The sequence below is a fragment of the Bidens hawaiensis genome, unplaced genomic scaffold (genome assembly GCF_021521415.1).
Source record: "Bidens hawaiensis isolate Kalapana, Puna unplaced genomic scaffold, B.hawaiensis_p1.1 tig00002935_1, whole genome shotgun sequence".
Taxonomy (NCBI): domain Eukaryota; kingdom Viridiplantae; phylum Streptophyta; class Magnoliopsida; order Asterales; family Asteraceae; genus Bidens; species Bidens hawaiensis.
The window spans coordinates 718178-789417 of record NW_027491158.1 but is presented as its reverse complement, the minus strand read 5'-3'; the positions used below and the strand labels follow the sequence as shown (position 1 = coordinate 789417).

The window sequence follows — 71240 nt, the reverse complement described above, 5'->3', positions numbered from 1 at the left end:
TTTGGTATGCGTTGGAATATGCCATAACCTTCCTATTTATAGCTGATTTTGGCCTGCTTTGCAGTTGCGCGAAGAAATGGTTCACGTCGCGCGAACCGACTCAAAATTTGATGAGGCATAGCTGGGGCTGCCACGTGGTCTGACAACATTCCACGTGGCACAACATGTGTCGTCCATGCAGCAGGGCTGCTTCATGTAACACGAAGCGCCACGCTTGTTTTCTTTTGCGTCGCGCGAAGGACCAAAATTTCATATTTTCATTTTTAGTCCTTGTACTTTGGTAGCTTGTCACGTCTCGGTCTAATTTCCACTGTTAAAAAATACTAAGGTAGCTCTCGGCGATGCGAGCGTGCGAAGTGCAAAATGCGCCATCAAAGCGCCACATTGTGCCCGAGCCCGAGCCCGAGCTCGTGCGCGTCGGGGGCTTTGCACCCTCCGCTAGGACCATTGGTGCATGTTTGGTATATAAGAATATAACTATGGAAACTCATCTCCTTATAAAGAGCGTATAAATTTTTTTTACATTCAATGTGGGATGGATTTTATATTATTTATTTATAACCATGTGGAATGCATCCACTTTCTTTCATCTTTCAATGTGGGATGGATTCTGTTTTCCCATTTCCTTAACATGGAATGAACTTTCTTATGAAATATTTTTATTTCCTTATTTTCTTTTTATTTTCTTATCTAAATTTTTCCATTACTTAATTTTGAGAATAATTTTTATCCTTCAATTTTGCTAAGTTTTCAAATTTGGATCGAAATTTTGGGAATGTTACAGTTAGAAAGGCACGTATGGCTTCGGGTGATTAAGACGGCTTTACCAAGAGAATGCTTGTATAAGATGCTCAGGGCTTGATTAACGCGGTTCTGGTGCGGTTTCAACACGATGATCAACTCGGCTCCGGTCCGGCATCAGCTTGACAAAAAATCGCTACGATTCTAATATAAACCAAAACAAACTCGTTTTTGTAGATGTAAAGTCGGTCGTACTTAGCACTGTAAATGAGTCAAGCCAACATGGGTTCGAGCTCAACCTCGAAATTAAACAAGACAACTCAGCTCAGGTAGTTTCAAATCAAGTTTCTTTAGCTAGCTTTATTTAAGTGAGCTACGAGCCGCGAGCTTTTTAACCGTATTGTCTATCAGGAACGGTTAGCATTTGTAATTTCAATTTCTCAACTTGTTCCCTTTGCAATCGGTTACGGTTTGTACCTTCGGCTAGGGCTGTAAATAGACCGAACAAGACTTGACCTTGTCCGTGTTCGTTTGTTAAGCTTTTGTCAGACAAATGGGCGGTTCACGAAGACTTTACCGAACAAAAATCCGTGTCCATGTCCGTCCATTAAGAAATTGAGTTTGTCCACGTCTGTTCGTTAATATTGTAAACAGATGATAACGGACAAACCAGCACTAACGCACCTTAATGGACAAACTAACAATAACAAACACTAATACACATTAATGACAAACATACATAAACGACTCTAATGAAGAAATGACGATAAACAATCACATATTAATTTTAAAACGTATAATTAGTACCGGACGTTCACGAACACTATTAAACGAACGCGGCCTCTGTACGTATTCGTCCTTTAGAATTTCACCGGAAGCCATTATTTTTGAACAAATACAAAAAGAGAGGCTGAAAGTAGGCTTGTTCACGAGCCGAGCCGAGCCCGAGCCAAGGCAAGCTCAAGCTCGGCTCGATAATCAATCGAGCTGGCTCATGGAGTGTGTGAACTATGAAGTATCATCTCTCAGTTACTCAGTATATGAAATTATGAATATGAACTATGGAGTGAGAAATGAAATTGAGCTGGATTAAAGAAAAGCCCATGTTTTAAAATAATTGGGCTCGATAATTATATGCATGTATGTATATATATATATATATATATAATAAATTAAAATAAAATAGTTCGAGCCAATCGAGCGAGCTCGAGTCGAGCCGGGGCTAGCTCAGGCTCGGCTCGTTTACAATCGAGCCGATTTCGAGCGAGCTTTTCTCAAGCGAGTTTCGAGCGACCTTCGAGCCGTGAGCTTTTTGAACAGCTTTTTGAACAGCCTTAGCTGAAAGTGATACATGATTAAAACTAAGTGGCATGTAAGTAAACACCCACCGAAACAAAACAACAATCTCGAACGATTTGTGAGGGTTTCAATTTCCATTTTACCTTCCGCCCGTTTATTATTATTTCTCGAAGCATTTCGATCCATCTGATTGATTGATTGATTGTTTATATGCATAATAATAGTAATAATATCTGCAGAAGAAGAAGATGAGTGTGGATCTAGCTTCGAACACTCATGGCAATCTCGATCAGCAAATCTCACAGCTCATGGAGTGCAAACCCTTAACCGAACCCGAGGTTAATAAATCAATAGTTTTGGTTAATATTATTCAAATTAAGGTTTCTAGTGTGTTTAATTTACATTATCTGTTACAATTTTTGAACAACTGCTTTTAGATTTTGTGATTTGGTTACGGATCTGAGATTTCATATAATTAGGGCACGGTATTATTGTGTTTGTATTTGTCTGACTTTAAATTGTGCACGTGAATTATGTGATTGACGATTAGTTGATTATTTCTTTGTTTATAAATAAAGAGCTGTATTTTGAGTAGTAGTAGCTAAATTGTCAGAATTTTTGAACATAATTTGTTGTGTTCATTTAATTAAATGAAGGAACATGAAGTCATGAACACATGTTCCGCTCATTCATTTATGAATTATGGGTGTTTATCTATGTTCAATTATGTTCATTTATGTTTGTAGACTTTTTGCTTAGATTTTAAACGAATGAACACGAACATGTTCATTTATTAAACGAATGAATATGAACACAAATATTTGCTCGATTAGGTGTTTGTGTTTGTTCGGTTCGTTTACAGGCTTACGAACAAGCAGATTTAGAATATGTTACAAACAGAAGATAGCTTAATATGCAAAGCATGCGCGTTGACTTTACGTTTTACGTATACTAAAATTTTATATAAGAAATTTAGCCCGTGTTAGTTTCATACTAGAATAACATAGACGGGAAGTTCAATTATGTTCATTTATGTTTGTGAGCGTTTGTTTATGTTCTTTTGTGTTTATTAAAGTGTGTTCATTTATGTTTGGTCATATATGTGTGTTTATTTTTGTTCAGTTATGTTCATCTATGCTCGTGAACTGTTCGTTTAGATTTTAAACGAAGGAACACAAACATGTTCATTTTTCTAAACGAACGAAAATGAACACGAATATTTGTTTGATAAAGTGTTCGTGTTTGTTTAAAGTTAAATGAACGAACATGCCCTTGTTCGTGTTCGTCCGGTTTGATTACAGGCCTACGAACAAGTAGATTTATAAATGTTACAAATAGAAGGTAGATTGATATGCGAAACTTTAAGCATGCGCATTGATTTTACATTCTACAAATAGTCAAATACTAAATTTTATGTAAGAAATTTAGCTTATGTTAGTTTTATACTAGAATGACATAGATAGTCAAATACTAAGTTTTAACCGTGATGCACATGCTTGAGTTGTAGGTTCTTAAACCCAGAGAATTTTGTGATTTTCTATATGAATTGGTATTTTTAAAGGATTATTAATATACGAGTTCATTATTTTTAGACTTTTCTAAAAAGGTTTTTTGACTTATGGTCAAGTTTTATTGTAATTTATATTGAACGAGTCATATTATTAACTATAATCTTTACATACTCGTTAACTAAGTCTGAACATCAATATGGTTTTTATATAAACAGTTGAGCTTCCTAAGCCGAGTTCAAGTCAATTTTGAACTCTAGAGCCAACCTCGGACTTGTAACATGAAGGCTTGTTGAGCCATCGGCCCGAGCTTAAGCCATGTTGTCCGCTGGCTCGACTTGTTTTTCGATCTACTTGGACAATCTTCCAAAAACTCTGGCGAATACTACTGTCTATCTTTATAAGAAAAAAAGATGTTCTCCTTTATGAAAACTTAACTAAATTCCACAAAGTAAACATGCAACCCACTGCAAATATTCAAATAGGAAGTGGAAAGATTTACTGTCATGGGGTTTAGTGGCAGTTAGATTTTAAGAAGCATTAGTATTAACTGTTAAATTACTTGCTATCTGTTCTTGTAGGTTAAGGCATTATGTGAGAAGGCGAAAGAGATACTTATGGTCGAAAGCAATGTTCAGGTATGAGCTAATATACCACATATATAAAATAAAAGATTTTGATAAATCAATTTGTCATTTTTCATTTTTTGGTTTTCTTTTGCAGCCAGTAAAAAGCCCTGTGACAATCTGTGGTGACATTCATGGGCAGTTTCATGATCTTGCTGAACTTTTTCGCATAGGAGGAAAGGTATTATTTGCACCATCGTATTATTTATTTGTTTCTTTTACGGTGTTACAATTTCACTTGAATATGTTATATCTTCAATGACAGTGCCCAGATACTAATTACTTGTTTATGGGGGATTATGTGGACCGAGGATATTATTCAGTTGAAACTGTCACGGTAAGTTGAAGCTGAAACGTTTTATTTTCATATGATGTTGCATTTTATGTGGGACACAGGGAGTACAGTATAACATAGGGGGAATCAAAGCTACTTGATTACTATGGAATTTATTCTGGTACCCAGATTGATTATTACAGTACAGTTTTAGTATCGACTTTTTATACAAGCTTTTGTATTTATTTGTACAAAAACTGTTTTATGAAATTGATGAAAATTATTTTTTTCACACTCAAAATGTTTTCAGCTTTTGGTGGCGCTGAAAGTGAGGTATCCTCAAAGGATTACAATTTTAAGAGGAAATCATGAAAGTCGTCAGGTATTTTTATATTGATTATTTTTTTATTTTTTAAATGGGTCAAACAGCTAAAAACATTATTCTTGTTTACAGATCACTCAAGTCTATGGGTTTTATGACGAATGCCTTCGAAAGTGAGTGACCTGCACTATAAAATAAGTCAATATTTCATTGCCAAAAAAAAAATGATATGTTCAATATTACTTATTAGTGGATTTTTGGTTAGCTTGTTTTTGTCGTTTATTAACTATATTGTATGATTGTGGTTGTATTTGTCTCATAGGTACGGAAATGCTAATGTCTGGAAGACTTTTACAGAACTGTTTGACTATTTTCCATTGACTGCTTTGGTTAGCATCGACATTCTTTTTATTCTATTTAATTTAGGCCTTTAAACGAACTGAACGAACACTAATGGTGCTTGTTCGTAACAGTTGTTGAACTTTAACTTAACAAACAAACGGACATGAACGATTATAATTCGATGATGTTCTATATAAATGGTTTACAAACATAAAGAAACACCAATTAAAAGTAAACGTAAATATCTGAATTAAGGTTTAAAATACTTTCACCATTGCGCCGTGTTCCTGAGTTTTATTTAACGAGGGAAAATATAGGATTTGGAAGAATATCAGGAAAAGTCGTGTTCGACGGTTTTTTGAAGGAAAGAAATGGAGAGATGAAGATAATTGGAAGGAAAATTTATGCTTAGTTTCTTCATTCCAAATCCTTCCAAATTGAAGAGATTTGTAAGGAAAGATTTTTAACACATAAAATCTGTACTTCCTTTCCATTTCTTTTGAACTCGGGAAAACGGTAGTTAATTAAATCTTTCCATTCCACCCACTTGTATATCGCTCTTTAATTCTCTTTCCATTCTTTTCTTTCGTTTATTAAACTTGGGACATCTGATATTTCAAAAGTAAACAAAGATATCTAAACAAAAGGTTTTAAAGACTGAAAATTACTATAACTTAATATTAGTAATTGATAAAGTTGAATGAATTTTTAAAAGAAAACATAAATGAATGTATATAAACGAACATAAATGAATGTTACAAATGAACAAAAATTTGTGGTCATGTTTGTTCGTTTATAAAATGAACAAGCATAAACGAACTTTCTTCATTGAACGTTTGGTTTGGTTCGTTCACCAAGTTACAAGCCTGCTCTTTATATTATTAGTTTTATCGTTATTATTGTATAATACCAATGATAGAACTTGTGTTTTCATCTATATAGGTTGAGTCAGAAATATTTTGTCTTCACGGTGGTTTATCACCTTCAATTGAAACTCTCGACAGTATAAGAAACTTTGACCGTGTGCAAGAGGTTCCACACGAGGGTCCAATGTGTGATCTTTTATGGTCTGACCCAGATGACCGTTGTGGTTGGGGGATTTCACCACGTGGGGCCGGATACACTTTTGGACAAGTAATTTGTCTCATTATTTGCTTTTACAATCGAGTTAATGCTTTATGACACGAATTTATTTTGTAGGATATTTCTGAGCAATTTAATCATACCAACGGTCTGAAGCTTATTGCTAGAGCTCATCAGCTGGTCATGGAGGGATACAACTGGGGACATGTGATTACTTTGACTTTATTAATAATCTTGTTGGATCCTTCTGATTCGTGACGTTTGACTCTTTTAAATGGTTTTAATGACAGGAGCAAAAAGTTGTCACTATTTTTAGCGCGCCTAATTATTGCTACCGATGTGGGAACATGGCTTCTATCTTGGAAGTTGATGATTGCAAGGGCCACACATTTATCCAGGTTTTTGTTCTTCTGACTAGGGGCTGTAAACAAGCCGAGCCTAGTTGGTATGGCTCGTTTATCTTAATGTGCTGAAATGCTGAGCTTGGGCTCAGCTAATAAAAAGCTCGAAACGGCTTGTGGCTCGTTGAGCCAGCTTGTTTATATAAAAAAGCATATAACTTTTTACTTTTACACATTTATATATACATATAAACGGAAAAGTTATATTTTTAACATACACATAATATAGGAATTATGAGTGCTATGTGCCGATGATTGAGTGCTATGTGCCTTATGTCTAAGGCTTGATGCAAAACTACTATCGAGCCGGGGGTCTCACCGGAAGCAGCCTCTCTATCCCTATGGGGTAGAGGTAAGGCTGCCTACATCTTACCCTCCTCAGACCCTACCATAGCTTTGCTATTGGTGGGATATACTGAGTACGATGATGATGATGATGATGATGATGATGATGATATAGGAATTATGACAAAAGAATGCATAATTTATTAACATTTGTTTTATACATTTGGGTATATATATTAAAATTTCTTTTTAAACGAGCCAACAGCTGGGCTTATTTTTCCTCTGGCTCGGCTCGTTTACGAACGAGCCAATTTTGAGCGAGCCATGGGCTTTCTGCATAAAAAAATGACTCTTGACCCATTTGACTAGTTTTTTAAAATCTGTTCTTTTTAATAATTATAAACTTATACATCAGTTTTATAAATATGGCAATACATTCTCCAAAACTGAATAATATTATACAATTTGCAGTTTGATCCTGCTCCAAGGAGAGGAGAACCGGATGTAACCAGACGAACACCTGATTATTTTCTCTAAACGGTTCACCTAAAGGGATTCGTGGTCATTTGTCAGATTTTTGGCTTTTTGATAAAACGGTATGGGCCAAAGTTTGTCAGGTGAAGTGAAAGAAAATGGCCAAATGGTTTGTAAAATGGATTTGTATGATTCATTTGTTTTAAGTAATGGGCTTTTATGTACCTGCAAAGTAAATGATTCAGATTTCAGGTGTTTTTGACTAGTTTTAATCTATATTAACATTTGTATTAAACAATTACCCTCCTAAAAGGTTTGTTATTTGTTTAGTTTGTTTTTATGTTTATTTTTTTCAAGATCACATTAACAATGATTTGGGATGAGCCGAAACTGTATATATTCGGGTTTGTTCTAGATTAGGGAGTTTTTACAATGGGAGTTTAATAAAGTCAAAAAGATAAAATGTTTGGGTGCACAACATGTAGAAACGTAACGTAATGGAAACAATTTGAATGTGCGCACTAACTAAAGATGCTTTTAATCCTAACATTTGCTTCTTCATTCATCTAAGTTTGATTAAATATTGATTATTTATATGTTTATTAAGTTCTTTAAGCAAATATAAAGTAATCAGTTTTGTTCAATGATTAAGAGACAACCATTAAGACATTGAATCAGAGACTGAATTTGATTTTAAAAGGGTTGCAAAAACTGAAATGTATCAACCAAACGTCCTTAGGCCTAGCGGGTATCAAGTTATTAGGCCTAGCGGGTATCAAGTTATCGAATAAGACTTTGTCTTTTCAAATAGTGATAGTTTAGTTTTCGTAGTTGTAAAAAATGTAGTTTATGTGCGAGTTACCGAAGTGTATAATATGTAACGTTATATATTTATATATGTTTTGTATAATACAATGGTACGATTCAATATTTTGGAATAAAAAATGATTTATGTTATTATACCATCTCATTCTCAATTCTCATCTCCCGTCCAAGTGTTCTTAACTTTAGGCCCAGTGGGCCCTTCCTCACCCAACACCTCTCTAGGAATACTCTTCACAAACCTTTCAAAAACCTTTTTCAACTTCCCAATCATAATCTTCTCCACTTTGTTAATTTCTTTATCAAGATCATAATCAATTTTTGGACCCCATTTTCTTTCATAGTTCAACCATGGTGGATCAACCACCGCGGACCCTAAATACTCGGCGGAGACCACCACCGCCCTGACTCCAGTGTCCATCACTTGACCACCTTTAGCCGTATCATCTCTTAGTCCAATATTCACCCCTGAAGTGCCTATTAATACTAACCCGGGCTTTGGATAAGATGAGTGACCGTCTAGTGATGAGTACACAACCGGTTTATTACCATTTGCATACTCGAGACTAGAAGCACTCACCCATGTTCCCCAACTATGTTGCGCGAAGAACATTCGGTTTAACTCACCATTAAAGTTACTTATCCTTAATGTGACATGTTCCCAATCACCGACATGTTCCCCTATCTTTCCCAATGAAATGTTAATGAACTCGACTTTGGCTCTTGATGCACCATTAAAAGGGTAAAATAGCCAAATGGCAATATCGGTTAATAACCCTCCATACATGGGTTTAACATGGAAATAAGCACTTGCATCTTGCAAGTCACCTTTCTTGACCCTTTGCTTACTTGAACCATCTCTTGGAAGGTCTAGCCAATATGTGTCATCATTTGAACCACCTTGTGGGAGGTTTGAACCATTTTGGTTAATAGGGCTAGGGTTTGACTCATCCCCCTTGTGATAAAGCAATGCACCATTTTGAAAGAACCAATCAACAGAAGAAGGGAGGTATTGTTCATTAGGATGAAAATAAACCATAGGAGAATAAGTTTGAATTAGGGTTTTAATTTGGTTCAAATTTGGCATGGAATTTACCAAACTACCCTTCAAGTTCTTCAAACATGATAATGTGTTTCCTCCCATCCCATTTTGAACCACAAAACCACCTATTGATGCACCCATGGCTCCCACACCTCTATTTGTTGGCCTAGAACTATATACATTGAACCCATTAGCATTTAAACTTTTGCTTGGTCCCCAAACCCACTCGTCACTCTCAACAGAGTCCGTCAAGTCAGACCTGACACAACTGACCCTATTGAGAGCGGGCTTATCAGACGAGCTTGTAACAACATACCCGACGGCCTTGTAGCCATTGGGTGGGTTCGGGAACCATATGTATCCATCACCATCTTTCTTGATATTGAGTGACACACTACTCCAAACAAGAGTGTAATCAATTGGTGACTTGAGAGTAGGGTTTAAAGAGTTATTTGTGACATCTTTCCCCACAAGAATATGCCCAAATAAAGGCATCTTGTTAGGTTGACTATAACACCCTAAAACCGAAAACCCTTGGGGGATTGAAACCGGATCATAAAAGGTTGCACCGGCATTGCCCGGCCCTCCCTCGTTAGCCGACCAAATCTTGTTGAATGTAGTTACTTGACTCACAAGTAATCCACCTAAATCTATAGTTCCACCAGCAAAACCTCCACCTATTATAATAAATGATCAAGATTCATGTGAACTCAAAGAATGCATTTTTATAAATCTAAAAAAAATATATATACACAAACCTGGAGGCCATTTTGGTAATGGAGAAGGAAGTTTGAAGGTGGTTTCAATCCCTGCAAGCTCTCTCCTTTGAGAAACCGAATACAACGATGATCGATTTGATGATTCGTCCATTGTTGCGCCATTGAAGAGCAAGGATATAACAAAGAAAGTGAAGAAGATTATAAGGATTGAAGAATGCATCTTGAAGAGTTGGAAGAAACTATGAACTTGTTTTGTATGTATATGTTATGTGTGCATATACCAAGCAGGGTTTGTTGTGTGGTGTTTTTGGATGTGCATGTGTGGTCACATGTAATTAGTTATAAAGAGAGTATAGATGGGAAGTTGCCAGAACTTTGGGAGGGTGCCACTTTTATTTTCATGGGATAAAATATTTTATTGTTTCAAAGCTTGCGTAACGTTTTTACGTTTGATATATCTATTTAATTACATTAATATTTTGAAACAAGACTAAGTTTTTGTTGAGTATCGTGTCACGGGTTATATTGATCCTTGAGCGGAGTTCTCGGGCATTATGTCCCGCTTGTTGTTACGGTACTCTTGTTTTGTCATTGACGCATCAGTGAAGTGACCCCAACTCCAGCTTAAGGAAGCGAGAAACTTTGACGGTTCAATATAATTTGATTAGATACATTGTTTAAATATTTAATCTATTACTACTATTTAGGATAAACATTTTGATAGTTCTGTAACTAATTGTTAAAAGTTTATTTTAATTGTATATTATTTGTTATACTTTACTACAATAGATAATTAGAAATTTAAAATGATTCGGTGAAACCAATGTGAAATGAAAATTCTTGTCAAAATCAAGGTTGATAGTCTTATAAGTCATAACTGCTACAAAATTTACTATTAAAAGCTTAGTACTCTGATATATTATTAATACATATAGTTTGGTTTCTAAAATCGTTTTGACTTGTGGTAAGGTGGATTAAGAATCATGGATATTGGATACAATATATAACTAATGAATGTGAATGGGGCAAAAATGCATGGATTATAAATTTGTAATTGATTTTGTTATGTATAAAAGTATTTGGAAATAATTTAGTTACAAATAAAAAAAAGTAGTAGTTATTATCAAATGAGTTGGCACGTATCTCCCGAGCATGAGTTCAAACATTGTTTCGTAGGATCCAATGTTTAAAATTTTGACTTTTAGTTATATTCCAATTAGATGCCATTTCGTAATCATTGTATGAACTAGCTTTTAACAATAAAACAAAATACAATACAATAGAAACAAATTTTATTAATTATTAAATTAGATTAGTCTAGCTGCAAGTTACAACTAAAATTAATATAAATAGAAGTGAAAAAAATGAAATCTTGCTCCTCGTGTTTGACGATCTTTTGTTTAAAAGTTTATGCATCTCTAATATTAGAAACGCTCAAACGAGTACGTATTTGAAGGCACAACACGTGAAGAAGTGGTTGTAAACGGTGACGAATCTTGGACGAAGATACCGGGGGAGCCAGACTCAAAATGTATTAAGAAAATTCACAAACAAGGGGGACCGGGCTCAAATTTTTGATTGAAAACGGTTAAATTTACACTACGTATAAAAAATTTCTAGCGAAAACGGGTAAATTTGCATTACTGCACAAAAAACAGGGGGGGCGGGGCCACCCGGGCCCTAAGTAAACTTTGCCTCTGGTTGTAAACGATCATTGCTTTATTAAATCAAGCTTGACATCATAGTTCATACGAAATGTTCGCCAAACCGTTTGATGAACCTATTTTTCTTTTGTTAAAAAAGAAAAGTTCTATCAAAGATAAGTCATAAATCATAAGAAAACAGAAACCGGAAACAGATAATCAAAATCAAAAGCTTACCGTCTTACGATATTAGGTTGAAGTACCAGTTGATGGAAATCAGGCTCAAGAACACGAAGAATGAATTTATAATGATGTAATCCATTTATTTATAATAAAGTAAGCCATATTAGTCCTACTCAAATTAAACACGAAGTTAACATACTCAAAACTCCTAATTTGGGATTCAAATAAATTAGATAAACTTGTAAAATATTTAAAAACTAAAGAGAGAAATCTAAATCTTTTAGACTATTAATTATATTATAAATAATTAAAGTGAATTTGTCACGTTAGCCCCTTCCACATTGAGTGAAGTGGCCTGGAAACTTAGAAAGCTAGTTAGATACTTAGATGTACACTTGTTTGACAAAACTACTTGTGACCTTTTAGACGTGGTGCATATGATGGTGTTCGTACTTGGGTTTCTTAACTTCTAAGGTGACTGTTGATACTTGGAACATTTGCATCGGGTAGGAGGCCACGAAATCAATAAACTACCCACGGCTTTGCTCCGCTCTCTCCTCCCTCTCACAACACTGTCATTCCTCGAAGACAGGTCCGTAGCCAAAGCCTTTTGTCTTGAAACCGTACGATTAAGATGGTTAAATCAAACTAACAACGAGATAGATTTATTTTTATATAATTTTGAATTTCATACACAAATATAAGTATATAACCACACCATACAGTCATACACAATAATTTACCTTATAGACAAATACATATAATAAGACAAATACATATAATAAGTTCTAATAATTCACTAGATCAGTTAATATTTCTCATCTCCATTCCAACTATTTTTCATTTTAGGACCAGAAGGCCCTTCTTCCCCTAGAACCTCATTAGGAACACCTTTTACTATTTTCTCAAATACTCCTTTAAGTTTCCCTGGCAAAGCATTCTTCACTTTCTCTATCTCCTTTGCAATTTCATAACTTAACTTTGGACCCCATTTTCTATTATAGTTCAACCATGGCGGCTCTACCGCGTTTAAATGGTCCACGGCAACCACCACCGCCCTCACTCCCGTGTCCATCACCGCCTTCCCTTTAGCCGTATCATTTCTAATGCCATTCCTCCCACTCCCTTGTAAAACAAGCCCCGGTTTGGAGTAAAACGCGTGACCATTTAAAGAAGCGTACGCGACCGGTTTGTTCCCATTTTCAAACTCTAGTTGTGATGCCTCTAGCAATGAACCTCCACTATGTTCCGAAAAGTAGACACACTTTAAACTACCATCAAAGTTACTGACCCTTAATGTCAAATGCTCCCAGTCACCAACATGTTCTCCAATTTTTCCTAGAGAAATTGTGAGAAATTCCAACTTTGCCCTCGCTGGCCCGTTGAACGGGTAAAATACCCATATAGCCATGTCGGTAAATGTTGCGCCGAACATGGGCTTTATGTGGAAATACGCGTTAGCGTTGTCTAAATCGCCTTTCTTGATCTTTTCCTTAGCCGAATTGTCGATGGGAAGTTCTAGCCAATACGAACCGTCATCTGAACCACCTTGAGGGAGGTTCGAACCGTCTGGTTGGACCGGGCTAGGGGAAGTTTCTAGCCCTTTTTGGTACAACAAGGCTCCATTTTGGAAAAACCAATTAACCGTAGAAGGAAAATATTTTTCATCCGGATGAAAATATATTATTGGTGAATATGCTTCAATTAAAGCCTTGATTTGAGATAAATTAGGCATGGCAAATAAGGTACTTTTGGTATTTTTCAAACAACAAGGTAGTGACACGTCAGCTGAACCCCCTATGTTTTGGACTAGAAATGAACCGGTTGATACACCCATGGCTTGAACCCCTCTATCCTTTGGCCTTGACCCATACACATTCAACCCATTAGGGTCAATCTCATCTTTTAACCCCCAAATCCACCTATCAACTTCAACCGTCTCCATAAAATCCGATCGAACGCATCGAATTTTTTCCAAAGACGGTTTTTCTGGTGAGGTTGTGACGATATACCCGACAGCTTTGTAACCGTCAGGGGGCACTGGGAGCCAAATGTAGCCGTTGTTATCTTGTTTTATCTTTTGAGACTCACTCGTCCACACAAGTGAGTAACCAGTTGGCAAGGCAAGTGACAAGGGGTCACTTGCACAAGGCTTAGCCCCGAGAACCCACCCGAATAGAGGATTGTTGTTGCATTGGCTATAATGACCAAGCAAATAGAAACCGTCTGGCATTGAAGACGATTCATAGAACGTTGCACCAACATCACCTAGTCCACCTTCATGGGTGGCCCATATTTTGTTGAACGTGGACACTTGGCACACTTCTAATCCTCCCAAATCGATAGTCCCTGTTGCAAAACCACCACCTGAACCATATTATACATAAAACATACATAATTAGCAACACGTCTAGTGACCTAATTATCGACATATAAAATCATCACGATATAGAAAAAAATACCTTTCGGAAAGTCGGGTAGTTGAGTAGACAATCTTGAAATGTTTTTTATGGCTAATAATTTCTTCTTCTTCTTCTTGAACATATTTGCCAACAGATTTCCCATTTTTGACATAAATGTTATTTGTGACATTTCCCAATTGGATATAGAGGTTTTTATTATGAATATATAACATGGAAAGACATAAAGGAGAAGTGAATGGCGTGCAAGGTATCATGAAAATACTTATGTACCCGTCTAAGGCTTTCAACAAACCCCACTTGATAACTTTATTTTAGTACAAGTATTATATTTACAAGTTAAGGTTTATATATAGTTTCATTTAATTGGATTTTAGTAGAAAATGACGAGCTTATTGTTTACATAGGTCGATTCAATAGCTTTCAGTTAGTTACTCAAATAACTTTATTCTTTTAAATTCTATACTTTAGGTATTTCGACGATTAATCTTTTCTTCCTTTTCTTTTACGTGTGAACCCATCGAAACACAAATCATTTTCCTACTCCATCACATTTTCAAATAAACAAGGAAATTTCAATAAGATGAATTTTGTAATGTGATTCGATAAGATTTTACAAACTGTTAATAGGTTGTCAATCATGTGTAATATCATTTTCAAAGTAACTTTTTTATATATGAACTTATGAACGGGACATTAACCTAACATATTATATTGGTAAAAAAATGAAATAATATAAAATTAGGTTAAAGAATCTCAGAAGCCTCAAACTGTTGGATATGTCAACCCAAATTTTTCAAAACTCATTTGGGCCACATATGGCCCGAATTAAAACACAATTTGAGATGAACATACAGACTTACAATCATTAGGTCAATCACATGTCTAGAGATGAGAAATACCCGTTCCAAACCAGTAAACCGGATTAGAACCCGACCCGGGATCAGTTTGGGCCAATCCAGTTTCCAAACAGATCCAACCCGACAGTTTGTGTAGCGGTTCGAACTTTGAATAACCAAAGCGGTTTAAGAACCGACATGATTTGGACTAAAATCTAATATATGAACTTTAAGTAATTTTATGCACCCTTGAATAAGTTTTAACTTTCTTATCAAAATTAAAGTTGGCCATTATACCCCTACAATAGTGAAGTACCTGTTGTGTTTAAACAAATATAAGCTGCCCCATTAGTAAAGTGTACTTTGTGACCCGTTTATACTCTTATAAATGCAGATTGGCACGAAAATATCGATATATCCCGAACTATTAACTTTTTTATAAATAAAATTGTGTTATAATTGTTAACATTAAAATTTGAGTTTACTTAACTAGCAAAAGAGTGAGCCAACAAGTTAGCTTACCTTATCTCGAGCTCAAATCGCTTACAAACAGCCATCTTAGCTTGACTCGCTTATAAACAAGCCAATTTCAAATGAGTCACCATTTTTTGAACACCGCTATTGCTGATTTTTTTACTGTTTTTTTGTATTATGGGTTACAAAACAATTATGATGTGATTGGAATCAATCACCATGGCCGCCTATTGGTGGTGTCACTGACCACCCCTTCTCATTCACTTGTCCCAACCACCTCTGACATCATCACCATCTGTAGAACACGGGTCACATTTTATTTAAAAAATAAAATAAAATAAACGCCAACGATACTCTCATTAGTAATGAGAAATATTCTTGTACGATATTGTTTACAAAACTGAATAAATACGAACTTTTGTATTCAAAACTGATATGATCCAAAGTCTTTAGCGGGTAGTTTAACAAGTCTTCTTGTAGTATCCTTGTATTGTGTCTTCTTCATATTTGGTCTTTGACTAAGCACCTTGACTACAACAAAAAAACAAACAAAATGTTGACGGTTATGGCTAAGGATTCTTGTAAAATACGGGTCCCTTATAAGTTAAAACAGATTTCGGGTCTCTACTAAAGAGTCCGTCTGTCTTCCAAGGTAAAACAGCTGACAGTATGTACTGCCGGAAAAGGCTACGCGCCCGAGGTTACACTAGGTATATCGGTGTTCTTGAAAAGGAATATTTTAGAATAGGATGGTGAAGGAATCAAGTAGAGATTACTCCTCTCTGACCATATGGATTTTTAAGTGAACACATTTTAAGTCCTTTCAAATGAGGCACAAAGTCTACTAATATATACAAGAGTTGAAAGAAAATCAAGTACATCACTTAATTAGTGACTTAATATAATAATAAAAACCTATTAAGCGTCTTCAAACTCTACTTAAGAGTTTCATCAAACCAAGTGTTTTATATCATTATTACAATAAATTAATTTACATTAACCATTTCTAATTTTCCAATACCATCGGGAGACACCCCTCATCAACCATCAATAAGAGGGAGTGATCTAAGATTTCAAACTCGTATGTATAGGAGCTTTATAGAAAGAGATAGAGATAAAGATAGAGATCGAAACAAGCCGAGCTTGATTTCTGTGTTACTTAAACGAGTTCGGCCCGTTTACACCCCTAGCTTTTGGTTTACTAAGAAACCTAAAAGAAATAACTAAATAAAATAATATATTATAAAAGGGTAAGAAACATAATTTTACTTCACTCGTAATGCATATAAACCAACGTGTTCTTCACTCATTACATAAATATCCAAAACAATAAACCAAAGTCACAATTCATAACTTTCACTTTGTTTTTCTTGAACAGAGGACCTTATGGATGACTGAGATAGCGTTGAAGATTCTAGCTTGTGTTTCATTTGCGAGTTTCCTTCTGTTTTGTATAACTACTTTGCTTAAGATTTGACTTCCTATCAACACTGTTTTTATATTTTGGGTTTTGTTGGATGATTCATATTTGTGGTGAGACTCCTCCAATATATAAGTATTTGAGGGGTTAGCCGTAAATTTAATCATGAATTTTTTTTATCTTTGTCGCCAATTTAACCCAAAGTTGTATGGATTTAATCGCCTTCGCTTTCATATCTTCTTTCAAATACCCGATGGGGCATGAAGCTACACATTTTTTCCCAAGGATTCAGTGTGCATAGCTGTATGCTTCAGACATGGTTTAGGTAATGATTTAAGGGTTTGGATTGGAGTTGTGCGAAGAAAGCGGCGGGTTTTTAACTATAATCTAGGATTCGTGAATTAAAAGTGCAAAAATAGTCCCTGACATTTGGTTTAAGTCCAAATTGCTACAGACCCAACTAACTCTGGGCCTCCAAAATGGTTGGCCGGTCATGTTCTCTTCGACACGACCCATTTTTTTACCGGTCCACTTGGTGCCCACCCTAGCAAAAATTTATGAATCTTCCTATGCATGTATGTATGCATGCATGCATATGTGTGTACTAAAACCACCACACACACCTCACGACACCCACACAATACACACATACCGCACCAAGTTCCATTTTTACATGTGTTTAGGTGTTTGTGGAACCATTTAAGATGTATGAACAAGGAATTTAATCAAAACTTGATGCAACAAAGCTTGAGATCGACTAAGTTATACGTACCTTAGGGTGTTGGGAAGATAGAGAAGATGATGTTTTGTTAGGTGTTTTTTGCTTGGTAACACCTAGAGTAAATGCTCGTAAAATTAGGACTGACAATTCTTGTCTTAACATGTTTAAGAGGTAAGAAGCGACATGTTTAACACAAGTATCAAACATGAATACGACTCATTTAACTATTTTGTATATCATGATTATAAGACAGTTTTAAGTTTTGTATACCAATAAGAGAAAATGATGGAGCATAGCCTACTAATTTTAATTATTTAAGAAAATAAAAAAATCAAATACCACACTTTTGTTATTAAATGTCTTGTCATGTATTTAACAGGTAACCAATTGCCAGCCCTACCTAAAATATCCAATTTCAAGCGTTACTGCTTGGCGAATTGGATTTTAATAATCCCAACTTAATGCAGTTGGCCGATAATAATCCAAACTTTGAAAATAGCCGTCACTGGTCCCAATTTTCACACTATTTGTTTTCATTGGACCTCCGTTAAAAAAAACATAACGACGTTAAGATTTTTCAAATTTCAAACTGATATTTTAGGGCTTTTGATCGGAATGAGGATACGAGTCGATTGATGTAAAACTTACCTCCAAACGGTGGTCCAAATGACTAAATGATGCTTAAATTCCGGTGTTTAAACTTTTAATTAACAAAAATCAAGCTGTTTGAAACGACATTTCAAGTTAAGTTTTACATCAATCGATTCATAATCTCATTCCGATCAAAAGCCCTAAAAAATCAATTTGAAATTTGGAAAAAACTTAAAGGCGTTAAAATATTTTTAACGGATGTCCAATGAAACAAATTGTGTGAAAATTGGGACCAGTGACAGCTATTTTCAAAGTGGGGATTATTATCGGCCAACTACATTAAGTTGGGATTATTAAAATCCAATTTTCCCTGCTTTATTGATATTTTTATGTTAAACTAACTTAACCATTAAATCAAGACAGAATTACAAATCTTGTCCTTTAAACAAAGGCAATTTATGGTTTGTGTCCTTTTTTTAGTTTGTTTACAGGCGGTATCATTTAAACACATTTTTTCTACACGTTATGTCCTTTACGAGGGGTGTAGGAAAGGCTAGAAAGGGGTAAAGATAGGGAGTATATATTGTGTTTGGCTTCTTGGAATGTAGGAACACTAAATAGTAAGTTGCTAGAATTGGTAGATGTGCTTAGAAGACGTAGGGTTCAGATAGCATGCTTCCAGGAGACTAAGTGGAAAGGGCATAGAGGGGATGACTGTAATGGGTATAAGTTGTGGTACTTAGTGTCTGATGGAGCTAGGAATGGAGTGGGGTTTCTAGTGGCCAAGGAACTACACAATAGTGTGGCGGAGGTGATAAGACATAATGACAGGATTATTGTGTTGAGATTAGTACTAGGAGAAGAAGTAGTAGCAGTAGGTTGCGCCTACGCGCCTCATGTATACTTAGGGGATCAGGAAAAGAGAGAATTTTGGGATTGCCTAAACGCAGTGGTAGGGGGCATACCTAGGGGTGAGAGGATTTGTATATGGTGTGATTTTAATGGACACATTGGTAAGGCTAACGATGGTTTTCAAGCCGTACATGGGGGTTTCGGTTTTGGTGATAGGAATGAGACCGGAACATATCTCCTAGAGTTTGCGGTGGCCCATGACCTAGGTATTATAAATTCTTATTCTAGGAATAAAGACACGCAAATTGACTACCTTTTGATGAGGCAAGGAGACCAACGTTGGTGGAAGGCCTGCAAAGTCCTGGGGAGACAGTTGTGGCTCAACATCGACTGCTGGTGACATATATAGGGTTCAGAAATAAGCTGACTGTTCGATTTGAGTCACTCGTTACTAAATTGAGAAGCGCCGGTATCACAAATAAGTTGTTTGAGATTAACATGAAGTTGTTGAATTCACTGCCTTACACATGGAACAACAGTGTGATTACCATCAGGAGAATGACAAACCTGGATACCTTAACACTCTCTAAGTTGACTTCTACCATCAAGCTTTGGTGCAAAGAAAATAAAGATGAGACAAGTGTTGCGGGTGTAAGCAGTCAAGCAAGTCCAATCATCCCCGAGTGTGCTGCAGGTGGAAGTAGTAAAGCAAGCACCTCGTCAAGCTCCACCGACGGGATTCCTACACCTGCCTCACTCATTCCCGAGGTACACAAACTTTGCACACAAGAATGTATTGATAAAGTTCTTCACTATAGAAATCACAATGCTAAAATTCTAGAACAAATAGATAGCATTAAAGGTCAGAATGAAGATCTTAAAAGGCTGCAAAGATTTATACTACTAGAATTAACACTCATGGTAATGATATGGCAGATCTTAGGGAAAGAGTTTTCATTGCTACAAATTTAGCCAAACGTCATGACAATCATGTTATTGAACTAAACGCTAAAATTGTTAAATTAGAGATTGAATTAACCCAAAGAAAAATTGCCATAAAAAATTTTGAGTTAGCTTCCGAAAAGCTGAATTAATTAATTAGTCACAAATGGAGTTAAGAATAAAGACAAGAATAAGCTATGATAGTTTTGCAGTTCCACCTCCTTTTAATGATAACTATATTAGCCTTCCTCACTTTAGTTTTAACTCACCACAAGAGGAAGAAATGGTCTACGGTATAGGTCATGTGCCAATTTCGAAGACATTTGTTTCTGCTGCTCCCAAGACTGTTGATTCAGTTGTTCCTTCAGTAAGTCTTAATGGTAGTTCATCTTCTTCAGCAGTTTGTGTAAAAGAAAGTGGGTCATTGGAAAGGCCTGTTGAGGTGAACATATAGCTAGTTGTTCATCACCAAGTTGTAATACTGAGGATAATTCAAGTAAAAGCAAAGTTTTTGAAAATGATAATCAAACGAGTACTTCATGTAAATATGTGCCACCAAATAAAAGATCATTTTCTCAAATAACTAATCAATCACAAAATCCTTAGTCATACACATGTTTTGATAACAACTATTATGGTCATTATCAACAAAATTTTGTTGATCCGTATTACACTAATGATTTTGATGATCGGGGCCAATCATCAAATGTGTTTTATAATCATGTTCCTTTCCACGGATCACCTTTCCCATCACACCAGTCATTTTATAGTTCTGATGAGTTCTATAGTGCTCCTAGGAGAAAGTGTTGTTTTGTTTGTGGTCATTCTTCTCACCTTGCAAGACATTGCAAGCACTGGTTCAAGCAACAACTTAATATTCAAAGGCGGCTTAGTCAGTCCCCAAAGGGTGCTTTTAGTAGCCCAGATTCAAGGACTGATCAAGCTGATAGTGAAGCCAGTGAAATGGATGTGAGATCCAAAGTCAATAAAGTAAAACACAAGAGAAAACCATTTTGGAAAACTAAAAAGGATAAAATCATAAAGGATCCTAAGACTGACAAGTCTAAGGATTCACCAAAAATAATTTTAAAATATAGTCTAGAAAACAAAAGTCCAAAATTGCCAAAATCAAGGAACAAGTTTGTGCTTGGATTCCTGACGACTGTTTTACAAGCGACGAGTCGCCAAGAAATGATTTGTTTTCAGGAAATAAAATCAAGTTTTGTCGATTTATGGTCGAATGTCCCGAGACAACTAAGTCTCGGGAACCAATGTCTATTTTAACGCTTAATGCATGTAGGGTCAATCAAGGAGGAATATCAAGGGTATTCGGTACTTAGATAGTGGTTGCACCCAACATATGATGGGAGACCAACCCTTGCTATTTGATGCTACACCATTCGATGGCGGATTCGAGTCTTTCATAAGCGACATGGGATGACAAACTTTAGGAAATGGGAAATGTTTCATACTTTTTGCTTCAACAATGTCAACCTTTTTCAAATGGATCAACCACAACTTGTTGAGCGTTTCTCAAGTGATGGATCCAGCATCAGTTGTTGGGGCTTCGGTTTGAATCTCTTCAACTTTATAATATGTTGTAATAATGAATGCTTAAGATAATCCATATGACAACAGCTTTGCTGACCTTTTAACTAAAGCCATCGTTCTATTTTGATTAATCAACCTATCTATCTTTTGTATATAAAATTGTAAATATTTTTCAAATATGTCACAATTTTAGAGGGAGAAAATGAGTTAAGTTTAACTTACCAAAAAGATTTTCACTTTTTGCTTTAAGAAAAACAAAAATAAGTCACTTGGCATACCAAAACTCTTTTATATTATTATCTTATTTAAGAAAATAAAAGAATAAAAAGTATAATCTCTTGTTTAGAGGGAGCTCCTGCTTAGAGAGAGTCAGATAATATTAAAATATCAGAAAATTTTGAGAAATTGATCCGACATTTGGAAAATGATAAGAAATTGTCTTTAGTGATCCTAGCACATGAAAAGAGTAGATCAAAAGCCAACAAGATCATTGCTTGATGTGTAGATGGGCTTGACAAATGAGTAAGTATCATAGTGATATAAACTTAAATACTCGCCTATGCTAGTGGTTACACTTTTATGAAGGAGTTGCCGAATCCAAATAAGTCATACCAATGAAGGCAAAAATCCTAATAGTCAGTCATACACGAGCCGGTTAGTGATTGGTCACAATGAAATATTATTTCTTGCTTTAGCTTCAAACATTGAAAAATGTCAAAAATTACCGAAAAAATAGAAAAGCTACAAAATACTCAAAAAGTATTTAAAAATCAACAACAAAATTGCTGAAAATTTTATCAAACAAAAAGGGGTATATTAGAACCACGTAAAGTGAGGCAAACAAGAAAGTCCTAAACACTTTATATGAAGGCATAAGCCAACAAGGCTAGTAAGTCCATGGTTCAACCTTTACATATTGTTTGAAAGAAAATGTTTTGATCAATCATTAGGGGGTGCCAATTCGGGGTGATACTGTCTATGAACACAAACTATGCCTGAGGTATGATGGAGTTTGTAACATGTCGGATTAACAGGGGACCACACAAGTATTGTGCCTAATTAATAGCTTAACGTATCACGGTGAAATCAAAATACTTGTTAAGTTTAAAGTGGACCAACATATCTACAATCGACTTTGGGTTCTTGGCATAATAATATCCATTTAGAAGTGCGATCTAGGACATTATAGACAATGTGATTCCATGTTGTGATCTTTCTCGTAAAAATATTAAAGTCATTAGAAAATTATGTAAATATTATTGTTATATAATATTAAATTAATCTTTACTCCTATCATTTTCATTTTTCTTGTTTTATTTTATGTTTTAACTTCAAAATATTATGTATATATATATATATATGTTCGAAATATTATAATATATGAAAATTTCAAAAAGATTTTAAGTTCTTATGTGTTCGTACATATTTTATTAAACCAATGTTTTATTCAAAATCATGTGTTTTGTTGTCAAGGTCGTTCATACAAAATTCGTTGGAAACTTGGGACTTAAACATATCATTTACAAGTTGAGAGACTGAAATTGATATTTTATGAAAAGTCAAGATAAAATAAAATTTCAGAGTTATTCTACAAATACTTCAAACCAAGAGCATGTTTTAAAAAGAATATTCTTCTTTGACCCTCGATAGTGTGTGAACGAATCTTATTCGCTCTAAGTTTTTTGCAGCGGTACATGGACAGGTAGATCAAGATCAAGTGTCCTGGGCTGCAGAGATTGAAGTTGTCGATGCTGAAGCACTTAAAAGAAAACGAGAACGTGACAGTTTGTTGTTGAACCTAAATATGAACTGATCATGTCTGAAGATCAGTCGAAGAACAAAGCAAAGAAACAAGTCAGCACAAGAAAGTCAACGAAAGAAAATTAGATGTCGAGCCTCCCGCATATGATGTTCTAAAATTTGTTGTTGCCAATCCTTCCCAGGAAATAAGATTGAAGTTCAAATCTTCAAGATCGGAAAATAAATAATTGTCAAGATCCAATCTCGTTCAAGCTCTTGGATAAAGACAAGTACTAGATTTCGAGAAATAAAGACGAAGCAAGGAACTTGATGAAGGTTTCTGGACATACTCAATCCTAGAGGGAGATTGTAAAGCTAATATTCTATATTAGTTTTAGGATTGTGTATGTCTTCATATTTGAGTCGGTGTAATACGTACCTCAGTACGTTTATTTTGTATCATGTTATGTAAACTTGGAAAAATAGGGTCACTTAACCCATTTCTCCAATAACCTTTGAAAATAAACCTTTTGTAAAACATATTATCCATTCACTAAAACTCTCTCTTCCTCTCTCCCTCTCCTATTTCACGGACCAAGTTACACCACCACAATATCCGAGATCTCGGTCCTTGCTAGTTGTTTCCGCCAACTAGTAGAGAGGTTGATCCAAGACGACTAGTACTTAGTTTGTTGTGTTGTTTGATCCGGTCACGGGACCTAAACCTTTGTATTGCTTCATACATATGTACTTTAGAGCTGAGGGTCTCTCTGGAAGCCACCTCTTTATCACTTTGGATAGAGGTACGGTGTGCCTACATCCCACCCTCCCTAGACCCTACTTATAGCTTTGTTGTTGGTGGGACTTCACTGGGTATGATTGATTGATTGAATATTGACGGCATGTCCTTTACGCTAACCAGGTTAGAAAAGCTCAGTTAAATATCGTCACGTGAGTCGTATGTGAGGGCTTTTAAGGTCTTTTCATCTATACCTGCACATTTTTTTCCTCATGTTATTTATTTAGTTAATACCTAAAATAAAAACATAAATGTATTTAAAAATAAAAACTCTCTCTCTCTCCCTCATCCCACCAATTTTCATCCTCATATCCATTTCTTCTTCATGTTAACCACCACTCCTCTGGCCACCACCTCTACCACCTACCCCAACACCAACACCAACATCACCACCGCTTATCATCACCAACACATGTTGCCATCACCACCAATAGCCATAAATCTCCCCCCCCCCAAAAAAAAAAAAAAAAACTCCATCTATGACTACCATTAAATCCGGCCACCTGACCACCACCATCACCGCTGGCTGACCACGCCACCACCACAACAACGCCGTCTACAAATTGTAGCGAGTAGAAGCAAACCAGGGTTTCGATTCAAATTTAGGTTAACACATATTAAAACCTTCAATCGCTAATTCAAGTTCTAGGGTTTCGTTAGATTCAATTAAATGGTATAAACAAACACGTGGTGGTGGAAATCGATGAGAAAATACTAACCCTCGCTTCGATTCGTTGGCTGGGTTCATCTAAGGTTTTGATGTAATGACTGATGTTGTGATTTGAGGCTGGTTATAGGTGGATAATGAGGTGTTGGTTGGTGGCTGATGATGGAGGTTGTGACGCAACGGCTAGGGTTACGGTTTTGGGTTGTGTGGCGGTGGCAGTCGGTCACATTTCCAGCGGTGGTGTTGGGGTGGGTGGTGACCAGAGGAGTGGTGGTTGAAGGGGAGAGAGAGAGAGAGTTTTTATTTTTAAATGCATTTATGTTTTTATTTTAGGTATTAAATAAATAAATAACACGAGGACAAAAATGTGCAGGTATAAATGAAAAGACCAAAAAGCCCTCACATGCGACTCACGTGACGATATTTAACTGAGATTTTCTAACCCAGTTAGCGTAAAGGACATAACGTGTAGGAAAAAAAATGTTTAACTGACACCGCCTGTAAACAAACTAAAAAAAGGGACACGATCCATAAATTGCCTTTGTTTAAAGGATAAAATTTGTAATTCTGTCTTAAATCAACTAATAAATACCCTACAAAACTAGCCAAATATATAAATTTTAGAGATAGTTGGGTTCGGGCTCTTATAGTGTGTTGTGTCGGTTTCTACTCACTCATTTTCAATTTTTTTGATGAAGTACATTTTTAGTACATTTTTTTCTTACTTCATTTTATATAATAGCTATCCCTTAAAAAATTTGTTCTAGCCTGCACTGCACCGTCAACTTATAGTATAGATTAGTCACTGATTTACTCCAATAAAAGTAGAAAAGAAATAAGATAGTGTTAGCTTTTATAAGGCGGTCCCATGGTTATTCAGTTTGCAAATGGTGGGACTTTAATTTTTTAATAATGTGAAGTATGTCTAAATTTATATAAGAAATAAACTGCACTGGGGGTGCTTGATTAAATTTAATTTAACTGTTCGCCGGCACCCTCCATTTAACAATACACACTCCTTGTGCAAATTTGACTTATTGAGTTATTTTCCTTTTTAATATCATCAAATACAAGACATATATTGTCTTATATAGCAAACAAAACTATAAAGACAGCGACGGGTGCTCGATTAGGTTCAAGAATTGGCATTTAGTATTGTCATTTATATTGTTTGGATTGATGAAAAATCGAATATACTTTTCGTTTGTTTGTTATGTCTAAGACCAGTGGCTAAGCTTGAACGAGAACGTCGGGTGATGGTAGAGAGGGGGGCAGGGCCAGCCATGGCCCTCACTAAGCTTCGCCCATCACTAAGACCGTTATTCCTTTTTTTCCTATTGTTGATTTTGCATGCATATTTTTGTATAAATGTCTCAAATAACAAAGCAACTAGCTTTGTATAACCTAACAAACAAGTTATTCGAGATAAATCGCTTTGAGTTTTTATATGAGTAAAACACCTTAAACTCCAAATAGGCTCGAACATTTATACAAGTTAACGAGCTAGATCTAGGCCGTCAGTTCAAGTTTTCAATGAGCTAACTTATACGGCCTAAGCGAGCTACAAACATAAGCTATCTGCCTGTCTATACTACAATTGATTATTGACACCTTTCCTATGAGTAAATTATATTCGAACTGAGTTATTGAGTTTGGTTGATATGAGTTATTAAAATAATTATATTAATGTAAATGTGAAATTAAAAGGAAAAAGGAATAATTTTTGTATAAGCTCTAAGAGTAGTCATATTAAGTATCGAAATGTTAAGTATGCAATATGGATTTATTACAAGGTGAATCCAGGATTGACATAGAACTTAACGGATGATTTGTCTCACATGTTCACGTCACTCATTTTTAACTGCTTAAATTGTACATTTTTTTTGTCACCTATGAGATTTGAACCATCATCACATAGAAATGAAAAAGGTTATCCAAAACCTTTTACTGCCCGGCCGAATTATTTTTATTTAAAAATTATTCGGAAGTGCAGAATTCTTATTCAAAATGATGAATTTTTCGATCTTACCTCGCCATTCGTTGTTGGATACAAATTCCACAAGTCATTTTCTTAAGATATAATAGTTTTGTATACTCTTAGCAACTAGATTTTAACATATCTGGTTTGTTTTTTTATTTATAAAATAACTTCTATTGTCACATGAATTTTATGTCGTTTTTATAAATATGATTTATTTAGACTTTTAGAGTCATAGAAAATTGAATGTTAAGTTTTGAACAATATTAATATAAAATCTGGAATAAAATGTTACTCGTTATCACTATGCCTTTTTTTTTTCAAATATCAGCACAAATGAGGTATGGGTACTCTTTTCGACGGTTACAAATTAAATAGGTTTCTAGACCAATAATATATCATATCATACGCGACTTATAGTTTATAACGATTGTCTTTGTAAAATATTTTATCATACCACACAATGTTAACTTGCAATGATCAATGTTGTTAGTCTTAAATCAGACTATAAGTAATCTTCAATCAAATACAAATACAAAGATTGATGATCTATATGATTATTGATTGATACTATTAAGCATGATATATATAGATCAGTAATTAATTAGTTTGGTTGCAGAGGTGAAGGGGAAAGCGGGACAAGTGACGAGACCAACATAAACACTTGCCCGCTAGTGTTGGTACGGAGCGAGGTGCCATTCCGATGGCCAACTCGATGCTCTTCTTTTAGTATATTCTGTTTGTTTTGTTACTTGTGTCATATTGACTTGGGATGAAAGCAATTATAAAAATGTATTGTAAGGTTTGGAGATGGGTCGGGTAGTAATAGAAACTTTTGATGTGCCGATATGAACACGTCGGCAAACTTAAATGCGAGAGATGTAGAAGGTGCATTCCTTCCAAGTTCCACCCTTGATAGCAATGTTGTGGTCCGGTCTAATTTTTAGCTTTGATAAAAAGTTTTTTAAGTAGGACTTGTCTAGTTTATTTATTTTTTCAACATTAAAATTCCATTTTTGCTTTGTACTTGTAAGAATTTGAACTTACAAACTCATATTTGTAAGAAGTGATTCTATACTACTAAACTAATAGATCATGGATACTCGTATAGAGAATTTACACATTTCATATGTCCAAAATTAATTACTCAAAGTTTTAAATGCAAGTTAACATATACTTTTAAGAGATCATTATCTCTTCTTTTGATTCAAAAGATAGCTAATCACTTTCTTTGTTTCAATCGATTACCACACTTGTAAGTTTCACTTGGAATTCTACAACTTTAACATACTATATAAAAACAAAACGTTTTTGTTAAAAAAACACAATTATTTCACTAAACCTATACCACAAAACAACAAATGATAAAAACAAAGAATTCAAAATCAAATAAAAACAAACCTAAGTTCTTCCTTCCATTTGACTTACTACATGCCTATATATATATCTATATAAGCATCATCGCATATCATTCATCACACTCATACTTGTCACAAAAATAAATATCTTCCAAAATGATTTTTCATATTTATACTCTTTTTATTTCACTACTAACGCTTTTAATCTCAACCGTTGGATCTCCATCATCTCCGATCAACATATGGCCCACACCCCGATCCTTGACATGGACCTCCCCACATGCAATCCTTCTCTCCACGTCCTTCACCATTCACTCTCCGTCACACCGTTACTTAACTCCCGCCGTTAACCGTTACCTCCGTCAAATCCTAACCACCCACTACACCCCTTTACTCCCTCCAACACTCAACCTCACCGTCACCCCACCGTTACAGACCTTAACGATTTCCGTCGATGACGTCACCACCCCACTCTCACCCTCCGTCAACGAGTCCTACACCCTCCCCGTGACGTCACACTCCGCTACCATGACGTCAGCCACGGTGTGTGGGGGGGGGGCATGAGAGGATTAGAAACCTTCTCCCAGCTGATATGGGGCGACCCGACCCGGATAGCATCCGGGTTGGTGGTAACGGACTGGCCCGTGTTCGAGCACCGTGGGGTGATGCTGGATACGGGTAGGAATTATTACCCGGTGGAGGATTTGACGCGGTTGATCGGGTCGATGAGTGCGAATAAGTTGAATGTGTTTCATTGGCATTTGACGGATTCGCAGTCGTTTCCCTTGGTGTTGGAGTCGGAGCTTGGGTTGGCAGGTAACGGGTCGTATGGGTCGGGTATGGAGTATTCGAAGGAGGATGTGGAGTGGGTTGTGGAGTTCGGGTTGGAGCATTCGGTTTCTAATTCAGCCCAAATTATGAAAGAAAGCGAAACCAAACAGAAAACTGAAAAACCGAATTCCTGGTTTCTAATTCGGTTTAAACCCAAAACTAACCCATACACACCTCCAATTTTTCGCATACAAGAATTGTGTCTATCATGAATGAACCACCTTCATGTTTATTTTCTTTAACAGTTGCTTTTTGTTGCAGGACACACAGGGTCATGGGCTGAAGCTTACCCGGATATTGTAACTTGCGCCAACATGTTTTGGTGGCCTGCTGGTGCAGCATGGGAAGACCGATTGGCATCCGAGCCAGGAACCGGCCACCTAAACCCGTTAATCCCCAAAACCTACGACGTGGTAAAAAACGTAGTCAAAGAAACAACAACTCTGTTCCCAGATTCATTTTACCACGCTGGAGCCGACGAGATCGTCCCAGGTTGTTGGAAAACGGACCCCACGGTCCAAGCCTACCTCGCCAATAACGGGACCCTCAGTCAAGTCCTTGAGATTTTCATCAACAATACGAATCCTTACATCGTGTCACTTAACCGGACCACAGTGTACTGGGAGGACGTTATTCTCGATGCAGGAATTAAAGTCAACCCGTTGACTCTCCCACCCGAGACCACAATCATGCAGACATGGAATGGCGGGCCCGACAACACAAAAAGACTTGTGTCAGCCGGTTACCGAACAATCGTGTCATCATCGGATTATTATTACTTGGATTGCGGGCACGGTGATTTCACGGGGAACAATAGCGCGTATGACCAACCGCCTGGGTTTGACCAGAAAAAGGGTGGGTCGTGGTGCGGCCCGTTCAAGACATGGCAGTTGATATACAATTATGACATCACATACGGGCTGAATGAGACCGAGGCGAAGTTGGTTTTAGGAGGGGAGGTGGCTTTGTGGTCCGAGCAGGCGGACCCAACAGTTCTTGATTCACGGGTTTGGCCTCGGGCCTCGGCTATGGCGGAATCGTTGTGGTCCGGCAACCGGGATGAGACGGGGAAGAAGCGGTCCGCGGATGCCACAGACCGGTCAAGTGAGTGGATACATAGAATGGTTAGCCGTGGGGTGAAAGCCGAACCGATTCAACCTCTCTGGTGCATTAAAAATCCTGGCATGTGTAATACTGCTAACCCTATCTTTTAAACATGTTAAATAAATACTGCATTCTAGTATTGTAATGGGGCATTTTTATTGTATATTTGTTCTAGATTATATTGTAATGAAATTGAAGTTCTTTAAAGACAATTAACTAAGTACAATTGATTAAACAACAGGTACAACAGAACAATCTTTACACAAACAAATTGTTTTATACCCCCTTAAAGATTACATTTTTCATGTGTTTTTGCAAACAACAATTTAGCCATCAGATTGTCTGGAATGGATTTCACTCAAAAGAACCTTTAACACCTTCCAAGCTCTCTCCCAAAGACAATCTTGAAAAAAAAAATTAATAATAAACTGTTAGGTGACTAAAATCATAATTGTACAAATTTTTATTTAGGAATCTATTACCGCATAAAATTGTAGCTAAAGTCATGAGTGCAATGGATCTAACCTGTGCATACAGTATTTGTACTCCTGGCTTCTAACATAATCTCTTTCACCTTCTTCCAGCTGATAAAAACATCCATTTAACAATAAATAACATATGAATTGTAGGAAAAACAGACTATTTTTGAGAAAATGTAGAAAATTTGGGTGTTGCGTACAGGATCACTCTCATAAATAAGCTCATAGCAAGCTGGTGACAAGCATTGTAAAGCACAATTCTCCTTTTCAACCATTGAAGACTTGCACTTTGCACCCCAGTATCCACTTTTCAGCCCACAAAAATAAAACCAAAAATCAATATGAATAGTAATAAAATGAAAACTTGGTTAAAAGGGAAGTGGGTCGATCACGTCTAAAAATCGCCCGGAAAATAATGCATAGAACATTAGAACCCCTACTTAGAGCATGTTTGGGATTGTGTTTGAAAAATGCTTATTAGCTTATTGGCTTTTTTAAAAGGCCATTTTGAAAAGCCATGATATGTGGCTTTTAGGAAACTGCTTTTCAACCCTTTCAAAAGTTAAAATTATTTTTGTGATTGTCAAACACAGTTTAACTTATTGGCTTTTTAAACACACCAATAAGCCAATAAGCATTTTCTAAACTCAATCCCAAACATGCTCTTAATGCAAAGAAATATTAATATTGGAACTATACAGGCTTTGCAATATCTTTAGCACAATGATTATCTATAACGAGTTCAGAAACCTTTGGATAAAAAATGTTTTAGGGCGATCTAACCCAGCCCATATCGAATTACCAAATATGAATTTATTAGCTTATTAAATATGTTGAATTCATGAACTTTACTCGAGCATCGGCTCGGCTTGGCTCCTTTTGACTTATGACCAGGCTCGGGCCTGGCTCATTTATTATTTATTAGATAACTTATATACACTTTTATTTATTTATTTATTTATTTATTATTATTATTATTATTATTTTGTGAAATACCTTAACAAGCCTAATCTCGGCTCAAGCTCGTGTGCAGTACCTTAAACGAGTCAAAGCTCAGCTCAAGCTCATTAAGGAGTTAAAACTTTAAAATACATTAGGATTTAGGCACGTTAAGACTCAACGAGGCTAAAGGATCTTCCCATACAAGGCTCAAGCTCTATAACTAAACAAGCTTAATTATATGTTCAGTCTTGGCTGTTTCGAGCTTTTTATCGATCAATCTCAAGTGAGTGGCCCAACTCGTTTGGACACCCTAAGTTGATTAGCCCATTTAATTTTTTAATTAATTAAAAAACTAGCCAATCAATAAACTTTGAATTCAATTGTTGGATGAGATCAAGATTTTAACATCTTATAACCAAAATCAGAACCCTATGCAAAAGATCATATGCAACATATGGCTATAATCTAACAATTCAAATTATTTAGATAAAGCATAAACCCTAAATAATTAGGGCAACTTAAGAGCAACAATTTAGGGGGAAATTAAACATGAGAGAAATGAAATTACAGTTCAACTTCTGCGTAACAATTTTGCTTCTTTTCTCGAATCTCAGTGTCCTGAACACAGTACAAGTATTAATTAAACAAACCCAGATGAGAATCAACAACAATTTTATTATAATTGGATTAATAGTTTATAGAAACTTACAGAAATTGGGCGGCGAGAAGATTTTGAAAGAACTTCAATAGAACATATAAACAATATTATACATATACATATAAGAAGAAGACGAGCTTGGATTTTATAAATATTCGCCATTGAATTGAATTGAATTGATTGAAGAAGAAAGATTGAAAATTGAAAGAATGCTGGTTGCTGTCACGCCATGTTATTTTATTCTATTGGAGGTACATTGGGCTGAGCCCATATTTGATAGGTTAGACTGATTTGAAACCGGTTTGGAATCGACCCAACTTTTGTTAGAACCTGGTTTTGACTTTTGTTGACACGATTTGAAGTGGTTTGGGCGAGGGTCTGATTTGTGCACCTCTAGTAGAGTTTCTTTTTATGATTCTCATTTGTAGTTATAAACTTGGTGAATCAATGTCAATCAAATATCGAATACGTATCACGTATGTAACAAGTATAAAACATATTTGACTTATAAATTATATAATTGATGCACATCATGAGATGTTTTAAACTTATACATTGTAGAGTATATTATTTTATTGAGATGTCAAACAAGTCGCTTATTCTATGTGTAATGTGTGGTGGTCTGGTGGAGTGGCGCGTAATGCCCACTTGCCCGACAAGGGTGATATGGGTCGTTAAGGGCTGAGGCGTGAGAGTGGCTACAGTGTGGAATCAATCCAAAAATTCCATGCGGCATGGGGAGCGAATCGGTAACACATAGCCTTAGATTTTCAAGTCAAGAATGATTAAAACACCCTTCAACATTTAAAACACATCAAGCTTATGTAACCAACTGGCAACTTTCTGTAACAACTTATGTACATACATCTTACAAATATACAAATACCCTTTAATACCATTTATGAGTTTAAACATTCCATAATTATTATTGTCACAAATACAAAACATAAACAACACCTTGAAATTGAAATTTCATCACTACTTTTTACTTATTTACTCGTTCGCCTTTTGGATCATCATAACTCCCAAAGTAATGAGACCCGCGTATACCGAACTGGGTATTTTCTGCACCACTTTTCCAATGCCTGGAACACCCTCGGTCGATCTCTTTGTGGCCATAGCAACCGCTGGTGCCACAGCCAGAGTTATTATCAGTCCTTGAGTAACATACACGAACGTATCGGCTGTCATCTTTTTCACAAACTCCTCAAACTCTTCACGATTTAGTCCCCCGTCGAGATCCAAATCACATTCCTAAGTTAAGAAAATAAAACAAATTAACTAAAAGGCATAAAGCTAATTATAATTAACTTGTTAACTGCTGTGACATTAATATTATACCTTCATCAAGGTTCTGATTTGATCCTTCGTTGGCGGATCAAAGTGGGGCCCGGGCAAACGTTTATTGATATCGCTACAATCAAAACGAATCAACTGCATAAGTACCTGATTACATTGCTCCTTATTAGAACAACCGGAATAGAAAATTAATGATGTTACTTGTATACGAGTAAGACAGCAATGTATAAGTCTTCAAATGACATAGTTGCGCGTCCGGAATCATTCTTGTAATAATCAAAAACCTTGTCACTTATTTTTCTTATTTGCTTTTCTCTCCATTGCTTACCTACACCAAATGTTCAAACATCAAATTAGGGAGTGCGTGAAACCGAATAAACCGAACCGAACAAAAATAAACGACGATTTGGTTGTATGTGTTCGGCTTTGGTTTTGCATCTAATAAAAAAACCGAACCAAAATTTCCTTTTATTTTAAGTAATTTTATAAGAATTTAATAAATATTTTACTCAAACATTTTAGCCCAAATATATTAGATTCAGTTACTTATTAATTAACATAATGATTTATTTAGGGTCAAATTCATTATACCGGGCCAAGTTATTTTTTTACCAAAAATTTTCAAGCTTGACAAAACTGAAATCGAACGGTTTTCAAAATTTAAAAACCGAAGTTTTGGTTTTAGCCCAAAACCGACCCAAAAAGTAATAAAAAATCACATGAAATTGAACAAAAAGTTAAAATAAACAGAAATAGTGTCTAGTAAAAATGGCAAAATCTTTATTCAGGAAACAAAGAATTCAATTACTTCAAAAGCTTGCATATTTATCACCAAAAGATCATACAGAATCAATACAAATTAAAAAAAAAAAACCAAATCCAAAATCATATGTGTATATATATGAGAACGGAATCAATTGATAAAAACAAAACCGATCGATCTTGAAATAAATGTAAATTGATAAAATTTAAGCAAGAAATGAAGATTAGATTACCTTGAAGTTTTTCTAGCGCTTGACCCATATTGCAATAATAATAATAAATAATATTATGAACAATAAGAGAGAGATTGAATATATGGGGGGTTGAATAATGGAATAGAAGTAGATTGGTATACGTGTACGTACGATCCAAGTCACATATTGCTGTCAAGGTGGGTCAACGTCTTTTGGAGATTGATGATATTCATGTGACACTTCTATTTGATTATTATATTTGGGTTATATACAGAACTAAATATTGATTAGGGAGGGTAGTGAAACCCGAACGTGATGCGAAAACCTGAAATCTAATATAAATTGGACGGATAATAAACGATCCATTAGGGTTTGGGATGAGTTTGAGATTAGTTTTAAATTTTTTCGTGGGTTTGGAACGGGTGTAGGATTTCTAATATACCCGATTGCTCGACCTGATTACCCGATAACGTAAACCCATTTACCCGATTATATACCCGATGTACCCGATATAACTTATTATATTATATAAATGTATACTATATTCCAAATATATTATTTGTCAAAACTTGTTTATGTTAAATATATGAGATATTTTATCTTTACGGCAACTATTGTAATCGATTAGTTATATTTTGTCAAAACACGGCAGGTTTTGAGCGGGGTATACCTGACGGTATTTTATCAAAACCCGATAGGAAACCCGACGGGTAATTACCCGATTAAAACCCTACGGGTTTGGGATGGACTTTAATAACCGGGTATGAGTTTGGAAATACCTAAACCCGACCCATCGCCATCCCTAGTATTGATTGGGGATATGTTATAATAGGATGCACGATTTTTTTTATAAGAATAAGAAGTAATCCTTAACTGATTTTGGACATGGTTAAGATTAGTTTAGACAGAAAATCAAGTGTGAAATAATAACTTTTTAATACGATATTTTTTTATTAAAAAATCACCATAATACGAACATTTTTTATTTTTAATATGAGTATCATATTATTATATAAAAATTTTAAAAAAAAAATTAATGGGTTTTCTTACAAACTGTGTTTTACCAAAATTATGTTTTACAAAAGTGTTTTTTATCAAATTGTGTTTTTATTATGTTTTTATCATTGTGTTTCTTTTTATAGTGTTTTATATTGTGCTTTTTCATAATGTTTTCCATTATGTTTTTTCCATCGACTTTCGGCAGTTAATCGGACGAATTTTCTGGCGATTGTTTTTCGTCGAGGTGGTGGCAATGGTTGACGGTTGTGGTGCCGATGGACGGTGGAGTTGTGGTGGTTGTGGGAGATGAGTGAAGATGTAAGTGGATTTTTTAGACCAAAAAGCCTTTCTTTCTAGCCTTCTTAGAAAATAATTTTGATTTAAACTCAACACATATTGCATATTTCTATGTAATTTAGGTTTTAATCTTTGCGATTATTTAACTTAGTTTGAAGGTCATACACATCTACCACTAGATCAAGTCACTGGTCGTGCAAAAACTTAAAGTGTAGTGGAAGAGTACTTAATTTATCTAATACGACACACATCTCTTCTTAGATTAGATGTTCCCTAGTAGAATACACCGTCCTTTTAGATTGTATGACCAACACTAGGGCTGAAGTTTACAATCTCTATAAAGATAATGTACTTTTTGGTAGCCTTTTAATGGCCATTAAGAGGCTACCTCTTAATGATTCATAATCTCTTAACCATTAAAAGGTAGTCATAAGTTTGAATGGTTAAGAGGTAACCATAAAGATGTAGCCTCTTAATTATTCAGAATTAAGGTTAACTCTTAACCATTAAGAGGTTATGAACAATTAAGAAGTAGCCTCTTAATGACCATTAAGAGGCTACCAAACAGCCCCTTAGCCTTATAAGCTTATGACTAAACATATTGTTAGGTTCGTCGAACAACAAGTGCACAAGCTTTTCTGTACTTCCAAGTTCCACTCAAGAAAAGAAAGGAACGGAAAAATCAAAAGAGGTGCTCCCGAGTATAATTGAAAGTAACAAAATGAGAAAATGAAAAAGAAAAACTTCATTTTCAAACTGAAAAGAACTAAAATGATAATGGAAGTTTAATGAAGAGTAAAATGGAATGAATCATTTTTCTTTCAAATTGAGAAGAATGTGACGGAAAAGAAAAGCAAAGAAGAGAAAGGAAAAATAATACATGGGATCACCTTGTATTCTACCAGTGTGTTTGTATTTCTGATTATTAATAATTCTTTTACGACATTTTTGTTTTTTCTATGTTTTGTATTTAACTTAAAGTTACTGACCTCAACAAAAATTGTGTGCCAAGTTTCAAAAACTGCTTCCACAATTTTGGGAGTAATTATGAACACGGAGTGGTTTATCATGAACATGTGGGTATGGCCGCATGGTAGATGAGCAACATACAATTTCTATCCAAAAAGATTATTTCAAAAATATAACATTGGTTTTATGAATTATTTGATATCACCAACGTTAAGATTAAGGCTACATACACAAACATAAACTAAAGCCCCGAAACAAAAGCTAAGACAAATGTATATACTCCAATTAAAAGTCTATAATCCTAATACGTCTCCAAGAGCTTCTATCCCTTATGCAAAAAACCAAGCCGTCACCACAATGAACCAAACTACACATGTTGATTTCCTTTTGATCCTATTACGACTTTATTTTTTGCGTTTGTTTTTTTCAGTTTATATATAGTAGGGTTGTTCAAAAAGTTTGTGGCTTGCTCAATAAAAGCTTGAATAAACTAGCTTAAAAACTTGATTTGAAATAGTCTGAATTGAGTTGACTCATTTTTGTAACTGATCCAAACTCGTACCAAGCTCTGCTCGTTGGCTTGACCTTAGGCTCGTTTAACTACAAATTCAATCTCGAGTTTAGCTAAGTTTCCTCGCTTAATTTCAAGCTCGAGTTCAAACCTACCACGGCTCGACTTATGAACAACCTTAATATAGTGTATGAAAATTTCATACTACTACTAATAAACCAAATCAATACCGACTGAGTCAACACAATGCGTATGTATAATCTCATTTTTTTCGTATTACCAGCTAGAGGTGCACAAACGGGGTATTTTCAGGAACTAGAACCGGGTAGGAACGGTTCCGAGTATAATTGGGTATTTGACCGCGTTTTCCGGGTTTATTTTGGGTTTTAGGTAGGGTAGGGTCGGGTTTTGACCGGATATTTCCGGTTCCGACGGGTCCGGGTCGGTTTCGGTTTTGGGTACGGCTCCGGGGAGAAATCCTATACCAGGTCGTACCTGCGGGTCAGGGTACAGGTAGGAACCGGTCCCAGTTCGAGTCCGAAAACCGGGTATTTTGGGCACCTCTAGCCCCTACCCTAAATTTAAATATGAAGTTTTGGGCTTATGAAAAGTAGGGGTGTTCACGGTCCGGTTTTGACGGTTTTTAGGTCAAACTGTAACCGAACCGTTAGTAACGGGTTTTAGTAATTGAAAACCAAAATCGAACCGTTAAAAAATAAAACCGAACCAAACCGAACCGTTACTAACGGTTTGGTTTCACGGTTTAGGCTTATTGGGTGACCGTATTTACATGTCTACTTGTATTTGCAGTTGCTCGTATTTAAATTATACTGAAACAATAAGCAAATTGTGTTACTATTTTATGAATTGACATTTAAAAGACTGAAATTGCAAAACACAAGCATGAACAATATGTAGAAGCTTACAGTAGAATCTAGTTCTCCACAAATTATTTGATCGTAGTCCAAATTAGCACAAAGGTCTAAATACATAATAGAATAAAAACATATTTATGTTACCATTTATTGATACTTAGTTTTGCATTTTATAAAATACAGTAGAATGTAAATACTAAATTACAAATCAAACTATCTAACTTACAGACCCATTATATTTCAATAAACAAGCAAATTATGGGTAACCTGAGTCAATATATAAATAGTCAAATATGTTATATGAAGTATTTTTAATAAATTAAAATATATTTAAATTTTATGGTGCGGTCTGGTTTCATACGGTTTGAAAATTTTCAAACCGTAAACCAAACCGTTCATTACGGTTTGAAAATATTGAAATCAACCGACCGAAAGCTAAATAGAAAAACCGACCGTAAAACCAAACTGATGACCGGTTTTACGGTTTCGAACCGAACCGTGAACAACCCTAATGAAAAGTACCTATAATATATGCCTGTTAGGCCCAAACAGCCAGCCCACTAAACCACATTACTCTCTTCAGTTCAGATCTTTCTACACACATTCACTAGCCACTGCTTCAGGGCACATCTCCGACACTCTGAACTCCGATTGACGACGGCGACGGTGACGGCGACGGCATCTTACTCCGACTATCTGAACAGGGGCAAGTTACAAATTACATCTCAATTTCTAATTTTATGTGTATACTTATAATTTTCTCATTTCTAGGGTTTATCTTTTATTAATTGTGTGTTGTTTTATGCCTTTTGAGTCTCAATTTTGGTTCAAAATATCAGCCTCTGCTCAATATTAGCTGTCAAAGGTCATATGAATTAAATTAAAAAAAATTAGGGCTCATATTTTAGTCTCAAATTTTGGTCAGGTGGACAAAAGCTATCGCCAGGCGCTAATCCGCTAGTCGGGTGGTGGGGTTGGGACCGCCGATTAATTGGATTGAAATTTGTATATAATTTTTCAAATATACATACATATATATATATATATATATATATATACATACATACATATATATATATATATATATATATATATATAATATACCAAATTTTATATATAAAATATTGGATTTGAACAATTTTACATTTTTACCCAAATAGCGATTAATCAGCAACTAGTGATTAATCAAAGAAGTTTGTCAGTCAAACATGAATAATTAAGGATTAATGTGTGCATGCTTCAATCAATCAATCAATCAAGCCTTGTATATCCCACCGCATAGCACGCTATCGGTAGGGTCAGGGGAGGGTGGGATGTAGGCAAGTCTTTCCTCTATCCGAGAGAATAGAGAGGCTGCTTCTAGAGAGACCCCCGGCTCATAAAGCTACATGCAGGTAATCATAATAAACATACATCCTACAAGCAAAAGACACTTAGCAATATATACAAACTACCAAAAAAACAAGGAATCTGTGACCTACTAAGAAAAGGGCATAAGAATCCAAAAGCAGCATCAAACAAAAATATATTCATAAAAAACAAGGAGCAAGGCTAGCCAACTAGACCCTAAATAGAAAGCTAAGCTAACTAGGTACCTTCCCCTAGAAGTCGCTAACCTTAATCCTACGTCTTCACGAATCTCTATCCTGGACCATGTCCATAATGTGTGCATGCTTGATCTAGTAAAACTAAACACTAAGTATACAAGTGCATTTTGTGATGTATGTATGTGCATGTAAAAACTAAAAAAAATATAAAACGGAAGGGAAGATTAATGAAAGACATAGCTTCTTTTAAGCTGTAAATGAACAACTACGAGGGAACATAAAAAAACCAGAACCGTTATAACGCTATTCTAATTGATAATAAGAACGTAATTTTGCAGCCTTTTCACTCATCGGTATTTTTTGTTGTTGAAGTGAAGCTTGAATACTTTTTGTTTACAACTCATTTGATTATCGAGGTGAATATTGGTTGTATACACAACGGAATGAATTTTGGCAGTTCACAAACAAGAATTTTTTTTACTTTTCACGTACTTTTTACTCCCTCCATCCCATTATAAGTGTCCTATTTTGATTTTTCAAGTATTTCTTTTGCAACTTTGACCGTAAATATTTTTGTTCGTGTCATATAATACTTGATGAAAATTATATCAATGTAAAATACATTTAAAACCTAATCCATTCATATATTTTACATCAAGTATTATATAACACAAACAAAAATATTGTCGGCCAAAGTTAAACAAGAAAGACTTAAAAAATCAAACTAAGACACTTATAATGGGACGGAGGGAGTACTTTTTTTGTTTGGCTTAGTGTCATTTTGTTTTTATTTTAGTAGGTTTTGGTTTATTGGCTGAATTAAGTGTGCAGTTTGCGTTTTAATGTTTTGACAGTTTTGGTTTTTCAAAATTTGTGAATTCTTCGTTAAGTGGCTTTAGTAAGCCTACGATTTACATATCAGTGTTAACTAGTGGTACCGTTGTCATTCAATGTATATTTTTTTTCTACCTACCCAAGTTGATAGTCACTTTAGTGTATTTTATATTCCTATAAATCATTTTAAGGACATCATTTTTGAAATACAAAAAAGTGAAAAATATATATTCATGAAGAAAATAACACTGTCTCTAAAATGTGTAATTTCTTAATTGTGACTTTTACTATTGCTTTAATGTTACAAATTTTAGGGGTAATGATATTTTTTCTGTAAATACATCATCTTTTGTATCTAATGCATAATGTCTTTAAAATGATTTATAGAAGTATATATTAATTTTATGATGCAGTGACTATCAACTTGTGTTGGTTGTTGAAGACTTGTAAATGAATGATAAAAGTGCAACTGATTTACTTTCATATGTAAAGCATTGGTTCATTCAAGCTCTTTAATGAAATTGCATTTGTTGAGAGAAACCAAAATGTTGAAACCTCAAAACGTGGACCACACACTTAATTAAGCAAATGGATAACAGAATGATAAATAAAACAAAATGTCTTGAGCCCCGACAAATAAAACTAGTGAAAATGAAGCAATTGTTGTCTCGAACGTGGTTAAACTAGCGTTTTTCTGCTGTTTATACAATTGTTATTCATTTCGATAATTGGATATTTAATGAACTGGAACAAGAGGTAATATCAAGCATCATTTAGGTAGAAACTTTCGGGTGTGTGAAGAGACTACACAATGTTGTCCTTATTGTTGATTAGGATATGTTTGCGTTTTCATGTTTTTTCTAAGTTCCCTCACAACCTGTGATTGTTGTCGATTTAGGGCTTAAGAGGAGTTTTTTGTTATTCATTAATTTTCTATTTCTTTTTAAATTGCGAGTTATGCTTTATACACGCACATATATACATAAGCCTCGCAAACTGTGCGGGTAGGGTTCGAGTAACAGGCTAGAATGGGTTTGGGTCAATATGGGTTCCGAACTTACAATCAAAGTGAGTTCGGGTTGAAGCATATGAAATAATATCAGTATGGTTTAGGGTGTAATGAGTATTCTTGTATTTGACTGTTTTAGATAAAAACATAACTGAATTAACACATTACAGAAAACACTTGGCAGGCGGGAAGGCAAATGTCAAAGGGTCTTATATGGGCAACTGCGGAAGATTTGTCAAGAAACAGGGGAAGGGTTCTTTCTCTATATCGACAAGTAGTTAGAGCCCTAAATTCACCAGTTCTGCCCTTGAATTTAGCAGCAAGATTGCACAGGAAAGCACAAGCGCGTGCCATTTTCATGGTGGCTGCAGAGGAACGATCGATTCACAACATTAAAGATTTGATTGATGTAGCTGAGTACTCTCTATCCGTCTTGAGAAAAGGAGAAATCCCTAAATATATTCAGTGAGAAATCGATCTAGTAAGTCCCATTTTAGAATAAATGGTGGTTCTTGTATGGTGAAAATTGTACCGGCCGGGTTGGGTTGACTCAAAACATGGCTTGGTCCAACTCGGCCTCCTTACTGAACCTTTTGTGTTGCTCCCTTTTAGTAAGGCATACTTGGCAATAAATAAACTAGGGTAGTAGGATGTGTTACACAATTGTTTGTGACGACGCAATTATATCAGAACAATTTTAGTCGAACCGATGTTCATGCAAACCTCTTCTTAATGGTCCAACATCTGAATCCCTTTTCCGAGTTGATCATAACCGCTTTTTAATATTTTCATGCCTAAAATATGACAGAAAGTACATGTACAATTAGCACCCGTTATCTTTCAGAGTCAAATATGATAAAAAGAGAAAAGGACTGGCATGATCCAACATCTTGTACGAACGTAGTAAGAACAAATTTGATACAAAACACCAGTATGGACCTAGAACACAACTTGTACAATTGATTATTTGTTATAATAGTTATTCCTGAGATATAAACGTCTTACAAATATTTATAATTTATATAGTTTATTCATTACAAATTTTATAAAAATTGTATGTCTAAATTAAAGTTTATGATCAGGAAGTTTATATAAGGCTAGTTGAGAGAACGAAATTGGTTGCAACTGGCTCAGGAAGCCAGAACAAATCCAACAAAGAAAATGAAATATACGGTAGTCCATGTTCAAACCACGTGTTTGAACATGTGGTTTAACACGTGGTCGTGGTCGTGGCCTACTAGTACGGTAGTACCTGACGTAGTGAGTAAACACTCGACGTAGTGTTAAATTGTAACAATCAACTTTGTTATAATGAGTAAACACTCGACGTAGTGTTAAATCGTAACAATCAACTTTTTTATAATTTTCATCGTCAGAAAATATACAATATCATTAGGGATGACAACGAAACCCGAACTCCATGTGATAACCCGAAACTCGACATAATTGGGATGCACATTAGGGTTTGGGATTTATAAAATACCCGATAACATTTACCCATTTACCCCTATTGTGTATCCGACATAACTTTTTATATATTTATATTAAATATAAATATATTTATATTTATATATACGTATATAGTGTATATACATATTTACCTTAATGCGTTCACATACAATATATATTCAAAATTATGACAGTTTGGGTTTCGAAAGTTTGATTTTGTAAGATCAAGTTTATCTAATATCCGAAGTTATTTTTTGTTCAAACCCCGATAGGAAACCCGAAACCAGATGGGTATCCCCGAAACCCGACGGTAATTACCCAATGGGATTGGGACAGACTTTATTAAATGAATATGGGTTTGTGAATACCTAAATATGACTTAAACCCGACCCATTGTCATCCCTAAATATCATTAGTTAAACTTTTGAGTAAAAGAAATATAAACTCTGTCATAGTTGTCATGTGAAACTGAAACAAAAAATTAATCCCCAAAGATCCGATCAAGCCCCAACGAATCATTTGCAAGGTCAAATCATGGCAGTGCCACGCACATCATAACCAGTATAAACAATAGCTCTAAACTCTCTTTAAGTCTCAAACACTACTTGTTTGGATCATTGTCGTAATAAAACCAAACACATAATCATTCTTGTAATCAAACCAAACACTTTACACATGGGTTCATATAAAAAGCATTTGAAAATAGGAGTCACCAAGCTTACATGTTAGAATGAGGTCTATATAACGGCTGGCAAAAGTTTCACGAGTTACGCAAAATAATCATTGTTATACTTGTTTTTTTGCTTACCTATCTCTCTATTATAGTTAGATTTTTTTTTATTTAATATTAATATAATTAACTAGGAAAAAGAAAAAAAAAGTACTTATAAAAACAATATACATATACGTGGTCAGTGGCCAATCTAGAAAATTTTCACAATGCGGTCGGAAATTTTCTCATGTTGACAATTAATATATATTCACAGGGGTCGATCGGACTTTTATACTATAATAATACCAAAAAAGTTTCGGGACGGCGGACCATGTACCACAAGGTCTAAGGATAGGTCCACCACCCTCTATATGTGGTATAACCCAACATAATAAAGAGGTACAAGTATTTACGCATCATGTCTCCCTCTCATATATAGCATGTACAAATATTTATAGAGTGGAGACATATAAATATTTGCATGATCAATTGACCATAACCTAGCCTTTTTAATTAAATTAGTTTTGTATTATTATTATTATTATTATTATTATTATTATCTTTTACAACAAAATTTCATATTTACTTTGTACTTGTAAATATTTGAACTCACATCCTTTCATTTGGTAAGAGGAAACATCATACCACTAGATAAATAAGTCATTAGTATAAATTGATTTTGTATTAAATGAACCTCTACTATTTTATAGATACAGAATTACAGATAAATGATAAATATAGTATTTGCTTGAGTCGGTTAGAGTGGAGACTTTGCATGAAAGGGGAAGCATGTGTGACAAATATAACCAAATTGCAGCCCCATCTAACAAACATACTTTGGTGAATGCATCTAAATTGTGTGATTCCTTCTATTCTCCCATCATATTTGCAGTAATGCGATTAAATGCTATTACTTGTTAAAGTAATGTAATAAAAACATTTGAAGTTTTTGATTATATTGCAAGCTGTTAATATCATATATTTTAGAATACATATATATATATAAATTACATATTTAATTAATAAAAAAAGGTCATTTTCATTTTATGAAGAACTTGTAATTAGGAATTAAATTACAATATAGTATAAAATTATTTAAAGATGTTGGTCTTTAATCTGAAAGTGATACTGGAATGGGTGTCTCTATAATCTTAAAAGAAGACAGAAACTTGGATGCCGAAAATAGTTATTACTTATAACAATAATATAGAAGCTTTATTTTTATTTTTTTATCTTATTATTTAAAACGAAAACACACTTCATAATTTTACACCACCTATAATCCACCTTAATGCTAAACTGATCGAAGGGTATCACACTATCACCCATATCATGGGACCAAAGGTCTCTTAATACCACTTTATTTCTTAGCGACAAGAAATTTTTTAAATTATGTTTTTTTTGGACATCTTCACTCACCAGTGTAGATGAACCTTTTACAACATCTCTAAAGCAATTTGTCTCACATAATAATCGACAAGTTATTTTATTTAAATACTTTGATTTGAAATCTGAAGCCAGAACTTTATGAGACTTTGAGAGACCAAAATAAAAGTAACAGACTGAGGCGTCTGGACTAGTCAACAATAAGTAACCGAAAGTACAGTTTAATGAACAACACATATACAAAACTTTAATTACATAACTATTAGAAACGTTAGAACCATAGATTTGTAAGTCATGGAGCTCTATTAATACATTGTTTTTAAATACGTGATGGTTCGTGACCTCCGACCTAGCGCAGATGCTCTAACCTCTTAACCATAAAAGCATACCGAATTAGTACAAAGATAAAATTTGGGTGAAAAGAAGCTCTAATTAGACGAATCTTATTATTATTATTATTGATATAAAAACGTACTAGGTGATAAAAAGGTAACAAGCACAAAATCAAATAATCAGTAATTCAGATGGCGGGCCCACCAAAGATCTCCAACTAACAGCTTTTGTTCGGTAACCCTGTTCGCCAACTGAAAGTTGTTCAAATATTTGATTCTCTCTCTCTTATTTATTTACTGTTTTTTTAAACTCAAATGTTGCTTGTGATTCAATTATATAGGTATTAATGTATTATATAATTTCGGAAACTATCCGTATAGTTAGGGGTGAGTTTGCCATGTGGTAAACTATCCATGAACCTTACTCACACTACTGTCCCGGCCCCTCTTATTTGGGGATATGTTTAAGGTCGATACCTTGACGGTAAGTTGGTCCTTGTGATTCATTTACAAGTATTATATTATAATTTACAAACATATTTAGTTAATCGGGTTATGCCGTTTCAAAAAGAAAAAAAATTAACTGGGTTATGTTTGTGTCAACCTAAAAGATTCACAAATTGACCGATGTATTTCTTTCATTATAAAGGTATTTTAGGGTCGATAGTAATACCACCTGACTTAAGTATTTTATATCAAATTTTAGAAGAATAGACAAAGAATAGTATCATGTCTTATAGTATTCAAAGTTTAAAGTTTAAATGTAATAACTTTTATATACTTAGTGTTGCAAGTTTATGAAATTAAAGTACTGATATGTGAAAAGTAAAATAAAATACAACGAAGAATTAAACAAGATATGCTTGTGTAAATTAATAAGTACACGTGTTTTATTTGAGCTCATATGTCTGACTAACAAATATAAACATTAAACATTTAGGTAAAATAGTAGTAAACCAAAATTAAAAATCAACCAAAGCACTTTAAAATCGTGTAAATCAATTTGTTCTAGTATGTTAGATTTATTAATGAAATAAAGTTTCCTCTTGATTAGGTTGTAAAATGCTAGGACAAGTGTATGTGCTTACATAGAGTTAACTGAGTTTGATTTGTTTTATTTATTTTGACTTTATTATTAAAAATCTATTAAATATTTTGTAACAATATTTATATATAAATGCTCTATTAAATATTAAAAAGATACATAATATACATGTAACAATAAAACTAAGTAGAAGTGTAGAACTATTATCCCACTCTCCTTCTAACTCCCAATATATCTGTAACAATATGTACAAACATATTATACTGTACTTTAAAAGTTCAACAAACTTAGATAATGTTTCTAATTTGTGAATATATATATATAGGTGTATCTTCACTTCCAATCCTCTCAACCACCATCACTTTCATTCTTATCAAAAAAACAAACTTTACAACTTATCATACTACGCACAATTCAGACATGTTTGAAGCAAGTGCTAGCTTTGATCCAAACTCTCAAACCAATCATCATCATCATGAACTCTCAAACTTTCACCAAATCCTCAATCTTTCCAACACTCGAACACCTACAAACCACTTTCATAACCAACATCTCATGAACATGGAAGTTGATGATCACCAAAACCACCAACAAGTTAACTGGAATCATATCGGTCACTCTTCCGGTCAAATGTACCATCCGGTACAGGCTCTCAACATCCATCCACAACATCCATTCTACAAAGAGTTGTTAAGTTCTCTCCCAAAAGGTTTCAATGTAACGGGTTGTGGATCGGGTTTTGGTGATGATCAAATGTATCATGAAGGAGATGAAGTTTTCGAGTTTGATGTGGGGATTGTTAATGGAAAGGGGAGAGGTACAAAGAATGCAAAACAACCTGTTAGTGAAAAACATAGAAGGAGACAAATGAATGGCAAGTTTGAGGCATTGAAGAGTTTGATCCCATATTCAACTAAGGTATGAGAATATAAACATTTTGATTCATTTGTTACCTGTTGGTATTGTGTGTTTTAGGGGTGTGTATGGAACCGAAAACGACCTGTAACCAAAAATTCGTACCAGAATAACCAAATTCAAACAAAAACTACAATTTGGTTTTATGTTATCATAAAGATCCAACTTTTGGTTTGGTCTCGGAAAAATCAAGCCGAACCGAATTTAGCTTAAGAAATTTATAAGAGTTTATAATATAGTGTTACCTAAATCTTTTAGCTTAAATACATAACGATCATTTAATTACTAATAAATAAAAACAATTAACCAAAATTCAATATTTTTGCCCAAAAGATTTGTGGTTGAAAACTTTTAAGCCCAAATAGTAAAACCGAAAAAATCAAAACCCACCCAATGGTTTTAAAAACTCAAAGACAAAACTTTTACTTTTTGGTTCGGTTTACCCCAAAACATGCAAACCGTGTTTACGAACAAAATGTACAAGAATTAAATCTTGTTAAAGGAATTAAAAGAGTTGAAAACACTATTTTGGTAAATAATATTAGAGTGATCACATTGTGATAAAGCCAAACTACTAATGATAAAACGTTAATAACTTCCATAATTTTCAAACAAGAATAGATAATAAACTCGGTTAACACTTGTTTTTCTTGCTGATAACTTGTGTGTATGGTGCGATTATGAACGAAAGGTTGACCGCACATCGATTATTGGGGACACGATTGGATACATCAACAAGCTCAAGGGGGATTTGGAGGAATTAAAGATTTTGGTGGATAGGAAGAGATGCAACATAAGTAGGATGAAAAAACAAAAAATTGAAGAGGTTTCCAATTTAGATGTGGAGAGTAATACTGTCTATGATGATCAGCAAGCCTATAATGCTAATTCAACTTCTACAACGAAGAGTTCATGGCTACAATGCAAATCGAAAAACGTTGAAGTTGATGTTAGAATCATTGATGATGAAGTTACAATTAAATTGGTGCAACAAAAGAGGATCAATTGTTTGTTGGTTGTTTCACAAGTTTTTGATGAACTTAATCTAGATGTTCAACATGTTGCTGGTGGACTCATTGGTGGTTACTATAGTTATTTGTTCAATAACAAGGTACAAAATTGTTTGCCACATGTTATGCATTACTAGCTTGTACAGTACAATTGTATAAAATAATGTGTATAAGTTTTATGACTTTTAACTTTTAATGAAATTTTGTAGATTTGTGAAGGGTCCTCTGTTTATGCAAGTGATATAGCCAATAAGCTAATTGAGGAGGTGGACAAACAATATGCAACTATTCCTGTCACTTCTAGCTACTAGATCAAAAGGTACATCCTTTTATGCACAAGGAATAACTATTATCTTGATTTTATATCACAAAATTTATAAGAACAAAACATGTTTATATATCTACCAATTTGTTTGGACATTTAGTATAATGTAATGAAAATGTTTTTATTCTTTCTTTTTGCAGATCTATGGGACTATGACTCTTATGAGGGATTATATGGGCTTATGCTTGCAAGCTTTTGAGGGATTATAATATTATATTGACTTATTAGAATGTCTTTTTCTTTTGTATTATTATTATTATTAATGATATTTAAAGTTATAATAATTAGATAATCAACTGTTTTAGCTTCTAAGTATTATAAATTTCCAATACTAACAAGACAAATGAGTATATGACGAAAAACACATTGTGAAAGATGATTATGAGAAAATGTTTGGAATCAGGCAAAAACTAGTAAAATCAATATTATTTTACTTTCTGAAATTATGAGAAGACATTTAGAATTAGGTTGATTTGATTTTTTTATTTTTTTTAATCATATATTTTTTTATATACAGTTTATACAAACAAACAACTCAAAAATTTTATAATTGCATCAAGGCAACAATATCCAACTTATCACTACTAGAATACCAGTGAATAATTTGGACAAAAACAAAACACAATAGTAAATAAGTTGTCAACTTCATTAAAAAAACAGTACCATGCATACATATACCTAAAACAATATTTGGAAAAATTCATGAAAAAAATTGTTCATAAAAACCTAGAATACTGCAACAAAGATGGCATGCAATACTGTACAATCCAGCAGGATGAACAATCTTACAAAACCAGAAAAACTATGTATTGTATACTGTTCTAGAATTATGAGCAAAATCATTTCATTTATTGTTGAACTGCTAATCGCTGAAGATGGTCTAAAAAGATCTCAAAGCTGACATCATCCGTAAACAGAACATCGCCACCTGGCATAGGCGGAGCATCCGAATTATACGTAGCAGAAGGGTTCAGTTTCGCCAAAAGAAAACGAGCCTGCACAAGTTGCAGTATTATTAACATTAAGTATTAAGGATACTGTTTTTGACACGAACAAACATATAAAACATTTATAAACCTGGGATCCATGTTGATCACAAATAACCAAACGAGGTACGGGAAACCGTTCCCGTACTATAGCTTCAGCATCGTCAAGAGGGGCTTGTAACAACTGAGCAAAAACCTGAAACAAAATCACAAGAAAAGTTAATAAAAATGAAGACAAATACCATAAAAACCAACATACTATATGTTTTTTCTCATAAAAGCCCGTTAACAATTTATTGCACATAAAAGTCATGCTAATTTTGAACACAATCATTAAAAAACATATTAAAGAGCTTAAAAGGGATTTAGTTATCGTTCACTTGAAAGAACGGACATGAGCACATGTTTTGTTCATTCATTTATTTTCGTGAACATCCGTTTATTTTCGTTTACTTACGTTCGTTTAAATTTTAATAAATGCTTGAGGACTTGTATTCACATATATATAAACATAAATACATATGCTTGGATGAATTGTGATGTATTAGACTTGTTCGTTTGTGTTCATTGATGCTAACTAATGTTCATTTATATTTGATCAATTATGTTCATTTGTGTTCGTTTTTATCTGTTCAAAAATGTTCATTTAAGTTGTTTGTTTATGTTCGTTTGTGTTTGTTTACGTTCATGAACGGTTCATTTAGTTTTAGATGAACGAACATGAACGAGAACGAACATGCCATTTCTCTAACTGAACGGATACAAACAAATAATTGGTTCAATTATGTGCTCGTGTTCTGTTAAAGTTAAATGAAAGAACACGAACATACGCCCATTCGTGTTCGTTAGGTTTGTTTACACGCCTATGATGATATCAGAATGTTAACAACTACGATTTCACAGTATTCATACCAAACTTTTAAATCCAACAAGGAAACTCAATATTGTAAAAATTACTTGCATCCTATCATTTTCTAATTATAAAATAATCTCTTTGAGTTATATGATATTAGTGGTTAGTAGTTTAAGGTAAACAATTTTTTTCACGAGTATGTTAAAATTAGCATGTAACAGATAGTATGTGGGTTTTTAATGGTATTTGCCCTCAAAAATATTTAATATCATTTCGAGTTAATTACATAGATGGTCCTTACAGTTTAAGCAACGCAACGGGTATGGTACTAACTACTAAGCAAAAAAAGTAAAACAAGTTTAGGGTGTTTGTGCTTTCAGTTTTGTCACAAGTTTGGATATTAAGGCTAACTTCCGTTAAGTTATCTGTTAAATTAAGGAAAAATGACTAAAATACCCTATTTTTGTAATTTATTGTAACTATTAACTGTAGGGACTATTTGTGTAAATATCTTTAAACTTAGAGATATTTACACAAATAGATTTATATTTCGTTAATAGTCAAATTTAAACTAATGGAATACATGGGGTTATTTGGGTCAAACCACAGGAACTAAAAATGTACTTAACTCAAAGAAAATTTATATTCTATTAGAATAAAAAAAATAGACCTTATGTTCGGGCTCGTTTTGGTATCCTGCTTTACGCCATTGAGCAATGGTGGACCCATGAAAAACGACAACCGTGAAATACGAGTCCAATAATAAGATCCGCTCAGCAGCAATAGAGGCCACATCTAACAGAGCGGGCTCGGCCCCGGAATTAAACGCATAAGAAATTAAAGAGGGTTGAATCATGACTACTGAATTTGCAACGTTTTCACGGTTCATAACCATCCTAAAATATGCTGTTTCATCTGGGCTGTTATTGAAAACCTGAAATAAAAAAATATAAAAAAAAGAGAGTGGTTTTATATTTTCTGTGATATTGGAAAAATTGTAGAAGCGGGATTAAATACCTGTACGAATTGGGATCGCCTCAAATTAAATACGAATTGAGGAATAATTGATAAGCGTGGAGATAAGACGAAAGAAGACGGGCTGTCTTTTTGGTAGTCACCGAATCGGGAGCATAAATGTATCAGTGTTTTATCGAGCCACCTTATGGGATCAAATTCAGCCTGTAAATAAAAATCATGATCATTAAATAATCAACAAAATTATTGAATTCTTTTAATTGTGTAATGAAAGAAATCAGTTACCTCGGTCTCCATTTTAAACGATACTAGGCGTCCCATGACTACTGCTGCTGCTTCTTGGTCAAATCCAGCAATCAAATCCTAATGATGCAAAACCAATATCATATTTACCCAAAAAAACTTAATATTAAATATACGGATTTAAATACTTATAATCTAGTATTTACCCATTTCAGTTAAGTACAATTTATGATATGATCATTACACCCTTTTTACTTGCATTCCAAACTCCCATATCTTCATGCAAGTTTTAATGGAAGGGCATAAAGGTCATAAATTTGAAAATGGGTATTTTTGGCGTTATATTTTTTTGTTGGGTAGAACATATTAAAGTAACGCTAAAAGGGCGTTACTAGCCCTGCTTGCGGTGCGCACATATGATTTATATATGTGTGAACCCTCGGGTGGGCAAAAGTGAAATTGCACTAATTTTGACGTTATTTTACTAATCTCGTGAAAATAACGTTAAAAGTGACGGACGGTTAATCAGGCATCATGTAGTGGCGTTGATAGCTGAAAGATAAGGGTACATGCACCGATCAGCCGGTGTCCCGATGATTGAGTGCTATGTGCCTTATGTCTAAGGCTTGATGCAAAACTACTATCGAGCCGGGGGTCTCACCGGAAGCAGCCTCTCTATCCCTATGGGGTAGAGGTAAGGCTGCCTACATCTTACCCTCCTCAGACCCTACCATAGCTTTGCTATTGGTGGGATATACTGAGTACGATGATGATGATGATGATGATGATGAGAACATATTAAGATCTTTACATAATATCAAATAGGATTGATGAACAAGCTTGCCTGTACGTTTCCAGGTCCAGTGACCCATCTTCTAGAAAGAGTAGTGGCTCGAAGCCGCATATTTCCATTGCTATGCTGATAACTGTACCAAAATATCCATATCAAGTTAATAAAAGTCCTACTCGAGTGAAAGAGCCTCATAACTAGTGTCAATGTCAACTAATTTCATATAAATTCATTGATTTAAGTTATGTTTTATCTTTAACAAGTCAAATTAGTTAAACTAAAAGGGTAAAAGATTTAACTAATAAAACAAACGTCAAATTGGTTGAACGACCTGAAATTCATTTAAAGCATATCAATATGCCTAAAACGTTTTTCTTCGTTCTATATTATCAGTCGGTAATAATATTATTTCTATAATAAAACTGAAATAAATGGAAAGAAAAGGCGTTTACAGGTCAGGCCAACCCAACCTGTTATTAGGGGTGTAAACGAGCCAGTGAGCTACTCAAGATCGATTCGCTTAATCAAGCCGATCACGAGCCTGAGCTTCCATTATCGAGCTCAAGCTAGCTCACGATCCTATTATTTATATAATATCAATTTAATATATCAAATATATTTATATAACAACTCATTTGATACATAAATTATGATAAAAATAACTAAATAACATATATTATGTTAGATATTAAAATATAAAAAAACTGAGTATATAATCTAACTAAAAAATAACAAACGAGCCGAGCTCAAGCTTAAAAAACTACTTACGAGCCGAGCTCGAGCTAAAGAATAGTTCTAAACAAGCCAAGCTCAGGTTCAGCTCGTTTACACCCCTACCCATTACTAAACCAACCCATTTTGCCACCTCAACCCTTTAAAAGAAATTAATAAGGGCGTACTAAGTCAAAAACTGGAAATAAAACTGATCGTTTGCAGCTTGACCAATAACATCTGGTGTTTCCTTCTTCACAATATCAAATATTAAGCATAATGAAGTCGATTTATCAAGCCCACACATCTTCCATGCAGTAGTGCCCCCTTGACCAACAATACTGTCAGAGCATAACGGGCCTTTCTGCACAAACACATGAACCAGTCAGCATAAAGCTGATAAAAAGTCAAAGTCAGCTAAAACAGTATACAAACCTTTTCAAGTGAAGCACATGGACCAAGAATGCCCTGAATTTTAATATCCTTTGAAAAGTTCACCTCAAATATACCACTGCATATAGAAAGGAACAACTTTATTACTACAAAAACTTAACTTTATGAATAGTAAAGATTTAGAACTTTGTATGCATTAAAAAGAGACTAAGAACAGCTTTCAACCTGGGCCTGTAACCGTTTAGCGGGAAGTTCGTTTATGTTCATTTATTTAGTATTTTAGTAAACGAATGAACATGAACAAATATTTTTTTCGTTTAGTTAAACAAGCTAACATGAACACGCGTCTCGTTCAATCATTTATGTTGGCGAATGTTCATTTATGTTCAATCATTTACGTTAATTTATGTTTTAAGTTTCATCATCATCATCGTACTCAGTATATCCCACCAATAGCAATGCTATGGTAGGGTCTGAGGAGGGTAAGATGTAGACAACCTTACCTCTACCCCATAGGGATAGAGAGGCTGCTTCCGATGAGACCCCCGGCTCGATAGTAGTTTTGCATCACATTGTTGTTCACATTTAATTTTAACTGGTTTTAGGTCAGTCGTGTTCTTTCATAAAAATTGTTTGTATACGCTTGTGAACCGTTCGTTTATACAGTTAATCAATGAACACAACGACACTCATTTTCTTATGAACGCTCGAACAGACAAACAACAAAACCCGTCCGTTGAACTCGTCGTGTTCCATCATTTGTTTGGTTAAAGTAAAACGAACTAACACAGACAGTCGGTTCGTTTGCAGGCCTACCCATTCCCCTTTTTGGCTAAATATTTGATTTGAACCATTTGAGCTGTTCAATATACCTCATGACCCAAACCCAACCCATTCATAAGAAAACAGGTCGACCCACATTTTCTTTATTTTCTTTAAACTGGCAAAAAGGTGGTTTATTTGGGCAAAAGTTCGTGTTTTTATAACTTTATCAAATCATAAGCTTACTATATACAAGAATAAGCACTAAACAGATAAAATTCAATGCTAAAATCATCAAACCTTACTTTGATGATAGACCCAAATCATTATCAGATTGGAATATACGCAGCAACGAATCTTTAAAAACTGAATGACCAAAACTTTCTGCTAACACAACAAGCCCTCCAGTTTTTTCAACTGCAACTTTAAGCTCAGCTACACCAACCTAACACAATTTAACATAACAATAAACTACTTTATAAGATTTCCATTTTTGACAAAACATGATTTTAATAATCAATCACCTGATCAAGAGCACAAGCAAACACATCAAGCACATGCCCTTGATGCACAAGCTGCTTTGCAAGCCCTTCATATAACTTCACGGCTTTGTGAAAAAAAGGCGCAGCATCTTTATCTAAATCCTTGTGTGAACGAATCGGTTCCGATAACGCTTTCGATACAATCTGAATATATAAGTGCAAAACATTTAAAATACACGTAACACACATTCATTGTTGCAAAACTTGGCTACTAGAATACTCACAGCACCCGGGCCTTCGGTAGCTGGGCCACCCAAAAACGCCATAATCCTAGCACCCGAACCAGGAACACAAACTCCCAATAAATGAGCAGCCACAGTCAACGCAGTGCCAGTTGACCGAGGCGCCCGTTGGTCTGCAGGAACCGGCCATGGATCCTTTTGAAGCTCATCCAATACCTGATATAATAATATACATTAATATTACAAGCACCATAAATAGCAATTCTAATATGGAATACCAATTACACCATTTTAAACTTCTTTTAAGGATTTTCTTTCACATCTAAATAGAAGACAGACGGGCAACAAGCTACGCCACTAACCCTTTTCAGATAGCAAAAGTGTTTGGGATTCCTTATTTTACCTCCTTATGACTTATTTAAGTCATAAGTTATAAACTTTATGACTTATACACTCACAAAATTTAACTTTCCCAAACACCTTATAACCATAGTTATCAAAGGCGCTAGGCGCATAGGCCTTGCCTGGAGCCTAGGCGTGAGGCGCAAAATAAGTGAGGCCTAAGACAACAAAAGCGCACTTAAATAAAAAAAATCATCATCATCATCGTACTCAGTATATCCCACCAATAGCAATGCTATGGTAGGGTCTGAGGAGGGTAAGATGTAGACAGCCTTACCTCTATCCCATAGGGATAGAGAGGCTGCTTCCGGTGAGACCCTCGGCTCGATAGTAGTTGTGCATCAAGCCTTGGACATAAGGCACATAGCACTCAATCATCGGGACACCGGCTAATTGGTGCATGTGCCCTTGTCTTTCGGCTATCAACGCCACCACATGATGCCTGATTAACCTTCCGCCACTTTTAATGTTATTTTCATGAGATTAGTAAAATAATGTCAAAATTAGTGCAATTTTACTTTTGCCCACCCGAGGGTTCACACATATATACATTATATGCGCGCACCGCAAGTACTTAAATAAAAAAAATAAAAATATATAATGTATTAGAAAAATAATACCATTCTTCATATATAATAAACAAAGGCTATTAGTACCAAAAGCTCTAAAAGAGTCGAGATTCAAATGTAATTCCAAAACTTGAGTACCAAAATGTTCAAAACATATAAATAGTAAGCGTACAAATGACTATTGTTCTTGATCCGTCATCAATGGCATTAAAGGTGTTGTCACCTTCAAGAAGCGAGGGCCTAGGAACAAGAAGCGAGGGCCTAGGAACTAGAAGCGCAGATTTTGGGCCTGGCCTGAAAAATGGGCCTAGGCGCAAGAAGCGAGGGCTTTTAATAACTATGCTTATAACTTATATAAGTTAAAAGGAGGTAAAATAAGGAATCCCAAACACGCCCAAAGTTTGTTAAAAACGACAACATACATCTTGGTGTCATAACATTACTACGCATGACCTGTTGGACTCGACAAAGCACAAAACAACACAATTCACACAAACAATACCGAATTCAGCGCAAATTCACAATCCGCGGCCGGAAGCAAGAACCTATCAACACTCTCCTGCGAAAGCCCGTCTCTAACCCCCGCAACGACACCCGTAGCCGGCCTCGGCTTCTTCAAAAAGAACCCCATCTGTTCCAAAACCTGATCTTTCGTAATCTCCTTCACGCCATTAAACACGTAAACCTTATTCATCTTCCCAAAGAACCCCAGCTCATGCACACACACGTACCGCCCAAACGTGACCAACCCCACCAACGAATTCCCAGGAATCTCCCCGATAACCCTAGAAAGGCCCGATTTCAAAAACCCAATTTCCTCCTCAATAATACAAGTGTCGACGACAAAGAAGAACACATTTTGGGTGTTTTGGGAGATGGGTCTTTCGTTTTGGGGCTCGTATTCGATAGTGGTGTAGTGTGGGAAGAGTTCGGCGGGCAGGTTGTCGTCGGAGATTGAATGGTAGTGTTGTGGGAAGTGATTGCGGTGGAGGCAGAAGGAGCAGATCCAGATTTTGGTGGAGAAATCGACGATGGAGAATGGGTTGAGGACGGATCGGCAGTTGCGGCAGCGGAGGGGTGAGTATGGGAGGAGTGGGGTGGATTCCGGCAAGGGTTTGATCGGAGTGTAGATGGCGGAGATGGGTATGACGCATTGGGCGGATTCTTGTTTGGTGCCGGGTAATACGTTCCATGGCATACGGACGGCGTCTTGGGTTTCTAAATCCAAGAATTCAGTCATCGTTTGATTCAATTGATTGATTGATTGAATTGGGTGATTGATTGATCAGAGTACAGGGAGCTGTGGACTTTGTGATTACAGGGATGATGACGAAGAAGAAGCGAGACTTAAAGGAGTTGGACACTTTGGCCCCTTTAAGTTTTTGTTTCGTTTGACGGGAATTCGGTCGGTATAATTGAAAATCATAAACATGGATATTGGTAACGGTTTTGAGAGTACTGATATTGTTCGGACGGAATTGATCGAAAATTATAAACAAGAATGTTAGTAATGGTTTTGAGAGTACTGATGTTGTTCGGAGTGAATTGATCGAATATCATAAACAAGGATATTAGTAACGGTTTTGAGAAGTACTGATACTGTTTGGACAGAATTGATCGAAAATCGTAAACAAGAATGTCAGTAACGGTTTTGTGAGTATTGATGTTGTTCGGACGGAATTGACCGAAAATCATAAACAAGAATATTAGTAATGCTTTTGGAGTACTAATGTTGTTCAGACGGAAATGATCGAAATTCATAAACAAGAATGTTAGTAACGGTTCTGAGAGTACTGATGTTGTTGGACGAAATCGATCGAAAATCATAAACAAGAATGTTAGTAACGGTTTGGAGAGTACTGATGTTGTTCAGACGGAATTGATCGAAAATCATAAGAATATTAGTAACGGTTTTGAGAGTCCTGATTTGTTGGACGGAATTGATCGAAAATAGTAAACAAGAATGCTAGTAACGGTTTTGAGAGTACTGATATTGTTCGGACGAAAGTGATCAAAAATCATAAACAAGAATATTAGTGACGGTTTTTAGAGTACTGATGTTGTTGGACGGAATTGATCGAAAATCATAAACAAGAATGTTAGTAATGGTTTTGAGAGTACTGATGTTGGACAGAATTGATCGAAAATCATAAACAAGAATGTTAGTAATGGTTTTGAGAGTACTGATGTTGTTGGATCGAATTGATCGAAAATCGTAAACAAGAATATTAGTAACGGTTTGAGGGTATTGATTTTGTTCAGACGGAATTGATGTGACATTGATATTGTTGCGATGGTATGAGTTTAGTTCGGCATGGTACCGGCAATCGATATAAGTTACGATACAAGAAAAGATGCTCTGTTAGAAAAAAAAGATGCTCTGTTACGATACATCATTTTAAGTGTTTAATTTGGGGTCAAACCGTTAAAAGAAACTGCAAATAAAAGTTAAGGTTGAATTGAGAAAGAATCATATACATTAAATTTGCAATCTTTTAAGTAGATTAAAAAGAACAAAAATCATATAAAATCATAGAAAATTGATTGAGGTGTTCTTTTTCATTTCTTTTTTTTGTTTAAGCGGTAGCAAGCGAGGGCTTTCGTGGATCCTTCCCCGGTGGAATTGCTTTTTTTGAAAAAAAAAAAACAGAACCCTACTTGAGTTTTTGAAACTAGATAATAAAAGAGTACATAGTCATCTTCCGTTCATTTAGTATGATACTATTAATCATAATGAAAACTATACAGAATCTTATAGAACTTACCCTTTTTTAAGTCATTGACTTTTTTTTTTATTGATAAAATCTATCATTACACCCTTATTATAAACACTCTCAAGACATTTACCAGGTATTGGTGTTATAGACTGATAATCAGCTTGTATTCCAAGGAAACTAAGAAAGTTTTCACCATTTTCATCATCAAACACCACAAGATCACTATATTTGCATGATATATATATCTGATCAAGGTTTCTAGTAAAAGACACACCTGGATAGTATTCGGGAAACATAACATCAAATGTATCCATTAAACCTAAGAATGTTTTACAATTTCGTTTTGAACACCAAAGACATTTAAGGCTTGTAAATAGGTTAAAATTGTTATCTGTCGTGTAAAAATTTAGGATCTTGAGGTTTCCTCAATTCCAAATCGACAACACCTCATCCTTCCTAAATCAGCCATCTCAAATTCCTTATTCATTAAATTTCTAAATTCCACCAACATCTTCTCAACATTTCCTCTGAAAATAAGATATCTACATAAATGTCAGCAAAAAACCTTTAACCTTTTTTTACCTTTCTTGATAAACAAAGTGTGTTATTATGTGCTTCTTTTGAACCCTTCATCAACAAAGTTGGTTTCAATGTAATTGAACCATGCCTTAGGGGCTTTTTTCAACCCATATAAAGCCTTTTCAAGTTTATACACCTTGTGCTCACTGTTCTTAATCACATAACCTTGAGGCTGCTGCACGTAAAATTCTAGTAAAGTAACATATAAAAAGGCAGACTTCATCTCCATTTGAAAGATCTCCCAAGCTCCGTGAGCAACAATGACAATCATCAACCATATAGTATCCATTCTTGCAACTGGTGCATACACTGAGTAGTCTACACCAAACTCATGACCACAACCCTGAGACACAAGTCTTGCTTTATACTTCCCAACTTCCTCCCTTTCATTCAACTTGGTCTTGTAAACCCATTTCACACATATGCACTTGTTCTTTGGTAGCTTAACCAAACACCAGATTGGATTATATCCTGTTGCTTCAATTTCGAGATCCACTACCCTTTTCCACGTGTCACTCTTAACCGATTCTTCATATCTTACAGGATCTTAATAAGTACTTCCATTACATTCAGTTCTTTATAATCCAAAAGCACATCATCTCCGGTTACATAATCTATAAGTACTTGGAGGCGTTTAATGTCTTACTACTCATGCCTGCATCATCTGTTTCGTAATTATTATCAAATGTATAAGTTCCACAGTGAGTTCTTTAACATGAACCGCCTTTTTTTTTGCTTGGTTATGATCCCAAGCCTTATCTTCTTCAAACATCACTTCTATACTTATCACAACCTTCATTGTATTTGGATCCATCAACCGATACATCTTTGGTACTTCACTCATTCATGTCAAAACGCATGTGTAACTCATATCATCAAGCTTGGTTCTTTCCTCCCTAGGCACATGTACATGTGCGCTAAAGAACCCCATAAACGCATATGTTCGATTTTTGGTTTCTTTCCACTCCATGCCTCCTCTTAGATGAGCTACCATTAAGTATATATAACTCCATATTACAACCTTTGCCAAAAAGACTTTGGGCATGTTTTTGGAACCAAGCTGAGTAACTACCATGTCTATCATAGAACAGTTCTTTTATTCAACAACCCCATTATGATGTGGTGTGAACTTTGTTGTCAATCGTCTTTTGATCCCATTCTCCTTACAAAACATGTTGAAGTCCGTTGACAAGTATTCAACCCCTCAATCAGTTCAAAGCCCTTTAACATTTTTCCCGTTTCAGTTTCGACCTTAGTCTTGAATTCCTTAAAGCTCTCAAGAGCTTGCAAGCCACTTGCTCTACTTTGGTATGGCCTTAGCTCTCTTGCTTGTTTCCTAATCAAGATAGTCTTCACAAAGCACCTTCTCAACAGAGAAGGTTGGTAAGTCTCTTACCATTTCTTTTGGTTGAAGAGTTCCCAAACTTGTCTAGCTTGCTTAGATGCTCTAACCCCTAGTCGTTCATTTCTTCAACTGTTGATAAAACCATTAACTATCTTTGCATTCATACAAGAATTGCCTTAATTTATGAAATTTGTAGCACTTAATTGTTTCCTTGTTGAAGGATTACCTTCCTTGTCCAATGTCCCCTTCTTCTTAGGTTGAACCGTCCTCTTCTATGACCACTTGAGCCTTCACCATCATCAACCTTGAATACTTACTCATCTATGCTATCAACCCTTTTAATATATGTTCATGCATGTCATGAGTGCTACAATTATTCTATAGACATTTCTTGCATATTATTTGACTTTTACATAAATACAATCACATATATGTACTTTTCAGTAAGAGTCCCGAGAATCTTTTCAACCATCATTGCATCTAGCATCGACTCTCCGTTACCCCATTTGATTTGAGATAGTTAATACCCTATCGGCGTATTCCGATATGGTCACATTGATCTTCATTTCTAAGACCTCAAAATCCCTTCTAAGTTTCTGAAACATTGATTTTTTCACTCGTTCATTCCCAGCAAATCATCTCTTCATGGAATCCCACAATCCCACATGGACTTAGACGTTATCCAAAATCTGCTCAAAAGTCACCCAATGAATTGCTTGTTAATTAAAAGTAATGCTTCAGTTGTAAGTCCTTGGTCTTGAGTTCTTCCACCTTCTTTCTTCGTGCATCATTCTAAGCCTTGCCAACATCTAGGTCACTGATTCTTAGATCGATTAGCTTCCACAACTGTTTTGCATGCAACAATTTCTCCATCATATATCTCATTTAGTGTTCATGATTAATGGGCATTGTACACTATTATTTCTCAATTGTTCTTCGCTCATGACTGTGTACTCTCTTTTGTGTTGAAGGCTTCGTTCTGACACCAAATGATAAAATGTTTATCACTGGTACTCAAAGTTTTCTCAAAAGCTTAAACTTCATTAGAAGGCCACGATGACTATAAATACACAAAGTAAATAAAGGAACAAACGGTAACAAACAAACTAAGCGACATAAATGGAAACTAACTAGTAAAGATAAACTAGCTATAAAACTGGTAAATGAAGGACTTCATGAATAGATCCCTTTGCTTGCAACATCTTTCTCATCTTAAAATTTAAAGGTGATTGAAATCATTAAAAGGGTCAATATTATTCATGACAAGTTGAGAATTTTCTAACAAAATTTCTCCCAAAACATGACAGTAATAACATTGTCCAGTTTCTTCCCTTACTGGTCCCTTCTTCTTCGGAGTTACGAAATCCATTTTGATGATGAAAGATAAAATTAAATATAACAATGAAAGTGATTGGAAAAGTGAAGGAATCAGAGAACAACTAGCTCTAATATCACTTAGATATATATAGAAATCAATTAGTAAGATAATATGGAGATCGTCGATTATGCAGCAGATGTACACTCAAAATGCTATATCACAACAACCGAAATCAAATGAACAATAAAGATAAAGTGGAAATAAACGAAGATCACGCAAAGATTGACGATAACAATCTTTTTGTTACATAATATAATGATCAGCTATATGTACTAGGATGTTGGCTGTAGTTTGGCAGGAGATAACTCTCAATTGTTATGGTGTTTAACTATCTTAACTAGCTTCAAGTAATCAAATTGGGCGTTCATCATTATTAATTAAACTACTAGGTAATTAATATAAGGTGCGCAGAGGAGCGAAATTTGTATGTAAAGGGAATGGCATGTTCATCCCTTTGTTTGCAACATCTTAGGTAAATCCCGTTGCTGCAAGCGATGATTGAAATTATTAAAAGGTTCAATACCATTCAAGCCAATTTAAAGATTGTCTAACCAAGTTTGGCCAGTTTCTCAAAAGATTCCTCTAACTTATGAATATTCAAACCGATCCCTAGCTAATCTTTAAATCTGGATGTTGTATAATTGTTTTATTAATTTATAAAATAAGATCGTTATTTCATCTCCCCAACCATAACCACTACTAGAAAATTGCTCGACTCTTCCCATGACATTTACTATGGTTTATGACACATTTTCAACAAAAACTAGTTTGTGGAAGTTGCTTTTGAGAAATATGAATTATCATATGCTTTTCCAACATATTTTCAAACACATTTCCACCAAAAATATGTAGTTGGAAGCTTCCAACGCATATAGTTAACTTTTTTTCCCCTTTCCTACTTATCTACGAGGCATATTGATGGGTGGTTCATTGGTCAACCCTTAAGTCCTAAAAGATCATTGATATCATACATTTTATCAGTTTATATTGTGGAATTGGATGACTACCAATAAAATGTTATTTTAGGTACACGAGACGTTAAGAAGTGGATGGGATGTGTTGGAAGGAAGCTAGTCGAACGTGGAGGTCGGACGACGAAAGATGGAAAAAGAACAAAGAAAACAAGGAGGCAAAGGAGAAGGTCACCGTAGCTTATGGTATCCACTGTAAGCTACGGTGGAAGCTGGACCAAACTGCTGTTGTAAGGCAGAGTTTACCCAACGTGGGTTTTGTCAAGGCCACCGTAAGCTACGGTGGCCACTGCAGCTTACGGTGGCCCGGCACAGTTTTTTGTAACAGCCATATATAATACGTTTTTGGACGGCTTTTGGGTATCTTGTCATTATCTTTCCATTGGAGACGACCTAGGGAGATTTTCAGGTGCCATAGCTTAAATTTGAATTGTGTAATCATTGAATACTTGTTTTTGATTCATATGCATACTCTAATCGAAGGGATGATGAACCAAATCATGCTTGGCTAATTTCCTTTGTGTTTTCCCTCGAATTGTAAGGTTTCGTTTTGAATGTTTATGTGATTTATGAGATAGTAGTTTGATCTTATTGATTTCATTATAATGGTGTTTATGTATTGACTGATAAATTGTTAGTTTGTTGAGTTCGTGTTCTAAACCGTCAGTTCTTGGTGCTATAGGCAATCGAGATTAATCGGGTGGGATTCGGGTTGGATAAACTAATTGGTTTTTGGGTGATTACCTTGCGTTTTGTAATCCAAGTACTAGTCTCCAATTATCACAATTATTTGTATAATCACGAACTATGTTTTTATAGTTCATCTCAGATTAAACGTTTACATCAACATTTATAGAAACCTGAAACTGAGAAAAGTCATATTCTCTTGTCTTGATTTAAAACTCGTTAATTATTTTTGTTAATCAAATCAACCATTCAAATCATTGAGTTTATTTTCTGCAATTAGTTTAAAATAGTTATATTACAAAGTTACTTAGTAACATATTTCCACAAACTTCCTGTGTTTGATACCCACTTACCGCTATCTATTTAGTGTAATTGGTTTATATTTGAGTGAGACTACGAACTCATGTCAAATGTTGAGTCAACGACCTACGTCACATATTCATATACATTTTGTTTTCTACTCGTATTATTATTCACATATTCATATACATTTTGTTTTCTACTCGTATTATTATTGTTATTTGTACTATCATTTAAAATAAAATATAAAGTATATCTTTTTTGTTATTTTTTATTTTGATGTTTTAATTTCCTACGCATTACCGACGGATTTATTTTTTTTAAGTTTTTAAATTTTCCAAGCTATAGTTTGCAATTATTGTGTCTATCTGATCTGCTATACGAGGAAGGATGCGTTGCAAAAATGGCAATTATCATAATCACGTCGTGCTCATCAAGTATAACTAAAGTATAAGCTAGCAGCATCATCTTTGAAAAATTCTATGTCATGCTTTTATAATTTTGTAGGCAGACAAAACTACAGCTTTGTGTATTGAAAAACAACATCCATAAAAGACAAGATAAAATTATACCAACTCCATAATGGACAAGTTTCTAGCCTATTATTAGATTACTTGAGACGGCAATCACGGCATTCATCATTACTTGATTATTATAGAAAAATGAAAAAATAATGTTCAAGGGAATTGTCTCAATACTTTATATATTGCTTCTGAAGAAGGTTGATAGTTAATTAGTTTTTTTTTTTTTGTAAGTTTGACTACAAAGTAGTCTTGCTGCTTAGCCAATCCCTATAAAAGCACAATCACTTTACCTTGCTAGACATCAAACACCATTGTAAAAGAGACCACAAACTAAAAGAGAGAACGAACAGGTTCCACTTTATTCTTTTACTCATTCTCCTTGCAGCAACTTATTCCATTCAAATCAATGCTCAGACTTGCAAACCGAGTGGTGGTATCCGGGGAAGAAAACCACCTCCTGGACAATGCAACAAAGAGAATGACTCGGATTGTTGTGTGCAAGGTAAGTTCTACACCACTTATACATGCTCCCCTGCGGTGACAGGTGCTACTAAAGCAAAACTTACCATAAACAGCTTCCAAAAGGGAGGTGATGGTGGTGGTCCATCAGAGTGTGACAACCAATATCACTCCGATGATACACCGGTCGTGGCACTATCAACCGGATGGTACAAGGGAGGAGACATATGCCATAAGTTTATTACAATTAACGGAAATGGGAGGAGCGTAAAGGCTAAGGTTGTGGATGAGTATGACTCAACTATGGGATGTGATGATGATCATGACTATCAACCACCTTGCCCTAATAATATTGTTGACGCTTCGAAAGCTGTGTGGAAAGCGTTAGGGGTCTCAGAAGATAACTGGGGAGATTTGGATATCACCTGGTCGGAGTAATTATACTCTCATAAAAATATCAAAAAGTTATTATGCGTTTTATTTTCTGGTGATAATATGTACTACGTGAAGCTATACGTGTTCAACTTGGGTGTTGTATAATATGATTAATTTAACTACCAGGCAATCAATATCTAGAAGAACAGGTTAAAATTCTGCTTGAATTAACAGCTAGGCTGAAAACACACTCATATTAATTCAAATAAAATGTTATCACAAAATCTTTATTTGGGAGGCATCCAAGAAACTTAAAGAAAAAATCTATACTGCTAGAATCAGGACTTGTCTCTCTGCCAGATCAAACCAAATGGTGCCTTTAAAGCATGTACAATTGTACATAATAATATCTGTATCAACTTAACCAAGACTTGGAGGTAGAGATGAAACTGTTAGAAAATGTAGCCTGCAACATAAATTTGATTTGCTAGCCGAAAAAGCTAAAGGAAGTTTTATTTATCACACATGGGTAAGCAATAGAGGTCTAGCACGTCTGAATTATAGAATTGTTGTTGTTACATCACTCACTAATCAGTACCTAATGTGCTAAATCTAGCATCTTCATCCGCCAAAGAAGTGTCTTAGCACACAACACATTAGCACGGCTATGAGAACCTACACTGAGTTATTATTCGTAACTTCAAGTTTTGTCACCTGCTTGTTGCGGTAATATAATGAAGCAATTTATATGGATATCTGGATTTAAGAGAACCAAAAAAAAAAAACCATTTATGATAGATGTAAGAAAAATGTTATATAGCATGTACGATATCAATCGTTTATGATAGATTTACATCTTGTTTCTATTATATTATTTGTGAAGGTAATTTTCATCTTGTATATGTGACACGCATTTATCAGAAATTGGAAGAATATGGTTAACAACAACATATGCGAACTTAGTGAAACTTATGTATACGAGACACTAGATTATTGGTTAGCATCTGTAGTAGCAAGGTGTTTAAGAAAAAAATACGTAAATGTTGAAAATTAATATATTTAAAGGTGATTTTGTCTACGTGTTATTACATTTAGGTAGTGTTTGTTATGGAGGAATGGAAGGTGGAATGTAATGAGTCATTCCAAAGGAATGCAAAAAAGCTTGTTTGGTTACCATGCATGAATGAAATACATCATTCCACAATGAATGAAACTCCTTCATTTTTTAGAATTTTCATTCTTTTGGGTATGGGTGTTTTTTTTTCATTCCTTCAAAAAGTCAAAAAGTCAACAAGCATTATTAGTGTTATATAATTATATTATTATTATTATTTTTATATTATAATAAAAATAATAACAATAAAGGTAATAATAATAATAAAGTGATTAATCATTCCATTCTTACATGGTAACCAAACATGACAATGGAATAGTAATGATCTATTTCATTCCTTTGTCCATTCCATTACCATGTTCATTCCATTCCCCCATCTATTCCATTATCATATACAAAACATACCCTTAGTCTTAAATCTAGAATGAAATGTGTTCGGATTGTATATATGATAGTCTCATGCCGTCTCCTAAAATGGTTAAAATTTCCTGGCACCTAGACGAGTAAAAAATATGGCCGTAAATCACAACCAATTCCCGCTCGAGATCGACTACAAACTGAGCCAACTTTGTAAGATGTGGTTTAAATTCTTTCACTACTGGAAGACTTTAAATGTGAACTTGAAAAAAGACTTGAAACTAATATTTATAAAGATTGTGAAAGGTTAGATTTACTTATACCGGCAATATATAGATATACGAGAAAAGAAGATAACAAATAATGTGGGATAACCTTTTAAAAAGGAAAGAAATGAAGGGAACAAATAAATAGGGTGCTTTATGTTGGAAGTTATTTCCAATTTAATAGGCTCGTCACGTGTAGGTGATCAGGTTGGACCTATTGGGCTCGTGGGATTCATTATTATGTAATGGGTTTATGGGGTTACAATTATGGTTTATTATATTTGGTAATGTCTTGTCTAGCAAGTTAGGTTAGTCTATATAAACAAGATAGGTTAGACATTATAGGTGTGGTGTTAGGTTAGTCTATATAAACAAGATAGGTTAGACATTATATGTGTGGTGTGAGATGCAACCGAGTTAGGGTTCATCCAAGAGGCACACACGAGATGTAACCGAGTTAGGGTTCATCTAGTGTGAGTTTGGTGTAACCTAGTTAGGGTTCATCAAGAGTCCTACCGAGTTAGGGGTTGAGGGTTTGCAATCAGTTTTTTGAGTGAGATTTTCTGATAAATATAAACAAGAGTTATTTGTTTAATTCATGTGTTGATTATCGACACGGGACTTGAATTGATATCAGAGCCAAGTTCAAGAAATCGATAATCGAGTTAACAACGATCCACGGCTAAGAAGTTACGAGTCGGCGATCGGATAGTGGTGGACAACGAGTAGGTTGTTCGTGCGGCGACAAGTCGGAAACAAGTTGGTTTCCGGTCGGTGTTATTCTAGGGGTTTTCTAACACAGTTGAAACGGTAACAGGTGAAGTAAACCGAAGGTAGAGAGGAAGAAAAAAAACTAAGTTCGTTTGGGTTATTCTCTGTTTTGGCGGTTAGTCCAATAAGGGAATTGTAATTTTGTTTGATTTTGCGATTAAAAGAATTGCAAAAGATTATCACAAAAGTCAAACAGACAAGTTCTTGATTTATTTGGCTGTTAATAAGGAGTTCAAGATTCTGGTTGCTTTGGTTTGTTAGATCAAATTTTTTATTTGGATTGAATAAGTCGATTTAATTCAGAGTTTGTTTTTATACGGGTTGAACGAGTTATGTTTTAACCAAGGATTTAAAATATGTGGTCGTGTTTTGATTCGGGAACAGGAGATGATCAAGAAAGATTGATGTTCGCTCGATTCGATGACCGAAGTCGTAGCCAGAGAAGTGGATATGCGATTTCATACGACCGAGGGAATGCTCGGGGACAGGGTCACAGAGGTAGTCGAGTTCGGGGCAGCCGAAGAACACATCTATGGATCAAGAAAAGTTCCGGGGAGATCAAGGCCAATATGGTTGTGAAAACCGAGAAGGTCAAGTTCATGAGTCAAATCAAGCAGGGCAAAAGAGACACGCTTGGAGTTGGAGAACCACCTATTACGAGTCAGAAATTATGGGGTGATTGTTGGAAGTAATTTCCAACTTAATAGGTCTGTCACGTGTAGGTGACCAGGTTGGTCCTATTGGGCTCGTGGAATTCATTATTATGTAATGGGTTTATGTGGTTACAATTAGGGTTTATTATATTTGGTAATGTCTTGTCTAGCAAGTTAGGTTAGTCTATATAAACAAGATAGGTTATGTAACATCACGTAAAATTCAGGCCAAAAATGTCAAGTTTCCAAAGTCAAGGGACCAATTCTGCCAAAATCTAAACCCCAGGGACCAAAATGTAATTTCTGGATTTCCTGAGCTATCGCGATACGCGATGGGTCAGAGGAGACACCCATCGCGTACTGCGATAGGGTTGTCTGACACGCATGCACGTGGCACACGGTGGCAGCGCCTGCCGCCACGTGTCACCATGTGGCAACACGTCCACCACGTGTCGCCACGTGGAACGGTGGCCTGCCATGTGTCGACACGGGGCAGGTCTAGACACTGACTCAGCAAGCCTACATCGCGGTACGCAATGGTCTTGCTAGGTGACCCATCGCGTACCGCGATGGGGTCCGAGATCAGCCCTATAAATAGCGGGTTCCGGCTCTTCCCATTTGCACACCAATTTCACATACTTTACTCTCTCTCTAGTCTCTATCTACCTCGTAATACGTGCCAACAATCCGTCTCGATAAACTTGCCCCGAAACCTCGTTTCCCATGCTCGTTACCTCGATTTCCGTGCCACTCCCCGACATCCCGAACAAGAAGGAAGTGTTGTCCAACGACTCGGTAATTTTCTCGAACTCCCCGGCATTCCTCCCGATCGAGAAGTAGAGTTTAGAATCGATCTTATTCCTGGAACTGCTCCAATCGCTAAAGCTCCTTATCGCCTCGCACCAACCGAGATGAAAGAACTAAAGAAACAACTTGACGAACTTCTCGAGAAAGGCTTTATACGACCAAGTTCATCACCATGGGGAGCGCCGATACTATTTGTGAAGAAGAAGGATGGATCTATGCGGATGTGTATTGACTATCGAGCCCTCAACAAAGTGACAATCAAGAACCGTTATCCACTTCCCCGAATTGACGATTTATTTGATCAACTTCAAGGTGCTAGCTTCTTTTCTAAAATCGATCTTCGTTCCGGCTATCACCAACTTAAGGTTCAATCCGAAGACATTCCGAAAACCGCTTTCCGTACAAGATATGGACATTATGAGTTCATGGTTATGCTGTTTGGACTTACTAATGCTCCAGCTGCGTTCATGGATATGATGAATCGAATCTGTAAGCCTTACTTGGATAAGTTTGTTATCGTCTTCATCGACGACATACTTATTTATTCAAAGTCTAAGTCTGATCATGAAATTCACCTTCGAACCTTACTTGAAATCCTTAGGACCGAGAAGTTGTACGCGAAGTTTTCAAAATGCGAATTTTGGTTACACGAAGTGCAATTTCTTGGCCACGTCATTAATGTCAATGGTATTCAAGTGGACCCCGCTAAGATTGAAGCTATCTCTAAGTGGGAGGTCCCAAAGTCGCCAACCTAGATTCTAAGTTTCTTGGGATTGGCTGGCTACTATCGAAGGTTTATTGAAAACTTTTCTCGAATCGTTGTTCCCCTAACTTCTCTAACTCGAAAGAACATTAAGTACGAATGGGGAGCAAAGCAACAAGAGGCGTTCGATGTACTTAAACAAAAGCTTACCCAAGCACCTATACTGGCCTTACCAGAAGGTACCGAAGACTTCGTTGTCTTTAGTGATGCATCTCATTCCGGCTTGGGATGCGTACTAATGCAACGTAAGAAAGTTATCGCCTACGCCTCTCGTCAACTTAAGGTACACGAAAAGAACAATACAACTCACGATCTAGAGTTAGGTGCCATAATCTTTGCACTAAAAATATGGAGGCACTATCTCTATGGAGTAAGATTCATCGTGTACACCGATCACAAGAGCTTGAAACACATCTTTGATCAAAAAGAGCTAAATATGCGCCAACGACGCTGGATGGAAACTCTAAACGACTATGACTGCGAAATTATTTATCACGAAGGTAAGGCCAACGTTGTGGCTGATGCCTTAAGTCGTAAAGAGCACAAAAAACCAAAAAGAGTCCGAGCGTTAAGGCTAGAACTTCAAATCGATCTTAATAACCAAATCAAATTCGCTCAAATTCAAGCCATTAATGAAAACCAAATCTCTGACGAAAAACGTAACGGCACCATTGACTCGTTGGTCAAAGGTGACGACGGCATCCTTAGACTTGGAAATAGGATTTGGGTGCCAATCGTTGGGGATTTACGTGAGAAGATAATGAACGAAGCCCATAAGTCCAAATATATGATGCACCCCGGTAGTGACAACTTGTATCAAAATCTTAAGTCAAACTACTGGTGGAACGGAATGAAGAAAGACATCGCTTCGCATGTTGCGAAATGTCTAACCTGTCTGAAAGTCAAAGCTGAACATCAAAAGCCTTCGGGATTGCTTCAGTAACCCGAACTTCCCGTGTGGAAGTGGGAGCTAATAACCATGGATTTCATAACCAAACTCCCAAAAACGACTCATCAACATAACGCTATTTGGGTAATTATGGATCGTTTAACAAAGTCCTCACACTTTATACCTATCAATGAGTCGTACTCAATGGATAGATTAGCGCGTATTTATGTGAACAACATCGTTGCTTTGCATGGAGTACCGCTATCTATAATCTCCG

General features: G+C 35.3%; 8 protein-coding genes and 1 pseudogene across 8 annotated transcripts; 4 read left to right on the top strand and 5 right to left on the bottom strand.

Annotated features, from left to right (window-relative positions):
* Positions 1-2194: 2194 nt before the first annotated feature.
* LOC143621763 (serine/threonine-protein phosphatase PP2A-2 catalytic subunit-like) lies at positions 2195-7653 on the top strand. The gene is made up of 11 exons (XM_077093089.1): positions 2195-2378; positions 4130-4186; positions 4272-4355; positions 4440-4511; positions 4759-4830; positions 4903-4943; positions 5093-5159; positions 6055-6246; positions 6313-6402; positions 6486-6593; positions 7353-7653. Exons 1-11 carry the CDS (start codon positions 2289-2291, stop codon positions 7416-7418), a joined length of 939 nt encoding a protein of 312 aa, XP_076949204.1. The 5' UTR covers positions 2195-2288; the 3' UTR covers positions 7419-7653.
* A 671-nt stretch (positions 7654-8324) lies between these two features.
* Positions 8325-10195, bottom strand: LOC143621725 (hypothetical protein At1g04090-like). Its single transcript, XM_077093057.1, has 2 exons — positions 9978-10195; positions 8325-9896 (listed from the first exon to the last, which is right to left on the bottom strand). Exons 1-2 carry the CDS (start codon positions 10156-10158, stop codon positions 8329-8331), a joined length of 1749 nt encoding a protein of 582 aa, XP_076949172.1. The 5' UTR covers positions 10159-10195; the 3' UTR covers positions 8325-8328.
* A 2343-nt stretch (positions 10196-12538) lies between these two features.
* Positions 12539-14355, bottom strand: LOC143621724 (hypothetical protein At1g04090-like). Its single transcript, XM_077093056.1, has 2 exons — positions 14227-14355; positions 12539-14131 (listed from the first exon to the last, which is right to left on the bottom strand). The coding sequence occupies exons 1-2, from the start codon at positions 14336-14338 to the stop codon at positions 12573-12575; spliced, it is 1671 nt and encodes a 556-aa protein (XP_076949171.1). The 5' UTR covers positions 14339-14355; the 3' UTR covers positions 12539-12572.
* Positions 14356-28260: 13905 nt separating this feature from the next.
* Positions 28261-30229, top strand: LOC143621762 (beta-hexosaminidase 2-like; annotated as a pseudogene).
* LOC143621761 (uncharacterized) lies at positions 30221-32343 on the bottom strand. The gene is made up of 5 exons (XM_077093088.1): positions 32182-32343; positions 32041-32090; positions 30731-30836; positions 30577-30635; positions 30221-30454 (listed from the first exon to the last, which is right to left on the bottom strand). The coding sequence occupies exons 1-5, from the start codon at positions 32290-32292 to the stop codon at positions 30406-30408; spliced, it is 375 nt and encodes a 124-aa protein (XP_076949203.1). The 5' UTR covers positions 32293-32343; the 3' UTR covers positions 30221-30405.
* A 662-nt stretch (positions 32344-33005) lies between these two features.
* LOC143621723 (uncharacterized) lies at positions 33006-34607 on the bottom strand. The gene is made up of 4 exons (XM_077093055.1): positions 34425-34607; positions 33631-33757; positions 33472-33544; positions 33006-33384 (listed from the first exon to the last, which is right to left on the bottom strand). Exons 1-4 carry the CDS (start codon positions 34450-34452, stop codon positions 33124-33126), a joined length of 489 nt encoding a protein of 162 aa, XP_076949170.1. The 5' UTR covers positions 34453-34607; the 3' UTR covers positions 33006-33123.
* A 12081-nt stretch (positions 34608-46688) lies between these two features.
* On the top strand, positions 46689-48588 carry LOC143621721 (transcription factor bHLH10-like). Its single transcript, XM_077093054.1, has 3 exons — positions 46689-47268; positions 47957-48376; positions 48485-48588. Exons 1-3 carry the CDS (start codon positions 46771-46773, stop codon positions 48584-48586), a joined length of 1020 nt encoding a protein of 339 aa, XP_076949169.1. The 5' UTR covers positions 46689-46770; the 3' UTR covers positions 48587-48588.
* A 657-nt stretch (positions 48589-49245) lies between these two features.
* Positions 49246-57288, bottom strand: LOC143621759 (protein transport protein SEC23 C-like). Its single transcript, XM_077093087.1, has 12 exons — positions 56511-57288; positions 55080-55253; positions 54838-54999; positions 54619-54758; positions 53594-53669; positions 53347-53522; positions 52502-52583; positions 51700-51777; positions 51457-51618; positions 51110-51373; positions 49678-49782; positions 49246-49595 (listed from the first exon to the last, which is right to left on the bottom strand). Exons 1-12 carry the CDS (start codon positions 57246-57248, stop codon positions 49449-49451), a joined length of 2304 nt encoding a protein of 767 aa, XP_076949202.1. The 5' UTR covers positions 57249-57288; the 3' UTR covers positions 49246-49448.
* Positions 57289-63081: 5793 nt separating this feature from the next.
* LOC143621687 (putative ripening-related protein 1) lies at positions 63082-65509 on the top strand. The gene is made up of 2 exons (XM_077093033.1): positions 63082-63193; positions 64808-65509. Exons 1-2 carry the CDS (start codon positions 63082-63084, stop codon positions 65404-65406), a joined length of 711 nt encoding a protein of 236 aa, XP_076949148.1. The 3' UTR covers positions 65407-65509.
* The last annotated feature ends 5731 nt before the right edge of the window (positions 65510-71240 follow it).

Excerpts from the sequence above, each read along its gene's own strand:
- LOC143621763 (XM_077093089.1), top strand. The coding sequence starts at position 2,289 with ATGAGTGTGGATCTAGCTTCGAACACTCATGGCAATCTCGATCAGCAA. Across the intron at positions 6,247-6,312 it reads CCGGATACACTTTTGGACAA|GATATTTCTGAGCAATTTAA; the intron begins GTAATTTGTCTC and ends TTTATTTTGTAG. Across the intron at positions 6,403-6,485 it reads AGGGATACAACTGGGGACAT|GAGCAAAAAGTTGTCACTAT; the intron begins GTGATTACTTTG and ends TTTTAATGACAG.
- LOC143621725 (XM_077093057.1), bottom strand. The coding sequence starts at position 10,158 with ATGCATTCTTCAATCCTTATAATCTTCTTCACTTTCTTTGTTATATCC. Across the intron at positions 9,897-9,977 it reads ATTACCAAAATGGCCTCCAG|GTGGAGGTTTTGCTGGTGGA; the intron begins GTTTGTGTATAT and ends TTATTATAATAG.
- LOC143621724 (XM_077093056.1), bottom strand. The coding sequence starts at position 14,338 with ATGTCAAAAATGGGAAATCTGTTGGCAAATATGTTCAAGAAGAAGAAG. Across the intron at positions 14,132-14,226 it reads ACTACCCGACTTTCCGAAAG|GTGGTGGTTTTGCAACAGGG; the intron begins GTATTTTTTTCT and ends AATATGGTTCAG.
- LOC143621761 (XM_077093088.1), bottom strand. The coding sequence starts at position 32,292 with ATGGCGAATATTTATAAAATCCAAGCTCGTCTTCTTCTTATATGTATA. Across the intron at positions 30,837-32,040 it reads TGTTACGCAGAAGTTGAACT|TGGATACTGGGGTGCAAAGT; the intron begins GTAATTTCATTT and ends TGGGCTGAAAAG. Across the intron at positions 30,636-30,730 it reads TTATTTATGAGAGTGATCCT|CTGGAAGAAGGTGAAAGAGA; the intron begins GTACGCAACACC and ends TGTTTTTATCAG.
- LOC143621723 (XM_077093055.1), bottom strand. The coding sequence starts at position 34,452 with ATGGGTCAAGCGCTAGAAAAACTTCAAG. Across the intron at positions 33,758-34,424 it reads AGCGCTAGAAAAACTTCAAG|GTAAGCAATGGAGAGAAAAG; the intron begins GTAATCTAATCT and ends CATTTGGTGTAG. Across the intron at positions 33,385-33,471 it reads AAATCAGAACCTTGATGAAG|GAATGTGATTTGGATCTCGA; the intron begins GTATAATATTAA and ends TTCTTAACTTAG.
- LOC143621721 (XM_077093054.1), top strand. The coding sequence starts at position 46,771 with ATGTTTGAAGCAAGTGCTAGCTTTGATCCAAACTCTCAAACCAATCAT. Across the intron at positions 47,269-47,956 it reads TGATCCCATATTCAACTAAG|GTTGACCGCACATCGATTAT; the intron begins GTATGAGAATAT and ends TATGAACGAAAG. Across the intron at positions 48,377-48,484 it reads GTTATTTGTTCAATAACAAG|ATTTGTGAAGGGTCCTCTGT; the intron begins GTACAAAATTGT and ends GAAATTTTGTAG.
- LOC143621759 (XM_077093087.1), bottom strand. The coding sequence starts at position 57,248 with ATGACTGAATTCTTGGATTTAGAAACCCAAGACGCCGTCCGTATGCCA. Across the intron at positions 53,523-53,593 it reads CATGTGCTTCACTTGAAAAG|AAAGGCCCGTTATGCTCTGA; the intron begins GTTTGTATACTG and ends GTGTTTGTGCAG. Across the intron at positions 49,783-51,109 it reads AAAACGAGCCCGAACATAAG|GTTTTTGCTCAGTTGTTACA; the intron begins GTCTATTTTTTT and ends ATTTTGTTTCAG.
- LOC143621687 (XM_077093033.1), top strand. The coding sequence starts at position 63,082 with ATGTGTTGGAAGGAAGCTAGTCGAACGTGGAGGTCGGACGACGAAAGA. Across the intron at positions 63,194-64,807 it reads CGTAGCTTATGGTATCCACT|ACATCAAACACCATTGTAAA; the intron begins GTAAGCTACGGT and ends TTACCTTGCTAG.